The sequence below is a fragment of the Lygodium microphyllum genome, chromosome 10 (assembly GCF_053477565.2).
Source record: "Lygodium microphyllum isolate KBCC chromosome 10, Lygodium_microphyllum_v1.1.10, whole genome shotgun sequence".
Lineage (NCBI taxonomy): Eukaryota > Viridiplantae > Streptophyta > Polypodiopsida > Schizaeales > Lygodiaceae > Lygodium > Lygodium microphyllum.
This window is the reverse complement of record NC_141144.1, coordinates 94,516,483-94,588,571: the sequence shown is the minus strand read 5'-3', so window position 1 is coordinate 94,588,571 and position 72,089 is coordinate 94,516,483. Positions and strand designations below refer to the sequence as shown.

Genomic DNA, 72,089 nt, shown 5'->3' with positions numbered 1-72,089 from the left:
GATGTTGTCTTAGGAGATGGAGAGGAGTAAGGAAAACATGGAAGAAAACGCATAGTAGTGGGAGAAACACAACCTTGAAAGAGTGTAGGGACTGATAGAGCATTTGGTAGTATCAGAATGTGAGAGGGTGCTCATAGAGTCTAGAGCTGAGACCGTCGAAGCATGATCCAACACGTAGAGGCAAACCTTTTTGAGCACTGTGCTTCATGTCGCACAAGTTGAAGGCAAGGACTCAATGGAGACAATGAGGAGGAAGCTGGAACTAACAACGAGAGCTTTAAGATATGGCCTACAAGAGCGCACACTTCCAACCGGCATGGACATAACCAAAGGAGCAGCAACGTATCTACTTGTGACAAGCCGGCCTCTCCACCGATGAGCTTAGTGAACTTGGATTCGAGGAACAAGAGCAGCCCCACCCACCCCCAGTCCAACTCTCTATGGAACAAGACACCGAGGAAGGGCTTGACCTTGAGCAAGCATTTGAAGAAGAACCACAAATCAGGGAGTCCAATCCGCCCTTACCTAATCTAACCCCAGAAGAGCCAAAGGGTACCAAGGTTCTCGGGCGCGTTATTGTTGTAAGAAGAAAAAGACATGAACTTGTGGAGCAAGCCCAGGAGAGGACACAGGCACAGCCATAGCACCTTCCTAACAAGCCCATGCTGCCACATGAGGATCACCACCCCGTTAACTGGCCACAAGAGCTAACTATCTAGCAATAACAAGAGCTCCAATCCCAACCCTTCGAGTTCTCCTTCCTTTACCCACCAGCCTTAAACCAATTCTTACCCCTAGAATAAGTGGAAGTAATCATTTGTTTGGGCAATACTCTAGCAAACCGATGGGTGGAGGAGCGGACCATCATCGTCACACAATGGAGGTAGGAGCCCACAGACTATTGGCAAGACAAGGTCTATCACATTCCCAAAATTGTCCAAGGCTACGAGGTGCATCCAAAGTGGTGGAGGAGGATTTGGGACACCAATTTTTATGCATGGATGGCCTTCTATGGCACGCTACAGGAAGAACGGAATGATCCCGCCTACATGCCCTACCCTCGCAGACACAGAGTGGATTACGATAGGGGGGTGCATGGCAAGTATGACTTTTCGAAGATCTAGAATGTCAATGTAGTAACTCCCGAGGAATGCATGACCTTTAGAGTAGGGGACTTGTGCCCTTCTATTAACTGCTTCCTCGAGGATTTCTCTTTTTTCCCGGACCCAGCCTTCATAACCATTTGCAATTACCTGAGGATCATTAGGTTTCTACTTTTAAAAAAAGCTAGTAGTAGCTGAGGAAGCCCACCTCCCCCCACTCTTTTTTGACATTAACCTAGGAATAGATAGTTGTGCTATAGCTAGGCTCATGATGAGGGCAACCCTACTTCCCTCGTTTTGCATGAGGATCCTTGAAGACATGAATGATAGCCACTTTACAAGGTGCAACCACCCTATTTTGTCAATCACACCTCTCAATGCAAGGGCTAACATCAAGGAATACCTGCAGAGCTGCGCCTTCTTGACTAAATCCCTAAGACCATCGTCCGAGGAAGATCAGGGTAGAGTTTGAGAGCACCCCTAGTATCCCAAAAAAAAAAGAGAGAAATAGAAGGGCACAACAAGGGCAAGACATACCTAGGGAGGTACCACTCACTTATGGTTAGACTTGTCACCCTAAGCTCCATGCACTGCACCCTCTGTCTACACCAATTGGTTCCTCAAGTGTGGGACACTACCAAGGGCTTGCCCAAGGTAGACCCATCTCCCAGTTCCACAAGCATCGGCACCACGCACTCCATGATCAGGCAAACACACCCCAGGTAGTGCACCTTCTTTTCTTTCCAAGTCCACGTAAAGGCCCTGCCACCAGCTTCAAGGACCCCATCATCCATGCAATACACTTCCAGACAAAGCATAAGACCATGGTAGAATTTTTCCACCTATTGGCTAATATTTATAGGTGATGTATCTTTTTGAATTGTCAAGAAGAACCAAGAATAATCATCCTCTAGGATTAGATAACTCAAGGAAATGAACTCATTCATTCTCATAAAAAGATAGGAAGGTGGCAAGTATCTCTATCTTACATCCTTCTTGATATCTTCCTAGCTTACAAGGGTTTGGATGGTAGTATCTCTATCTCACATCCTTCTTGATATCTTCCTAGCTTACAAGGGTTTTAATGGTAGCATTATCTTGGCACCATTGCTTCCACCATAAGCATGCCTTACCAACCAAAGCTTTGCAATCATGGCCTTATTAGCTCCACTTGTTCCTACCCATCAAAATAATGTTCAAGAGTTTGGATCTAGACTTCAACATTGGTCTCAACATCGTATCCCTTTCCCATGCATTCAAGAAGCTTGATCTACTTCAATATAAATTTCTTTCCTTAGAGCTCAATGTTCATGTCTACAGAAGATGCCTAGCAACCAAGATCACATCATTTAGAACATTCCTTTAGGATGTCTTTAGCTCTTCATTCTTGAATCCATAAATCAAATCATTCAACAAACACATGCAAAGTTGTTTACTTGGCCATTAATAACATTTTTCTCTAATACCATGTGTAATGTGTGCCTATAAAACAAGCCCTTGATAGTATGATTTGGGTAGCCCATCAAGAGATAGTCTTAGGCAATACTGTCCAAAATTCCCTTGTGATTTCACACACATTGGCGCCTCAACTTGTTTGAGTCTTACTCAAAGGGAAAGCTTCACTCCATACCTATCAGGATCGACCTGAATTTAAGGCTCTTAAACATAATTATCTAGTTTGTCTAATGTTGATAGTTGTGCAAATCATCTCAAACCGAACCAAAGCCGTATCACACTTTGTTCAAAGAGGGTGAGAAAGAGGGGGAGCTGGTGCATCAACCCTTTGTTCATAAGGCAAAGCTTCACCCTAATCCCCTAAACTAACACGAGGTCGAGCTCTATAATATTTTCTAGAACCCAAGCCTTTCATAAAACATCCTAAGTCCAATGTTTTTTAAGAAAAACTCGGTTCATTGAGACCACCCAGCCATAGGATGGATTCATCAAGGATTTTCCCTCCCACTTCCCATTTAAGATAGGATTTTTTAATTATCTAATTACCTAACATGATTGCTTCAGCATATAAAAATAGCTTCTTTAATTAATCTACTAACACAAAGTTCATTTACGTAATTTAGGCACACACAAAAGTATAAGATCAAATAATCTCTAAAAGATTGTAGCAATAATGTATTTATCTACACCTTCTCCGAGGTGCAACACTAGTCAGCATTGTTCCCCTTACATTGGGACCCATATCCAAAGGACTTGGATACCGATGTCCGAATCCCATGGTCACAATCCATAATCAACCCTTTATCTAGAATAGTATCTTTCAACATCTACAAATGTTAAATCATGAAGGTTTCTCATCTCCATTGTAGACCCAACATGGGGTATTTAGAACCTCCCTAACCCACATGCTACTGTAGGAGAAAACCAGCATTCCACGGTGGCCTTCACACCACTCAACCTTCATCCAGCATGAAGGTTTCTCATCTCCATTGTAGACCCAACATGGGGTATTCAGAGCCTCCCTAACCAACATGCTATTGTAGGAGCAAACCAACATTCCATGGTGGCCTTCACACCACTCAACCTTCATCCAATTATCGAGAAATGCCCTTCTATGTTCCTTGCCTTTGGTGGCATGTTTTTCCATAGTGTGATCATGGAGGTGATCCACACATGCATGAAACTGTCATTCAATATGCTTAGAATGAGTAAAATCCCACCCTTAGGGAATTCTTCAAGTTCAAGCAAAAACAAGGCAAACAAACTATCTTTAAATTTAAAAAAGTAATCTTTTCCCATAACAAATTAACATCTCTTCAAGACAAAATAGAATTTAAAAACACCCTAAGGTACCCCACAAGCATCAATAAACTTGCCAACATAATCCTCAAACGAGTGCTTATGCTAATTGTCCTCTATTAAGTCCTTTGACTATGTTTTGTTCACTCTAACAAATCCTTTGACTTTAAATTTCCACCATCCTTTTGTGAACTTATCTATTTGAGGTTCATATTACCCCCTCCTCTCTATTTGAGTGCTAGTCCCATGGTAGGTCAATGAGGTAGCATATGGTAGCCATATGATGCAAATGATGAAGAGATAATGGTGTGGATATGAACCTCATAAAGAAAATGAGATGGATATTGATGGCGAATGCTTGCATCATTGTGTTGTACATGAAAGAAAACATTGTGCTCTATCATTGGGGCGAGTATCCTAATTGTGCTAACTGTGGGAGCTAGTGTAGTGTGATTGGGAGATGGATTTGATGCTAGCTAGGATGAAACCTCCTAAATATGTTCCACACTTGAGGATTTGATCTATGAAAGGGTGGATGTGTAGTGAAATTTAGGGTGGAAAGTTTATTGAGCAATTCTAGGGTGTCCTACCCTTGATGTGCCACAAATTATGATCTAGGAAAATTGGGGTAGGGGGTTAGAGATGGGGCCAACTAACTAAGACCACCATGAATATCTAACTTAAGGACCTCTAGGTGTAATGTTTGTGTGCACAACTAGATAACTTTAGAGCCTTTTCTCTTGTATTACTTTTTTTTTCTATTCCATGTTTTTAAATTTCAATTGTCAAGAGTAGTGGGCATTGATTTTAAGCAAGGCAAGACTCACTCATTACATATTACTTGACAATATCTAGATAGGGAACTACAAAAGTAACAAGTGATAGTGATGGGAAAACTCATTCTCAACCATATCATCCAACAATTCTAGATTGTATGCTCATGGGCATTGGCATCATCAAACACAATGGGATTTTCCTTTAATGAAGAATGAATAGGCATAAGTAGTTATAGGTGACCAAGGAGGTAGGATCTAGGCAATTGTTGAATGTCCTAATGAAGGCTACACAAGGTACTATGAAGCCTTGTGTTGAAAGAAAATATATGGTTTCTGAGCCCTTATGATAGGGATCTTTGGAATTTTACCTCCCATGTTTACCAAGTTCAAACAAATCTTCATGCCACCTTGGATATGGAAAACATTTTAGGTCTACTCTTTCCTTTTTAACCATCTTGCAAAAGGAAAATCAAGCATGTTCATTTGTATCAAGAATGTTGCCTATCCATGGCAGTTGGTCCACATATGCATACATGAGATTCAAAGTTTTTCTAGCTCATCAAGCTTTGATGTCATTGTAAGCTAGGACAGAATCCTATTTATTAATTTAATCAAAAATATCTCAACTACAAATGCACTTATGGTAATGAGTTAGGTAGTACTTTCTAAGGTTTTTGAGGACTACAAAGTCAAAGGAGGCTATAGGACATCTACCCTAACTTATGCTAATTTGTTGGCACTTCAAGCTCTAGTTTTTTATTTCTAGCATCATGTAATAGAGTAAAAATGCCTCAATGCCTTAGCCAATATTTAGCCTAACTAGGATTAAGTATAAAAGGCTAAGTTATAACTTGCCAAGATCTTTTTGCCATTTCTAACATTTCATGTTTGAGGTCTCAACCTCCCACCATCTAAGAGAGTGCATACTCTTGGCCACCATAGCATTGGAGTGCATGCCATACTGCAACCTCTCATCAATGATTCTCAACCATTAATGGTAACATGATTTCAGCATAGCCACCTTGGCTATGGTTTCTCAATAATTTAGTCTATTTTCCTGTATTTCCAATTTTATAGTTTGCTATGGGAATTAGCTTCTTTACATTGGTATCAAAGCAAATATTTGATCCAATGGGAAGGTCACTTTCATGGTGGATCTCATTACAAGACTAGGAACAGGGTAACTGGAGGACAAGAATCAATCTCATAGGACTTGACACGGTTAAAACTGTGACTAGTCAAGGTTCTCTGCAGTAAGTTGAGACTAAACTTGAGGATCTTGAAGAAGGTTTGAAGGAATAATGGTGGGTTCAAGGCCATTTTAGTAGCTCATGGTCAATTTTGGGGTCATTTTGAAGGTTCTTGGACTTAACTTGAGTGTGGACAGGGTTTGGAAGAGTTAAACTGTGGTTACTTTTTAAAACATGCTTCTCTTTCCTCTTCCCAAGTTTCCTTGGTGAGAAATTTCATGGAGATCTCTTCTCCTACCTCTTTCCCATCGTCATTACTCTTCATGTGAGCTACTGTGAGGGATGATTGTAGATTTCATGAGCAACCTATTGAATATCTAGATGCTTCATCTTTGGCTCAACTTTACCACATGGCACAAGAGGAGATTCCATGACAGTTTGTGCCATTTTTCAACATCCTCTTCTCCTCTTGAATCGGTCCACGCCTTCATCTTCAAGCTATGCCCTCATTTACTTGATCGAATATAGCCCTGACATGGAATATTAATCATCTCTTACTTGATATTTCACTCTTCTTGAACCTATGAGCTCTCATCATAACCCTAGCTATGGTAGAACTTAAACAGCATGAAAATTTCAAAGATTTTTTGAAGATTTGAACCAACCTTGATGCCTTTTCACTTCAACGAGTGAAAGGCAAGCACTTACAATAGAGATTGGGCTTACATTGGAGCTTTAAAGCAAGATTGGAAGTATTTTCTCCATTTCAAATTGGGGAAAAATAGGGTAGCCATCAATTTTCAACAAATTTTGCTTTATTGAAGCTTCAAACCATAGGGCTTTTGTTGTCTACAACTCAAGGAAGGTTAGATTGAAGCTATTCCATCAAGGATTGGCTTACATTGAAGCATTCCATCAAGATTGATGGCACTTTCATCCTCTTGAAAACATGAAAATGTATGAAAATTCTTGAAATTCTTGATTCTATCAAGAATTTGGATTCTTCAAAGCTCAAAGAACCTTCTCCAACAATCATTGTGGACTTCTACTCAAGCATGGGATTCCCTTGATTCATTGGAGCAATCTTTATGATTTGGAGCTGAAGTTACATAGAAGTAATCATCATGGGACAAATTCTTTCTTGAAGTTGGCGTTATGATCTTCAATCTTGATCCATTTGATAATGGATTGTGTTGAGAATTGATCGGTTATAGTTCATCTACTACTCTTCATCAGCATTAAGACGTAATCCTATTGCTTTCAGTTGAATCTCTCTTTTCATCCTATTGTTGAACCAGTCCTACTGTTGATAAAGAGAGATTGAGTGTAATAGATCCTCTAAAATTACCACTAAAGAGCATCTAGAATTCAACTTAGGACTTATTGTGATTGCTTTATGATTTCCCTTTCCTACCCATTCATAAATTGATGCTTACTTGATTGCATCATGCTATTCATTGCCTACCTAACTTGGAATTTGATTGGATGATTGAATATTAATGCTATAGGACTAAAATAATGATGAAAATGGTAAGTGGAATTTTTATAAAAGCAATGAGTCACTGCAAAAGGGTAATGCCCTATCCTTAGCCCTTTCAATTCAATCATTTCCTAATCCCCAATCCCATTTCATTAAAGAATCCAAAGACTTTTCCAATCAATGCATAGCATCCCTGTTTGATTAGCCATTAGAATGTACTTGCCATGTTGATTTTCTACAAGAAAGAAATGGATGCCATGCGAGTTGAGAAGATAATAGTGAGGTAACCCCTCCCTTCCTGATTATGACCCTAAAGGGGTGCACAATCTGACTTGAGGAGAAACTTTGCACACCCCTCAAGTCTTAGATTCCATGCAATTTTCCAGTTTAGGTGCAAGTACATGCCCATTGACAGAGCTTGACAACAATATAGCAGTGATCTACCCAATTTAGAGAGCTACAGGTGGTTGAACAATTTCACAGGTTTATACATGTTGAGATATCGAGCTCCACTCGTGATACGCCAGGGTGACCGTTGTGTATTTATGTCACCGACTTGTCAGTTGTTGCAGACGCGGTTGGTACACCGCCCATGAATAATAGCTACATGATAGCTATCCTTATCTACTCTAGTTCGTGGCTTAGTTAGTATGCCACCTTAGTTAGTTGAGTTTGGTTTGAGACCCATATATAGGGTTCTTCTATTTCTTTGTACTTGAGTTCTTTTTGGCTTACACAACTAAGAAGAGGAAAACTGATTTCAGCCTCCACCTCTGTGTGTATTCCCCTATTGTGCAAGCAAGAAAGCTACAAGTGAGACTCCTTCCTTCTCTCCCACAATCTTGACATGGTATCAGAGCCTTGTTCGTGGTAAGGAGCTCAAGAAAGCAAGCCAAGCTCGCGGTGTTCTGGTAAGAGGAGCAGTGTTGCTTTCATTTTCTATTTTGGGAGCAGATCTCTGCAGGTAGCACAGCCGGAAAGTGCAGGAGTGCATTATCTCAGGTTGAGACGCCCTTCGCGGTGAAGCAAGAGGGCAGTATATGCTGCGGGAGAGGGCTTTAGCCCTTGGCGACCTTGTTTTTTTTTATTTGAGGCCATTTTGGGGCCTGTTTTGGAGGCGGAAGTTTTCTGCACGCACTCAGGAAAAGGCCCAGTTTTATGCTGTGCAGCCACTGTTCTACAAGTCGGTGAAAAGTTACTGTAGAAATTGCATCATATGCTTGTGCGCAGAGACATTGGGAGTTACAGAATCATCCATGTTGCCTGTTGATGCAAAATCGTCACTAGGAAGTGACTGTGTGGTCGAATACCACTTTCGTCAGTTTTGCAGATTTGCCTTTGTGAGGCTGAAGCTGTGTTGTTTGCAGTGACAGAATTTTTTGCAGTGTTCTGTAATGGCGTCTGATTCTCTCTCACAGATTGTCACTGAAAAGCTTGACAAGAACAACTTCCAAGCATGGAAGTTTAGAATGACGAATTTCCTTATGGGAAAAGGATATTGGGAATTTGTTACAGGAAATGAAGAAGAACCAGTTCTTCCTGATGTTCCCAATCAACAGCAAATGCAGGCATTTAAAGCATGGCATGAGAGAGCCAAGAAAGTTATGTACTGGCTGTCTATCAGCATTTCAGACTCTATGATTGTGCATATTCAAGATGCAAGTACGCCAAAGGAGGCATGGGATACTTTGTCAAAAATGTATAGCACAAATATGCAAGCTAGGAAAATGCAGCTCAAGCAAGAGTTACACAATGTGCAAAGAGAAAGTATGAGCATCAATGACTACCACATGAAGGTGAAAAAGATTGCAGATGCACTTGCTTCCATTGGGTCGCCAGTGGAAGATGATGATTTAGTCTCAGTGACCTTGAATGGTCTAGGAAAGGATTATGCACAGTTCCGAACATCCATTTCCGTCCGTGAAAGATTTCCTCATTTTGAGGAGTTGATTGCTCTTCTAATTTTTGAGGAGCAGAGAAATGGTGGTGCATCTTCTTCAGGAGGAACTTCAAAAGAAGCTGTCTTCTACTCAAATGCTGGAAGAGGTAGAGGCAGAGGTAGAGGAGGTAGATATGGAGGCCCTGGTAGAAATCAGAATATGCAGCAAACTCAAGAAAACCAGTCCTATGGAGGAGGACGTGGTAACTCTAGAGGCAGGGGGAGCCAAAGAGGTCGTGGTGGATGGCAAAGAGGCCAAAATGCAAACAGTAATGTTGAATGCTACTACTGTGGTAAAATGGGTCATACGGCTAAAGACTGCTACAAAAAGCAGAATGATATCATGAATGGAAAACTGCAACAAGGGAATTATACATCTTCTAGTAGACAGGGTGATGACAGAAATGAGCATTTGTTTATGGTGCAGCACATGAACAATTCTATGACAAGTGCAGAAGAAAGCAATGATGTATGGTATGTTGACTCAGGTGCATCAAACCACATGACAGGTCATGCAGAATGGATGGGGGATGCAAGGAAAATGGAAAAACCAGGATTTGTGGAGACTGGTGATGATACTGCACATCCTATTGTGCAGATTGAAAAATTTCCTTTGTCTATGCAAGATGGGAAAAAGAAATACCTGTCCGATGTATTTCATGTCCCGAATATCACCAAGAATCTAGTTTCTGTTGGTCAAATGGTTGAGCAGGGCTTGCAGGTCAGATTTAATCCTCATGGATGCTTTGTTGAGGATATGAAAAATAAAGGTCGATTGATAGCAAAAGGAAAGAAGAAGGGCAGAATGTTTACATTGGATGCAGACATGTTTGAATTGAGTGCAGCAATGTTTGCACATGGGACCGGTGTAGTTGCAGATATTGATATCTAGCATAAACGCATTGGTCATGTTAATGTACAGTGACTTAAATCAATGCAGGCCCAAAATATTGTTGTAGGATTGCCCAAATTCAAGGTTGCAGAAATGCATAAGGTATGTAAAGCCTGTCAGTTTGGAAAACAGGCAAGGAAACCATTTCCTAGACATGTTAAAGAGAGTGAAAAGCCATTGGAATTAATCCACTCTGATGTGTGGACTACTAAAGCTGCATCTCTTGGAGGCTGTCATTATTTTGTTACTTTTATTGATGATTATAGCTGAAAAGTTTGGGTGTATTTTATGAAAAAGAAAAGTGAAGTTTTTGGGCATTTCAAAACTCTTAAAGCTATGGTTGAAAAAGAAACAGGCCTGCAGATAAAATGCCTAAGGTCAGATGGAGGGGGAGAGTACCTCTCAAATGAGTTTGCAAGGTTCCTGCAGGAGCATGGCATAAAGCAGCAATATTCATGCAGTCATACCCCACAACAAAATGGAATTGCAGAAAGGAAAAACAGGCATATTGGAGAGGTATCTCGTGCCATGCTCAATGAAAAAGACTTGCCAGATTTTTATTGGGCTGAAGCACTTGCTACAGCAGTCTACATAATGAACAGGACTCCCACTGCAGCAATACATGGAATGACTCCAGAGGAGAGGTATACTGGTAGGAAACCAGATATTTCTCATTTGAAAATTTTTGGTTGCATTGCCTATGTACATGTGCCAGATGAGTTGAGATCCAAGTTGGATCCAAAAGCTGAGAAGTGCATCTTTATTGGTTACTCTCTGCAGCAAAAAGGGTATAGATGCTATAACCCTTCTACTCGTAAGTTTACAGTGAGCAGAGATGTTGTTTTTGATGAGATGAGAAGCTGGTATAAACCAGTAAATGTGATTGATGATGTAGATGCACAAAATGGTAATGCTGCACAGAATTCACAGCAGCAGTCACAAAATATTAGTGGACCTGGAGCGTCCTCTAGCAATGGTTCACATTCTTCGCCATGGACAGGCAGATTGAGATCAAGAGAATCTTCTCAAAGCAATGCAGATAGTGGTATGCAGGTATCACGAAAAGGAAAAGAGAAGGTTGATCAGCCCATGTTTGATGTGAATGCAGGTCACTCTTATGTGGATGGTGAATCCAGTGGCTCAGAACAGAGCATTGATGATGAGTTGGGTATTCCTTCTATTATTACACCTGGAGTAAGGAAGACCAGGGATGTTTTGAGAGTACCTGGGAGTGAACCTACTTTGCGCAGGTCTACGAGAGCTAGGTATCCTGTGGATAGGCTAAAATATGATGGATTTACAGTCATTCACTATGCATATATGGTTAAAGTGATACAGGAACCAGAACCCACTTCTTTTGAGGAAGCCATGGAAAAATAAAAATGGGAGAAAGCCATGGATGAAGAAATGGATGCCTTGGAAGCAAATGCTACATGGGAATCGGTACCTTTGCCTAAAGGTAAAAATGCAATTAGCTGTAAGTGGGTTTATAAGGTGAAGCACAATGCAGATGGTTCTGTGAACAGATACAAGGCAAGATTAGTTGTCAAGGGGTATGCACAAACATATGGCATTGACTATGAAGAAACATTCAGTCCGGTTGCAAGGATGGCAACCGTAAGAGCAGTCATTGCTATGGCTGCATCAAAGGGATGGTCTTTACATCAGATGGATGTAAAGTATGCCTTCTTGCATGGTGATTTGCAAGAAGAGGTCTATATGGAGCAGCCACCAGGTTATGTGCATGCTGTTCATCCTGAGTTTGTTTGCAGGTTGAAGAAAGTCTTGTATGGCTTGAAGCAAGCACCTAAAGCATGGTCTGACAAGATAGGACAGTATCTTGTCACTATTGGCTTTCAGATTTCCAATGCAAATTTCTCACTTTATGTGAGAAAAACAGAGAAAGGTATTATGCTACTTATCATTTATGTTGATGATTTGATTATGACAGGTGACAGTGATGAAGGTATCCTTCATGTGAAAATGCTATTGAAGCAGAAGTTTGAGATGGGAGTCGTGGTCGACTCTGGACATCAAGGTTTTTCGAACACACCTTCAACAATTCAAGAAACAATTTACCACAGCCTAGACAGAAAACAACATAACACATTACATGGTAAGCTTCAAAATCTGGCCTACATCATTTTGCGTCTCAGGATATAATTCTAAAACATATGATATTGTCTACCATTCTTCATTCAAAAGTACGGTGATCCAAGCATATGGAGCACTCAGGGAATGGAGAAGTCGCATTATATGGCACGCAATGCATACTTCAGACATACTCAACATGGTGGTGGCAGTCATAAAGGAAATAGCCTTCATGAACTATTCCAAGTGGTTCTACAGATGAATAATGCAATAGCTTCACAAAGAAGAGACTCTACATTCATCAAAGATTGTGCAGGCTTTGAGGGAAGTTCAATAAAAAAGGGAGAAGAAGATTCAAGCATTCAGAAAATCAAATGCTCTTCAATCACAACAAAGATGGAGACAGGAACACCACTTTATTAACCATCGATGGGTGAAGGATGGGCAAGTTCTCAACCAGTCAAGAGACACTTTCAAGCAAGAAAACATGGCTTATAATAGTCATAACAATTATAATAGCAAAGTGCCAACTTTACCTATAGTTTATGCCCCAAAACAAGGTGGAAATTATGCACAGAAGTAGAGGCAAAATTTCAAAAATGTGGCTAAGACAAGAGGCAATTTTTCAAGGGCTGAAAGTGCTTCTACACTATCCCAAAACAGTTCCAATAGTAACTTCCTTCCTCGCAATAAGCTTAGGGAAATGCATGCCAAAGGATTATGTTTCAAATGTGGGGAGGAGTGGTCCCAAGACCATAAGATGAAGTGCAAAGTTAAGAATTCTAAAATCAATATGGTAATCACTCAAGATGTGGAAGTTGAAGAAGAAGAGCAACAAGAGGAAAATTTACTACACATTGATGCTTATCCAATGGTGGAAGAAATTCATGAAGAAGAGGATCCCAGTAATGAAAGATTCTATGATCCTATGGATGGGTTTTCATTTGATCTGAATGGCACCAATGATTTTTATTCTTCTTTGTGTGCTAGGTCACATTATGTATGGATGGGGTACAAAGGGAAAAGTACACTAAGACTCAAAGGTATCATTAATTGGCAAGGTTGCACATATTCTAATAGATACGGACAATACTCATAGCTTCGTCATCAACGCCAAATCTTTGAGTAGGCTGAAGTTGCTACCCATTGATATGGAATCATCCTTGCAGATACAAGTTGCCAATGGTGCATATGAGTCTAGTAAAGAAGTGTGTCCATGTACTCCAATTGAACTATCATCCTTTTGCACAATACAAGTGGATTTGATCACTTTCGATATGGGGCGTATTGACATTGTTATCAGTTGTAATTGGCTAAAAACCCTTAGCAAATTTACTTTGGATTTGGAACAAATGAAAATGAAATTTAATTGGCAAGGGTAGCACATTGAATTGAAAGGCATAGACCACAAACATATAGAACTCATCTCTGTGAAAGGAAATCAATGCCAAGTCATACATCTTCACTATTTTGCTTGCGAAAGTAGATGAAGGGTAGCCACCAAATCAGTCGTCTTCTTCTCCAAAGAAAAGAAATCCAAGATTGGAAGAGCTATTGAAGGAATACAATGATCTTTTTCGGCCACCATCATCCTTGTCTCTCCAAAGAGAGAGATTGAAAGTCCTATCGACTTGTTGCACAATAGAAAGCCCATCAATAAGCATGTGTATCACTTGTCCAAGTTTGAGAGGGAAGAGGTGGAGTGACAAGTCGAAGAGTTGCTACAAATGGATTTAATTCAGCCAAGTCAATCACCATTTCCCTCACTCCTGCTCTTAGTCAAGAAGGATGGATCATTTTGCATGCACATTGATTATAGGTATTTGAACAAGTCAATGGTCAAGAATAGGTATCCTATTCCCTGAATTAATGATCTTTTAGAGGAACTTAAAGATGCAAAGGTCTTCGTTCGGGTTATCATCAAATTTGAATGAAGGAAGGAGAGGAGTTCAAAAAATAGCTTTTAGGACTAAAAGGGGATTGTACCACTTCTTGGTTATGCCATTTGGGCTTCCCAATGCACCCACTACTTTTCAAGCTCTCATGAATAAAATATTGCAACCCTTCTTGTTCAAAACAGTCCTTGTTTTCTTTGATGATATCCTTATCTATAGAAAATCCAAGGATGAGCATTTGAAGCATGTACGAGAGGTCTTTGACACATTAAGAAGACACACACTCTTTATCAAGATGATAAAAAGTTCATTCATGGAAGATGAAGTGGAATACTTAGGTCGTATTGTGGGAGGGAAAGGCATTAGAGTGAATCCCAACAAGGTGAAATGTGTCAAAGAATGGCCCACTCCTACGAATACAAGATCTTTAAGAGGTTTCCTTGGATTATCGTCTTTCTCCATATCCGACAAAAGTTTCAATGTTGAAATCTCTTTTAATTTCAGCACCCATCCTTGTATGCCTATATTTCTCTAAGGAGTTTATCATATGTGTGGATACTAGTGGAAAAGGAGTTAGGGCTATTTTGTATCAAGATCATGGATTCATTGCTTATGAAAGCTGAAAGCTTGATGACAAGGAGCATCAATTACATGTTTATGAGCAAAATATATTGGCAATATTGCACATGTGCTGAAATATTTCCTTCCACAACCAAATTTGTCTCCTAAAAGCAACAAAGATTGTTAACTACTCTTCAAGGATATGACTTTGAGATATCCTATATGGTTGGAGAATATAATGTGATAGCGAAAGCCTTATCAAGAATGTGGGCATGTTCCATTTCTACCATTTCAACTGTGCATAAGGATTGGATCCATGAAATTCAAGAAGAGTATTTGCTTGATGAGAAAGGATCCAAAATGATGAAGGAATTGCAATTATAAGGCAAAGGAGATAAATATCCAAATTATAAGTGGCACAATGGTCTTTTACGGTATCAAGGACGGATCTTCTTGACTCCTCAATCATCTTTCAAAGATCGCATTTTGCGAGAGATGCACTTTTCACCTTTACCAGACATCATAGTTTGTTCAAAACATTGGATAATATTCATAAGAGCTTTTATTGGAGGGGTATTTGGAGAGATGTTAAAGACTATGTCATGAGATGTCTTCCGTGTCAACAAAATAAGGATTCCACACTTCTACCTGGTGGTTTTCTTCAACCACTACCTATTCCTCATGGGAAGTGGAGTGATATAAGTATGGATTTCATAACGAGATTGCCTACAACAAAACACAAGTGGAATAGTATTTATGTGGTGGTAGAACAATTGACTAAATCAACCCATTTCATCCCAACCAAGGCTCAATTTACAACAAAGAAAGTGGCTAATTAGTTTATGGAATGGTCTTTAAGCTTCATGGAATGCCAACAAAGATTGTATCCGATCATGACTCTAAATTTATGGATAGCTTTTGGAGGAGTTTGTTCTCTTCTATGGGGACTATTTTGACTCCTAGTATACGACTTATCATCCACAAACGGATGGGCAAATCGAAAGGGTCAAAAAATGGCTAGAGGTTTACTTACATCATTCTTGCCATGATACACAAAATGCATGGGACCATTTTCTTCATCTTACAGAGTTTTGTTATAATAATACTCATCACATGAGTATTGAAATGTCTCCTTTTGAAGCATTATATGGCTACAAGGTTCAAGTGCCTACCACATTGTTTCATGATAATGTGAATCCTCATGCTCATGAAGAGTTGGAGAAGATGGAGGCTCTTATGAAGCAATGCAATGATAATATTAGAAAATCTCAAGAGATAATGAAAGCCTATGCAAATGAAAAAAGAAGACATGTGGAGTTTGACAAAGGTGAATAGGTTTTCTTGAAGGTCCCAAAATCTCGTTATGCATCTCTTAAGGAATGACATAATAAACTTACTCATAGGTATTATGATCCATACCAAATAATTAAGTGAGTTGGGGATCTTTCCTATCAACTTGGTTTAACTTCAACTACACGTATCCACACTGTCTTTCATATGTCTCAGCTCAAGATGTATGTTGGCCCTGAAAACTAAGTTCTTGAAGAACTACCTCCCCTTGATGAAGACACCTTAATCATTTATGAACCTGAAAAAATTGTTGATAAGCAAGAGAAGATTCTAAAAAACCAAGTTCTCGTGGAGTATCTTATAAAGTGGAAGGATTTGCCTATGGAAGAGTCTTCTCGGAAACATGCTTCGTATTTGGAACAATTTCCATGGCTTCTTCAAGAGGATAATTCACTCACTAAGTAGTGACTAGCTTGTTGTAATAAATCTATGTGCTGAAATTAATTGCTTTATCCCCATCAAAATTCAATTTTGATGACACAATTGGATATTACATATCGTCCTCTACATTTCTATAGCTTGCACATGGAATTGGACACTTCTACTTCAAGATATGGTCAAATTTGTACTATTGCTTATTTTTTGGGCAACCTATTGTAGTTTGTTTCCCTTACATGGTCCTTCTTCATAAACTTATTTGGTCTTCTTCAGCATGGAGTTTTATTTCAATATGATTTCATCTATTTCAAGCTATCCTTGTATTCATCCTTGTATCCTGTCCCAAATTTAGCTTTGAGGACAATGCTCTTCTAGGCCGGGATGGTTGTAATAGAGTAAAAATGCCTTAATGCCTTAGCCAATATTTAGCCTACTAGGGTTAAATATAAAAGGCTAAGTTATAACTTGCCAAGGATTTTTTTACCATTTCTAACATTTCATGTTTGAGGTCTCAACCTCCCACCATCTAAGAGGGTGCATACTTTTGGCCACCATAGCATTGGGATGCATACTATATTGCAGCCTCTCATCAAACTAATTCTCAACCATTAATGGTAACATGCATTCATCCTAGCCACATTAACTATGGTTTCAACCATTAATGGTAACATGCATTCATCCTAGCCACATTAACTATGGTTTCTTGGCAGTTTATATGTTTTATTGTATTTCCAATTTTATAGTTTGTTGTGGGAATTAGATTCTTTACATAGCATCTCAAGTGGGATATCTAGCACATGCTAGATTGACCACCTAAAAGTCTTTGTTATTTTGCAAATCACCTCTAGGTTTGATTATGACTACTTTTCAATGGATTCTCTACCAATGTGCTTCTCACTCTACACTTGGAAGGACTAGTCGTTTGGTCCCACGCCCCATTGTTCATCAGGAACTTATAGTGGAGAGGCCATTTGTGATGGCATTAGTGTTATTGTTGTTTCATTTACTAGCTCTTATGATCTGACACTAGAACTACATGATACTCTTGATGTAGTTGTTTTGGTAATGCCTATTCCTTGATTTTCCAATATGTGTAACTAGCATCCTTGTAAGTTCTTGTTATATCCTCATTGGCACATTCTACTTCTAGCTTGGATAACATGGTACCAAAGTTGTATTGGAGAGCTACTTTGATTATGGCCTAATATGATATTTGATTCTATGAAAATATGATGTTATCTATTGAAATTATTTTTTGAATTTTATTATTGCTATATATTAATTCCATAACAGTGACTTCTTACACATGTATGTATGTAGCACTAGTCACATTATGCAAGGCTTCAATAGGTAGGGAATTCATGTGTTTTGCATTTTTTGTGAGTAGATTATCAAAGCCGAAGTAATGCATATGCAATGATTTGTTTGGTTTACTGTTGATGGAGTACCTTTGGTACTCATATTATTATTTTTCATTTCACTAGTAAGTACAAAAATAATCACATCTGCATTACTCTAGGTATTAATAAATGTTCATTAGAAGCACAAAACATACTAATTCCCTACCTATTTACCTAGCATAATGCAACCAATACTACATGCATACACATGTAACAAATTATTATATGGAAAGTATAAAAGGCCAAACATCATGCAAATGATAACTTTAAATGGAATGACGTTCCTATTTCTCTTGCCTTAGCTTCAGGCTAGCTCCAAATCCAACACGTCTAGGATGCCAGTATCAGTGTAGCTAATGTGGATCCCCTTAGCCCAAGCATCTCAAATTCCCCCATATGCATCATGGATTCCCCCATATGTATCTTGAATTCCCCCATATGCATCTTAGATTCCACCATCCCTAATTCTCATGTCGGCACCCTACACTCCCTCATATGTATCCCATATTCACCCATATGTAAAAGGCTAACTAATGTTATGATATGAAATGTAATGGTCTTTTATACTAGCAACAATATAATTCATACTTTCTAATAAAAGTTACTATGTGCATTGTTAAAAATACTTTAATTGCAACACCTCATGGAAGGAGCGCTCTAAAAAAATGCTTTAATCATTTGGAAATAACTTATACTAATGCAAAAGTGCTCGGTACTTGATCCCCTCACCCTTTGCAAAATCCCTCGATACTTGATCCCCTCACCCTAAACCCGTTAATGAAAAAGTATCTAGTGCTCGATCCCCACACTCTTAACTGGTTAATGCATGAGCTCTTCCATTAAACTGGACACCACACACATTTGGCAGTTTTCTTACTCTCGCATTCATCTCCTGGTCCTCTGTTCTAACTCTCATCGAGCCAACATTTAGTCTCTCCGAATCCTCCTCTTCACTAGCTTGATGGAAGCTTGTATAGTCTTTAAGTACATGTCCTGTTGAATGAACATGAGATGGCTTCTTGTATCCACCTTTTGCTCCCTCAACAAGTCCCTTTCTAGAGTAGCTTGATGAAGCTTTATAGTATTTGCCATTTTCTGTTCTAACTACACATGGAAATATATAGCTTGTTTTCCTAGTGCTAGTTGGCCTTTTTGAGTCCTCTTTGAGGCTTTGCTATCTCCTCCCATTGACTCTTAAATATGTGATCTTCCTTCTTTAATGTTTCTTTGTTCAACATTCATTAACAATGCATGATTCCTATTCAAATGGGCTTCATCCCTCATGCACCATTTCTATAAAAATGGGCTTTGTCCCTCTTCTTTTTGCTCTAGTTCTTACACTTGCTCCATGTTCTTTTGGTAGAGTTTTGTGTGGAAGATGGAATAAACTTATGGCCTCATTGTATGTTAAGATGAGCTATAAAAGTTTCTCAAAAATCAATGGTTGATGGTCTTATTTGTATTCTTGTTCTTGCCATGTCACCAACAATACTATAAAGACTTATTGCTTCCCTAGTAATACATAGCTCTCACATTTTTTGAAGACATGAGTGAGAATGGTTCAAGGTATCTTCAAGTTCCTTGAGGTATTTTGTTAGGTAGATCCTACTTCTAAGCCACCTTTTTTACCATTTCCATAAGGATTGTTTGATCAACTTAGGTTTTAAACTTGGTGGTGATGACATATCAAGAAAATCACATATTATGAAATTTTAGATTGAAAATATCAATTGTGCTTTTGTGATTTAGGTTGTGCATCTAGTTTATTAAAGAAAACAAGGCTTTTTCTTCGATTGAGTGGATGGATGTGGCCATAGTGAGATATTGAAACTATTTGGTTTACCCTCATGTATTAGTAGTAGGTACATGCTTAGTAGAATGTGGGGTAGGATCAATTGGGGACGATTGGTCAATAAATTCATGGCTAGATTGAAAATACTACATTGCTGATCATACCCATTTGTATGCAAAAAATGTCTAAAAATGGGATTTTAAAGACCCCTTCAATTAAATCCTAATTAAATTACATATTTTAAATGACTCCCCCCCCCCCCCCCCAAAGGCAAGAAACATGCATAAAGGGTCCATGTGAAATTTTCTTAGGTCCTTTTTTAAGGGTGTGGGGGTGGGTGCGCTGGTGGGGAGGAGGGGGGATTTATATTGCTACACATCTACCTTTTCCATTGATGATGTTCTCTCTGGTACCTCCTCCTCACAATGCTAGCAATCACCCCACCCCCCCCCCCCCCCCCCCCCCAAAGCTCTGCCTCCTCCTCATCCACTATGTTTTTTTTTGTGTGTGTTTTTAATGTGCCTTTTTGGCGGATGAGGAAAGCCCAATTTTTTCATAAGAGCTGGGAATCGAACACATGCACCCATGCTCATAGTTGTGAGCTACTCTAACCAACTGAGCTATGCTCCTCCTCCTTTGTAAAAGCCAACTCCCATCCATCTCTACATTTCTCACTTTGCTAATTTACCAATAGGAAAACAATGGAGACCTCTAAATTTCATCTTCTATTTATGACCTTTGATTGCATAGAGAAATACTAAGTCACCCTTCTCAAAGTATTTTTGTTTGGCATGCTTGTTAAGCGAAGCTTTCCTTCATAAGTCACCCTTCTCAAAGTATTTTTGTTTGGCATGCTTGTTAAGCGAAGCTTTCCTTCATGCCTTATTGTATATCAATGCATGTATCACTATGAGTCAAGTTTTCGACATGTTCTAACAACATACATTTTCCCCTTGGTGAGCTTCTTCTCTTCTCATAGGATCTAGATATAATATTTAATGTTACGCGGCATGAGTGTTTGGCCAATCATGATAAGATGCATTTGGATTGGTGTTGGAGAGTGTCCTTATACTTAAAGGTAGCTTGCCAAAGAGGTCTATATAGATTTTTCATGAGATATTCCTATTAGGTAGATCTTGATTTTTGAATATTGGTTGCTTGCACTAGTGCTATTGCATGTCTAGGGCTTATAGTAGACTAGGACCATTTGAATAAATTTATTTGATGCAAAAGTCAATATTGTTAGAGAAGGCCATATCATCATACTTTTTATATGAGGCCCACTTGTAATTCTTGAGTTACATACATGCAAACATATTCCCTTGCAAACCTTGTGGTACACCACCACCTAGACCCTGGCCAACCTAAGAATTGCTTGCATAGCCTAAAAAATAGAGCCTCTTGCTAATTAGCTAGGATGCACAAATTGTGGTTCAACCACTTGTTGTACATACTATTCTTGCTAAAAATATTATCCTAGCCATTAACTTTGGTATGAAAAACGAAACAAGAATATTGGATTGGAACATTCTATATCATTGAAATCATGGTCTACTAAAACCAATTGCAATCTAAAGTACAATGGCCTATCCCCTAGTCACTCTATGAAAACAAACAAGAAGAGAGAGAGATGAAGAATCCAAGAGCACATGCACAAAAGCAATGGATATTTGAGAACACAAAGAGATAGTGTTGAATTCTTCTTCTTCTTCACTCAAAAAAACTAAATCTATAGCATGATAAAAGACTAATATGAAAGTACCGCAATGTATGTACATGTGGTCACTAAGTGTGAACCCACTAAGGAAAGAAGAGGTGGTACAATGAATGTGTCATAACCAAGGATGGACTACGTGGATGTAGTCCAGCTGTAGAATCACTGGTATTTCTTCATGTCAATCACCTAACATGCTAGTGAATAGTATCCTACCACATCACCAAGGTGTGTAGTGAATTCCATGTCACGTAGAGCTCAATATCTCAACACTCCCCCTCAATCTCAATATGAGCTTGTGAACTCCAAGCATGGTCTTGAAGCATTGAAGCTTCTCAACTCTCAAGCCTTGGTGAAAATATCAACAACTTGGTCCTCTATACTGACATAAACTAAGTCAAATCACCTATCAAAACCCACTCTTGAATGCAATGGTAATAGACCTCTATGTGTTTGGTCAACACATGATACAATTGGTTCCTAGCCAATTGAATGTGACTAAGGTTATCACAGTAGATGATAACCTTCTTGGCCACTTGCATCCCCAAATCACCAAGTAGCTTGCGTAACCAAGCTACCTCACATGTTATAATTGCAGCACTTTGTACTTTACCTCTATACTAGACAAAGCAACTATCGGTCTTGTTTTTTGCTACTATAAGTAATAGTAGTGCTGCCAAAGGAAAACATAAAACCACTAGTAGATATTTTGCCTAAAATACTACTAGCCCAATCTGCATCTGTGTAACCATACATGTCCAATGATAGTCTAATGTGGAATTGACATAACACAATGTGTGTTGCACTACATCCAAATGTGGCTTCCATGGAAGCTATATAAACTAACTCTCCAAACCAATAATGTAGTTTAGGTTTGGCCTAGTGATCATCAAATAGATAAGGCTACCCACAATCTTTAAATACATAATGACATCCTCAATCAAGTCACCCTCAAGATTTACAGCCATGGTATCTAATTAATGTTTTGCAAATCAGTGAACAGTATGTGTGGCCACAACTCCAGATCAAACCACACTATGTGCAACCATGGTGTCTAATTAATGTTTTGTAGATTAGTGAATAGTGTGTGCAACCACAACACATGCCAAATCAAACCTTGGAGGAGGAGGAGAACCGCACTCCAAAGAGTTCTGGGAACCAAAACGTGGACTCAATGAGAGATGATGATGACGTTGAAGATCTAGCCAAAGCTAAGATAACAAAAGTATTGAGACAAGAAAGAGAATTTGAAGCTCGGATGCAAAAGGTCAAAAGAGTTAATGAGGATGAATTAGCTACAATTTTTCTAGGTTTGAAGGATAACCGGTGAAAATCACCGGTTATCCAGATACCCTTGAAGTCGGATGTTGTTCCAATCCGAATGCAAAGATACTAGATGAATCCACACATGGCTAAATAAGTCAAATAAGAATTTGACCGACTACTGTGAGTTGGTTTCATAGCCCTTGTGGATCAAGCCAACTACATCTCACCAATTGTTATTGTCTCCAAAAAAAAACAAAAAACTTAGGATTTGTGTTGATTACATGAAGCTCAATGCCACCACTATTCTAGATCCATTCCCTGTCCCCTACCTAGACAATATCCTAGATGAGCTGGTTGGGCACAAGATGTAATCTTTTCTTGATGGATTCAATGGTTACAACTAGGTCACGACCAACCTCGGAATATCAGTCCAAACACACTTTCATTATAGCATGGGGAGTTTATGTGTGTACCGTAGTGTGATTTGCTCTAAAGAATGCATCGGCTTCTTTTCAAAGGGACATGTAGGAGATGTTTGGGCCTTATCTAACCAATTACATGAGAGTTTTTTAAGATGAATTTAGTATGGTTGGGAAAACAACACTCCATTTGATGCACCTTTTGCTATGTCTGACAAGATGTTGAGAGGTACATTTAAGTTTGAATCCTTTAAATTATGTATTTGTTGTTTGAGGAGGTGTTTTATTGGGCCACATTATTTCCAAAGATGGCATTATTATCGACCCCACGAAGGTTGCAGCCTATCATGCAAGCCACAGTGTCGAATTCACCATCCGTAGCTCTCCGATTCTTGGAACAAATCTGATGGCATGGATATCACCTACAACTTTTCACACATGTTGTCGTCCCCTTGAATCAATTGACATGTGGCAAAATCTACCGACAGACCAAGCGTTTTGATGCCTCAACTGATGCTTCTAATATGGCTATTGGCAGTGTTCTCATGCAAGAAGATTTCAATGGGTGGTTCCGCCCAGTCTTCTATGCCAATTGGATGCGAAGAAGAATTACTATGTTTACTGAAAGAGAATGCCTAGGCATGATCTATTCCATCAAGAAATTTCAACGTTATCTGCTAGGGCATGCTTTTATTTTCCATGTGGATCACTTAGCCTTGGTTAAGCAACAAAATGTGACGGTAAGGTTAGCAAGGTGAATTCTATTGTTTCAAAAATTTGACTACACATGGATATATCAACCAGGCACTCAACATGTGATTGTTGACATTCCATCCCAACTAGATTTCGACAAAGCACCATCTAGTGTTATTGATGAATTTTTTAATGACCACTTATGTGTAGCAGCAACAAATAAATAGGAGCCCAAACCACCTAATCCATCGTGAGCATGGTATGAGGACATGCTAACCTTCTTGGAGACCAAAGTGTCCCCACCCCATCTCTAGAAGGATCAACGGAAACAACTAGCTCTTCCAAGCCGGCATTTTGAGGCCATTATGGGCCAGTTATATCATCACACCCTAGTCGGAGTGCTACAAAGAGTAGTTCTACCAATGGAGCAATTTGTAGTTCTGGAGGGAGCTCACTAAGGGGTTCCCAACGGCCATTTTGATGCAGATGTAACCCTTCGAAAAATCCAACAAGCCTGATTATGGTGGCCAACTATGCATGGTGATGTGCAAAAGTGGGTCTAGCAATGTAACTCTTGCCAACTGCTAGGTCAACACGGTGTCAACGACCGCTTGCCACTCCTATCAATCCTACCCTTGGAGCCCTTTCAAAAATAGGGTCTCAACTTTGTTGGCCTAATCTCCCCAGCATCTGCATACTCTAAAAGTAAGTACATCTTGAACAGCATCAACTGATTATTGTACCAAATGGATAGAAGCATGGACTCTCGTGAATAACACCGCCAAATCAGTTGCCAAATGCTTATTCAAAGACATCTTCACCCAGTATGGTACTCCCATTGAATTGGTCAGTGATCAATGTACACATTTTGTTAACAAGGTCATCCAGGAGCTGACTTCGTTTTGCCTTCATCATGCATAAGAAGTCATCACCCTACTATCCACAAGCCAATGGCTTAGCAAAATCCACCAATAATGTAGTTTGTAAAATTCCAATTAAATTGGCAAATCAAAATCGGAAAGACTGAGATACCAAGCTTCTAGCCGCATTATGGGCCTTCTACACTTCCTCACAACCACTACCAAAATGACACCTTACAAATTGGCACTCGACCTAGAAGTCATCACACTTCTGGAGTATGTAGTACCTAGTCTCCGAATCACTGTACAAGGACAACTCATCCAAGAGGAATCTCTTCCCTTTTGAACGGAAGCCCTCACCCAACTCGAAGAAGACTAGATCCACAATGCTTACATCTTCCAGCCGGAAAAAAGCATCAAGTCAACAGGCTTTCCAAGAAGCAACTCTTTTGGAAGGGCAAACTCATCCTGGTCTTCTAAACTCAGATGGACAAGCTCCTATGCAAGCTAAAATTTTGATGGAGTAGGCCCTTATAGGTGTTCCATGATTCCGATACTAACTCTTTCTACCTGACTAACTCTTCCCAAGAAGACCAAATCCACAATGCTAGCATCTTCCAACCCAAAAAAAGCATCAAGTCGACAGGCTTTCCAAGAAGCAACTCTTTTGGAAGGGAAAACTAACTTGGATAGACCAGCTCCTATGCAAGCTAAAATTTTGATGGAGTAGACCCTTCTGGGTGTTCCATGATTCCGGTACTAACTCTTTCTACCTGACTAACTTACAGGGAAGGCTGCTACCAAAATCTATCAATGAATTCCGGATGTGCCCTTATCATGCTGACAACCTCCAATGTTCATTCCCCATGAAGTTGAAATCCCCTACTACCTTCACTATGACTTCATTACTAATTTTTGGATCTTTCACCTCCCTAGTTTCCCGCCTCTAGATTGACTTGGATCCATTAGTCGCCAGTCAAAGTGATGTAGCATTCATTTATGAAGCCTACTCATTTAAGGATACCCCCGACAATGACATGGTATCTCAAAAAATTGATCTTTATCATGCCCTTTTATGGCCTATTATGTTGGCATGGCAAAGATGCATTGGCCACAACACATTCGCATTAACTCAACTGCCTTTTAAGGGTGTTTCTTCCTCTCATCGCCCTTATTTGTCATTTTACACATGATCTTTGCCTTACTTTGCCAATCTTCTTTCACACCTTCCATGGCTATCTTTCAACTTGCAACTGAGAAAGTTTGCCCTCCTAGCCTAGAGAGCCTCATCGAAGTATAGCCTTGGATCAACTCCTTGCAGCTCAATGACTTCATTGGCCTACCATGGAGCACTACCCCAATGCACCCTAACACAATCCATCTTGAAGCAGCTCGTCTCAAGCTCCACCATCTACATCCTGTCAAAAATGTGGATCTAGAGCATGGCAAGAGCTATGGAGGATGGGAGATGAATATACAACTCATGATGACATAGACTTAGATAGACTAACTTTTACACAAGTGAATTAGGTTCCAAGATAGATTAGCTTGGACTTATAAACACATTCTTTTGTAAGATGGACAAAACACCGACAATGACTTAAACTAATAGTTCCATTACCTTGTAATGATTGTCAACCAAGTACATGCCTTTATAGCTTTTTGGATAGTACCACTCTCCTCACTTTGCATATGGGATTCTGAACATCTCTTCCTAGAGCATACATCATTTGTCTATCTTCTAGCCTCTTCAAGGCATACATCTAGCCTCTATGGGCAAGCATCATTTGCTATTCTCAACACATCCAGGGCCAGAAGTACACCCTATCTACCAAGCGGGTTCAAGAGAAGTTGTATTTGCCTAGCCATGGCAATCTTGACTCTCCACTACTCTCCACCTCAACTGTCAAAGAAGTCTTTGGCTTGATTCTTCACAAGAAATACCACCTATCCAATCTCCTCAACCCCCACAAATCCAAGTACGATAGCTTGAAGTTCCTTATGAAGGCCCTATACCTGCAAGCTAAGGTGTTCAAAGTATCCAAAACGATCGCTTCTCTCTTCTTCGGCTCTTCCTATCACATGGGCCCATATCTTCCACAACCGCCTCTTTGTTGAGACGAAACACCTCTCCCACAAAACAACTAGCACGAAACCCATGAAGATAATGTGCAATCAACATTTTACTCTACTCTTTCCCCCAACTAATCTCCTTACCACAACCCAACAACTTTCACCACCCACGATGGATGTCGCCTAGTCTCAACCTAAGACTAGAACGTCACACGAGCCCAACCCTAATCCTCATCATGACCTGATGGACTACCCTAAAGACAAAGTTCTCAAAAAAGAGAAAGCAACGAATCAAGACATTGCCGAGTCAACAACAGAGCATGACTGACCGCCCCAAGAAAGCCACCCCCCAACTTGCCCAAGAAATTCACCTCTGCCAAAGTCACCCTCCTCGAATCTCAAGACCAAAAGCGCTAGCGAGAGGAACCTTCACAAGACAACAAGCACCTCCTTTGCTACCATCCTCTCATTCACAAACCTTTCCCGATAACTTGTTCTCATCCCTCCAATATTTAACTAGGAAATGGCCCACTAGTCCCTGAATTTCATCAAGTTCTTGAACCGACAACACCACCACCAACAAGAGCTCACCTCAGTGGACCGCCTAAAGCAAGCCAACACCACCCTCTCCAAACAACTTCGACAAAAGGATGTCACACTCTACAAGCATCGACAAAGGCTGCAAGCATACCAACTTTAGATAGTGTGCATTTTCTTTGCTAGACAAACATGGTTTTTTCCCTTCAACCATAAACCTAAAGTAGTATAATACTTACAATTGACTTTATAGTTTCTTTACATGCATCCAAATTTTGATCAAACATGATTGTTGTTTCCTCTAGGTCTTATAGCCTCAAAGTTTATATTTTGGTTCAAGGCCCACTTATCTTGTTAGAGCAAAAAGTAGAAAATGCTCATGCAAATTATGTAGGCCAGTGACTTTTACTTCTTTGGACCCAACAACACAAATTGAAAGACACTATACATTTAAGAGGAGAAGTGGACTTTAAAGCATATATATATACAAATTAAAATAAGAAATTTCAATGTGTGGAGTCTAGTTTTTAAATCTCTCTCTCTCTCTCTCTCTCTCTCTCTCTCTCTCTCTCTCTCTCTCTCTCTCTCTCTCTCTCTCTCTCTCTCTCTCACCCAGACGACTATTACACAGTTCTTTCAAACAGACAGAGTGAGAGCTACTGTACCAGCCTCCAGCCAGACCTCCGAGCTCACACTACAGCAGGCTGAGGATCTAGCGTACCCGACGCCGCACGAGGATCCGTGGGTTTCGGACCCCACAGCCACACCGACAGGAGATCCGAAGGATTCTCGATCTACATCGACAGCAGACTGAGATCCGACGACACTCGACACATTGGATCTCAGATCTCCAATTTGCTCTTTCTCCACCGCCGATGTACCACATCCTGCATCCAAGAGGGATCACCTGCTATTAGCGACTTCGACGACTGCTACTACATCCCAGGATAGTATATCTCCCTGCATCTGTTACATATACACATCGCACCACTTTATCACAGCCGATATTTGTTCCCCTTTTGTAGCCATTATCTGAAGTACCAGAGCTACATACGCACATACACATACACGACACTTATCACACCCACAGCACCGCATTTTCAGTTTCCAGTTTTTAGCTTTTCATTCAACACTTTTATTTTGGATAGCTGGACCTCGTCAGTTGTATCACAATTTGTCTCATAGGCCAGTTTTGGTCTTTAGAAGACGTTAATACAACTTTCTTTCTTTCTTTCTTTCTTTCTCTCTCTCTCTCTCAATTTACATAGTTTTGCAAGAGAGGATAAATAAAGAATAGAGGCAATGGCCTGTGGATGAGAAGTGGTTTTTGGCTCTAAGGCACAAGTTCTTGAGCACTTGCAAATGTGTGTGGCACTTGCAAAAGCTTGCGGTGGCCTTGGTGGTTGCTAAACAAATGGAGATCCCACAACTTGAGCTAGAATGCATGTATAATAGATTTTTCATGGATGGCCCCTATTGCATTAGGGGAGATTCATTCATTGGAGAGCCATGATGCTTGCTGTCCTCTCTCTCTCTCTCTCTCTCCAAACTATCCTTTTCTAATATCTCTCATTTCTAAGGCTTAATGTTGGATGAGTTGTGGTCAAGTATACCTATGCTTTTGGCAGCATCACCATTAACCACGTGATGCAAGGGAACATTTTGTATGTGATCCAATCCGAGAGAGAGAGAGATCTACTTGATCAAGTCCAACTAGCTGGCATAGCTAACATTGCCAGCTAGGGTGGTGGCTTGAATCTGCCATGATGCATGTCACCAATGGCAACAAACTCCAGTAGGTGTGCAGTTGACCCTTCATGAGTGAAGCAGACAAATCAGGCAACAGCTCTTTAAGTATGACAACCTGGACGTCATTGGCAGACTATGGCAACAACTGGCTCAAACCAACAGGTTTGAGAAACATGCAAATGACCAATTAACTGGATAATGTTGGCTTTTATAGTTCTTTGATGACAACGATCTGAGATGGAATTCAAAGGAACGCATATGCATTCACTGAAGATGAAAAAGATGGTGCACACATTCTGGCAACAAATAGCTGAGACCAACAAACTTGTTGAGTAGGTAATGGTGTGTATAACGACCTGGACTATCATAGAGCAGCCATTGGCAGACTACGGCAACAAATGGCTCAGACCAACAGGTTTGTGAAGTAGGTAATGGTGTGCTGTTAAAGCAACTGACCAACCAACTCGATTATCTTGGCTTTTATGGCTCTTTGATGACAGCAAGCTAAGATGGAATACATAGCAAGACTGAAACTGCTGTGATACCATATGTTGGAATTGGAAGAGGCAAACACAAAATCAAGTGTCAGACCCAATGACAGAAATGGCTTCTTGAAGATGAAGAATATAGAGTACGGGGGCCAATAATGTGATGGCCCCCAACAAGAGTGAGGGCTTGGTGCCATGGTCTTGAGGACGTGTCAAGCACCTATTACTTGGAGGATGATTAAAGCCTCGTTTACATATTTTACATAGGCCAACTAGATTGACCTTTATTTAATGCACCTGAAGAAAGTTTGTGTGGTGTCATATGTACAGACAAATAAAGAAGAGTTGACACATAAATGTGTTCACAATGAGGGGAAATTTTCTTAACATAAACATCATGTTCATTGCAGTCTACCATCACAGATTAAAAGTCGGCTGAAGTAAAATGTCAAAAGCAGCAAGAAAGCCAGAAGAAGAGACAGCAGACACTGATGGTCAGTCCATGGCACAGATCCATCATACCTGCATCTTTGGACACATCAGAACAGAGGAGAACAAGTTTTAGAGAGTAAAGGCAGCTGATGCTTGTGCAAAACAAGCCAAAAACACTTCCGCCAGCCTGTGTCATACACTTTTGAGTTGTTTGTCACATGCATGAGTAAACATTTTGAGAAAGCTGTATGGGCATTGTAACGATTCCCAAAGTAAATGCCCTAACAGGCAATGCTAGAACTTTATCCTAAAACTGCAAACCAACATCCCTCCAAGATAGATGGCATCATGCTTTAACCAAGTGCCGGCAAGGCAAATCCCATTTGACCAAAAGCACTCAAAACAATTGTGATGCTCGTGCAACAGAAAATATGTGCCCTTTCCTTCCATTTTATTTCTCACAGCCATTATAAAACATGACACTGCACAGAAATTCCAGCACATAGCAAAAACAACAGACAAGGAAGAGAAGTCAAGCCTATTATATTTACAATTTGACAACTAAAGCTACCAATGAAGCCGCATGGTAGCTTGTCAATATTACATGTGGTTGTCTGATTGTATGGACCCGTCCTGGAAAGCCATGGCAAGGACTGGTCACTTATGCACCAACACATTTACATGTGCTTGTCTGATTGTATGGAACCATCCTGGAAAGCCATGGCAAGGACTGATCACTTATGGACCAACACATCTACAGATACCATGTCAAACAGGTATTGACTGTGGACTGCGAGTCAAGATGGTTGGGAGAATGAAAAGTATGCCGATGATGAAGAGAACTGACACAGTCTTTGCATCGTACAAGTCACCCAGCGATTCCAGCTGTCCAAGTGTAAGTCCAGCCTGCAAGATCCCTTGTATTAGCACCATGAAACTAGTTGATTAACAGATAGACTGAACAAACAACTTCACAGCTAGAAACTCACTCTTACAGACAGAATGGAAGCTGGGATTAATCCAATAAAAGTTGCCAGGAAGAAAATGTGGTACGGTACACCAACAATTGGTGATGCAAAATTGATCAAAGTATTAGGCAATGTGGGTGTGACACGAAGAAACAGCATGTAGTTAAGCAGCTTCCCTTTACGTTTGGCCACCTGCATATTAATGAAACCCTCATCAGTAAATCTCCCTTCCTCACTCCTTTCCTTGCTACCTATCCGACTAGGATGCAGCAAACAGATAGAGAATAGAGTTAACTTGGCAAGAAGAGAACATCAAATCAGCAAAATGGTTTATATAAGATAACAACGTGTTGCACCTATCGTGTTAAATTTTCCGAAGGGTACGAAGGGTACTCATATTGAACTTCATATCTTATGTAAGTTTTGTGTTTCCAAGCAGAGATTAGAAAACCATTCCCAGAGCAGTTTGATCCTAGCAATGCACTCTCTGCTTAATAGTAACCCACATTGGACCTAAATACTATATATGTTTGTGTTTCCATAGATTGGAAGGCTGTCCTCAGAGGAATCGTGATACCAACAATGCACACAATCCCATAAGTGTCCATGTGTGTGTACATGCTCATGCATGCCCACAAGCACATGCACACGTGTCAGTGTGTCTATAGTGTATCAATACCTAGAACTGAGCTCATTGTCCTCTGTATGAGTGCACCACAAACACGCACGCTGTGTGTTGTGAGTGTGCAGAAGTTAATTGGTTTTTTCAATTTGTGTCTGCATGTGAATTCAGTCAAAACTTGTAAGCAAATACTTAGGAGGCTGGAAAATTTTCACCTCATAATGCTTCTTCAAAATACATGCAAAACGCAAACAAGCACACGACTTTGTTGACTGTGTGCAGGAGTTACTTATTTTTCAAATTTGTGTCCGCATGTGAATTCAGTTGAGACTTGCAAGAAAATACTTGCTAGAGATATTTCACCTCGTAATGCTTCTTTATAATACTTGTAAATGACCCTATTTAAGATGCTACAGATGCACATCTGATCTGGCACCATAGTTTTGGAATGATGTTTTCAAGTAAACAAACATCTGTGGCTATGAGTTCCAAACTAAAAAACAAACCTTTCGTGCAAAAATCAACCAGATAGATTTTCCAAACTCAACAATAAGCCTCAGTCATTCCTCAATTCCCCAAATATTGAATTAAGAGTAATCCCAACCAGATTCAAAAGTATTTCATATAAGTCATTAATAGTACTAATCAACCTCACCTCTGTGCGAAAAATTCTTATTCGATGTGGCCAGAGCTTAAGTGCTATTGGTGCTCCACACAATTTTGACAGAAAATAGCACGAAGAAGCACCAGCAGTAGCAGAGAAAAGAACCAAGATCAACCCTTTGTAGACACCAAACAACGCACCCGCCAACAAGGAGAAGAATATAGTCCCAGGAATCATGAAGGTCTGCATAAATACATATGTTGAAATGTAACCTACAAGGACTTGCACAGTGTAGTCCTTTGTATAGATGGATAGGTGTTCCCTGAAAGAAAATAACATGGCAGGCACCATAACGTTTACTCAAAACAGAAAATTGATCACATGAAACAGCTCGTCTAGATATAACAAGATTCCTATACATGGCTAGCAAGAAACAGCTAACAAGATTCCAATGCATAACTAGCAAGTTTGTCTATTAACTTACATATAAACATCAAAAGTATAGCAGTCAAGGCACAAGATTTGTCTATATGAAGGCTGTCTCAAGTACTAAAAGATGCATAAGCTCACATCTTGTGAACAGCGTCCCTCCCACACCTCCCCTCCCTCGCTCTCATACATTCATAATTGCATGCTAGAAGAAGAAAGTCCTTCAAGTTGAAAGATGCTCAAATGCAAAGTTTTGAATGACGATGAAAGTAAGAACACTACCAATCTCTGAAATAGTCTATATGTCAGCCAAAGACCTAGGTCTGTAAATTGGATATTAACCAAAGCAAATAATATTTTGCAGAAACTCAAGTCTTTTTGGTGTTAGGACAATTCTAAACAAGTATTGCACTATTTCTAAAGAACAAGCACACCAAAGGCGATTCATGAGTGACATCCTTTCTCAAGACATCAACAAACCAATGATGATCAACCAAGGTTGCAGGCAAAGCAGGGGTGTTCACTTTGTGTGAAATGCCGTTATGACTACTAGTGAGGAGACAGGCACGGGATAGAAAGCCTACTACCACTGAGAAGGCTCTAGCACAGGATGTTTGTCACCGTGCTATGCAGGATGAGCTCAATGGATGCTCGATTCCATCGAGTATGATCAGATTTGGGAGTTGGTTCTGAATCCAGGCAAGTAAAAAGTGATTGGTATGAAGTGGGTCTATCAGACCAAATACCCAACTGATGGCACCTTGGACAAGTACAAGGTGAGGCTTGTTGCCATGGGACTTGCTCAAAGAGCAAGGTTGGATTCCTCTAATACTTCTGATTCAGCAGCACGTACAACTACTATTCAGACTATGTTGGCTCTTGCAACCCACCATCATTGGCCCGTTTGTTAGATGGAGGTGAAGCCTCTCTTCCTAAGAGGCTTCTTATAGGAGATTTATGTTGATCAACCTCGAAGCTTCTACGTGTCTAAAAAGAAGAACCATGCCTAATACTTATGAAAGGCTCTTTATGGCCTAAGGCAAGCTCCCAGGGCTTGGTACCAGCATATTGACGGGTTCTTTCTTTTAAGAGGTTTCCATCGATCAAACCCCAACCCAAACCTCAAGTCATCCTTTAAGTGGATGATCTGATCATTACAAATAGCCACACACGAGAGGTGGACCATAGACAAGATACATTATGCCACAAGTTTGATATGATGAGCTTGGGCATCCTCCATTTCTTCCTAAAATTGGAGATTTGTAAGTTTGCACATGGTATTTTTCTTTCTCAACAGAAGTCATCTCTCCAAGTTTGATATAGATACATGTAAGCCCATTTCATGCCCCATGACGATGAGTGCAAGTCATCTATTGCATGTGATCCACTACCAGATGCTAACCATTACAAGTGCCTTGTCAACACCCTCATCTAGCTCATTCATGCAAGGCCAGATACCTCTTTTGCTTTCATGAAGACTCCATTGCACGCTTACTAGAGAACCGCACAACACGTCCTGCACCATCTACACAAGACTCAATCCTACATATGTAGCGGAAGCCACTCTTATAAAATAGAGCCACTCCAATTGGGCAAGAGATGTCAATACTTGACGCTCCAATACAAGTTTTGTATGACCCCCCCCCCCCCTCTCTCTCTCTCTCTCTCTCTCTCTCTCTCTCTCATGAGGCGCTGTCTCTTGAAGCAACAAGAAGCAATCTATCATGGCTTTATCTTCAATGGAGACCGAGTATTACGCCCTTTGCTCTATCGCACAGGAGGCAGTATGGCTCCAAAGTATGGTGGTGAAGATTGGCTTTCCACAAATACAACCTATAGTACTACACATGGATAACCAAAGTGCTTTGACTCTAGCGAAGTACCCAATGTTTCATGCCTGTACAAAATACATCAAGGTTCAATACCATTATGTTCAAGAGCAAATCATGGAGTCCGAGCTAGCGATGGTCTACTATCCTACGAAAGACAATGTAATGGGTCTTTTCACAAAGCCTTTGTCTCAAGCTTCTATGCTCCACCACATGAGATTGCTTAGTTTTTAGTCACTCCCCAAGATCTGAGAGGGGGTGTTAGCATTCATAGGTCGTTCGACCAAACAGCAGCATTCTTAACTAGTCAACTAGCATTATATGCAAGGACTCGTCGGCCTGTTTTCATTATGCCTCTGCTATTTAAAGCAACTGCCTCACTACTACCTGACACATTTTCTTTTAGTTTACCGCTCTCCCTCCATTCAACACACATTCTCTCTCTCTTTTTTTTTTTCGTAAAAGGTAATCGTATTAATTACGAAAAAAATACAAGATTACTTGATTACAAGATACATGACGACAATCCAAGCCATCATGTGAAGAGGTGCTAAGTACTACAAGTTACAATTTCATGGCAAGGATGCGGAGGAAATTGCCATATGCCAAGGACGGAAGTCCTCCGTAACACATTCTCTCTCTCTCTCTCTCTCTCTCTCTCTCTCTCTCTCTCTCTCTCTCTCTCTCTCTCTCTCTCTCTCTCTCTCTCTCTCTCTAGCCGTGATCGCTCACATCGAGCACTTGACGGTGGCTCGCGAGATATGGCTGGAGCTTGATCAGATGTACAATCGGATGACCCTTATGAAGCGGGTTTCTTTGGAGGTACAGATACGGACCTTGTCCGTAAACAAGTCTTCTTCGCTGTGGGAGCACATTAACAAGCTAAGGCAGCTTCAGATGCAGGTTCAGAATGCGGGGAAGCCGATTTTCTCCGAAGACATGGCGATCACACTTTTGTCCTAGTTCCCGCCACGATTCGGTACATTTTACTCTGCCCTTATTGCTTCGGGGCGAGAGTCTACTCTTCGGTGGGAAGAGTTGGTTCCTATGGTCTTGGACCAAGAGGAACAGTTAAAGGGACAAAATGCTTCCAAGTCGGAGGCGCTGACAGGTCAAGCCTCTCAGAAGAAGGGGAAGGACCAAAAGAAGAAGAAGGGGGATAACAAGTCCAAGAAGAACAAGGAGAAGGACAAGGACAAAGACTGGCCATTGGAAAAAGGATTGCCCTGACAAAGACAAGAAGGACACCAAGGATTCTGGAGCGGTGACTGCACCCTCATCAGCTGCATTTCTTCATCTAGCTGTCATTGAGGACGCTTCACCGAATGCTTCTGATGCTGCGATGACGGCTCCTCAGGCTCGAGAGTGGATCGTTGATAGTGGTGCCTCGGCTTAGGGTACCATCTCCTTTCAGTTCATAAGATTTGCTCTCTTGGCCTTTTGGTGGAGTTTGACAGTACTACGGTGCGAGTCCTTGATCGTGGATCGAGAAAGGTTCTCTCATCCAAATATGAGAACGGCATTTATAAATTGAAATCTTCCACCGCCCTCTCTACTCTTCTTCTTACCTCTCAGTCACAGTCAGAGTTATGGCATGCTCGGTTTGGTCACCTGAACTATGATTATCTTCGGAGGGCGTCACGTGGACAGCTTGTTCGAGGGTTGCCGGATATAGTGGTGACCCAGCAGCCATGTGTCTCCTGCATTCGGGGGAAGCAGCATAAGGATGCCATTCCCCACATAGCTTCGCGGCGGTCTACTTCACCGATGGAGCTTGTATCTACGGATCTATGTGGCCCTATGAGGAATGAGTCCTTGCGTGGGAGCTCGTACTTCATGCTGATCGTGGATGACTACAGCAGGATGACATGGACCTACTTTTTGGCATTAAAGTCAGAAGCTTTCTCACACTTCAAGGATTGGCTTCTCTTTGAGGAGAACCGATCGGGCCGGAAGTTGAAGACCTTGCGATCCGACAAGGGCGGTGAATTTGTTTCTAATGAGTTTGCTCGGTTTTGTGCAGATAAAGGAATTCACCAAGAGTTTGCCAATACCAACACTCCTCAAGAAAATGGCATTCTTGAACGGAAGAACCGCAGTATGATCGAGATGGCGCGCACCATGATGGAGCACCGACAGACCCCTCAGGTTCTGTGGGCCGAGGCTGTGGCTACTACCATCCACATCCTTAATCGATCCCCTACTTCGGCCGTGGAAGGGATCACCCCGTTTGAGGCTTATTTTGGGACGAAGCCAGATGTTTCTTACTTCCGGATCTTTGGGTGTGATGCCTATGTTCACATTCCCAAGGCTCACCGTGATAAATTTGAAGCAGCTTCTCGAAGACAGGTATTTGTTGGCTACAGCTCCCAGTCCCAAGGCTATCGATTGTATGATCCCGTCAAGCGTGGAGATCCAGGGGAAAGTTGGCCTCCTTCTACAGTTCCACTGGAGCCCGTGCCTTTTGATTATGATTCTGTTTCTAACACAGAGTCTACTGTTCCGCCGGTCACCTCAGAGGAGTTACCACCAATGGATATTCCAGAGCCTTCTGCTGATGGAGAGAGACGAGGGGAGGTTCGGCCTCCTCCTCGCTAGACCCGTGACACACTCCGTGATTTAGGGATCGAGGGGGTTCCTGAGGAGTGGGAACCGCACGATGGTCCGCGACGGTCACGGCGGCACCAGGCACATTCTACGGAGCTTGTTTGCTCTAACTATTGTTTGATGACCCGTGTTATGCAGGATCGAGAGCCCACCTCCGTGAAGGAGGCTTTACAATCCGCACCATGGAAGAAAGCTATGGAAGCCGAGTTGGAGGCTATTGAGAGGAATGGCACTTGGTCACTCGTGCCCTGCCCCCCGAATAAGAAGGTGATTGGCATCAAGTGGGTCTTCAAGACCACATACCTTAGCGGCGGTTCTTTGGATAAGCACAAGGCTCGCCTTGTTGCTAAAGGTTTTGCACAGCGCCCAGGAATTGACTGTCATGATACTTTTGCCCCCACAGCTCGTATGGCGACCATTAGAGTTGTTCTTGCTTTGGCTGGCCATAGGAGATGGCCTGTTTACCAGTTGGATGTGAAGTCGGCCTTCTTCAATGGTGATTTGAAGGAGGAGATCTATGTTGAGCAGCCTCCTGGCTTTGGATCTTCAGATGGGAAAGCCTACAGGTTGAAGAAGGCCTTGTATGGCCTCAAACAGGCTCCGCGTGCATGGAACGAGAAGATTGATTCGTTCCTCCAGTCTCAGTTGGGATATCGGCGTTCCAAGGCCGATCCGCAGCTTTATGTTCACACTTCCGAGGATGGTTGTGTGCTTTTTGTATTATATGTTGATGATTTGATTGTCACAGGTGATGATGCACAGCAGATCCAAGAGACGAAGTCAGCTTTACATCGCACGTTTGAGATGACGAACTTGGGTCTACTCCATTTTTTTTTGGGCCATGAGATTTATCGATCTCAGAGGGGGATCTTTATCTCTCAACAGAGATATGTACAAGAGCTCTTAGTGTCTTTTGAGATGGAGGATTGTCGGGCCCTTTCTACTCCTATGGATCCGAACTGGAAGGCCACTTCCCATTCAGCTTCTCCTTTGGCGAATGCTTCCCGCTATCGTCAGTTGATTGGGTCCTTGATTTGGCTTCTCAACACTAGGGTTGATCTATGTTTTGCAGTTGGGCTCTTGGCAGGGTTCATGAGTGAACCTAAGACGGTGCATTGGCAAGCTGCTCAGAGGATACTTCGGTAATTGAGGGGGACGTCTAATTTAGGGATTCATTACCCCGCAGGGACAGATGGTTCAGATCTTGTACTTGCAGGTTGGAGCGACTCGGATTGGGCCGGTGATGTGGACCACAGGCGGTCTACTACAGGTTACTGTTTTACCTTGGGAGCAGGTGTTATCTCATGGAGTAGCAAGAAGCAGCCCACGGTAGCCCTTTCGTCTACTGAGGCGGAGTATCGGGCCGCGTCTTCCACCACATGTGAGGTTGTGTGGCTTCGGAGATTATTGGAGGAGCTTGGGTGCCCCCAGACTCGTCCTACTTTGCTGCAATGTGACAATGAGAGTCGCATTGCCTTGGCACGGAACCCTGTTTTTCATGCCCGGACGAAGCACATAGAGATTCAGTACCACTTCATCCGCGAGAAGCTTCTGGATGAGACCATCACTGTGGAGTACTGCAAGATGGAGGACAATCTTGCGGATTTGTTTACGAAGGCACTTCCCCAGGCTCTACTTCGGAGACATTCCAAATCCCTCCGGCTTCTGCCCTGCCCCGGCTCTGAGAGGGGGTGTTAGAGATCACAACCAGGCAGGCAAGCAGTCGGCTTCGGACTGTGCAGTCGGACTGCCACGTGGCAGTCCAACTGCTTGCAGCCCAGTCGGCTGCATTTAATGCAGCCGACCTGTCCTGTTTGCGCCCTGTTTTTCTAGCTATAAATAGCCGAAGATTTCCATAGTCTCCCACACTTCTCTGCTCGCAGATTACAGATCGGTGACGTGCAGATTCCGTCTCTGTTCGCAGATTTCAGACAGGAGACAGTGCAGACTGCAGCGGACTTCGAGGTGAACAGCAGCTTGCATCGTCGAGGTGGAGACACGCAGTCCAGCGCACTGCGCCCGTGTATATATCTGCATCTCTTTGTATTCAGCACACTTTATACAGCAGATCTTCATCTTCCACTGTCTCTTTCTCTCTCTTCTATCTCTGCGTTCTCTCTCTCTCTCAGTCCTACACTTCCGCACCGCTGCACTCTGACACTCTCTAGGTTGGAGTGTCATCGAAAGGTGGTCTAACAAGCCCTTGTAACCTCGAGGAATGCAAAAAAACCTCCTAGTGCTGCAGAAATACATCAAGCCCTGGCGAGTCACCTGACTTGCATCAAAAACCAAAGATAAGCCTAGTTGTGCACATGTGATTAAATTTAGGGTGAGCCTCTTCTTCCCATCCCACACAATCAGCTTTGAAATGTCACACTGCCAACAATTCCATCTAAAAAGAGTTCACAGCCAAATGATCCTCCACAAGGTGCCACTCCGCCTTTTGGAGAACCAACTTCCGCGAGCAAACAAGCTGGGCAAGCAAGAAGGAAGAGGATAAGAAAAAGGGGGCATCAGCATTAAGAGCTTGCCACTAAGAACTATAAATGGTCGTGTTACCATGAACCATGCCCCGCTCTTCCAAAAAGAACCAGGTAATAAAGACTCAGGGGTGTCAATCAGTGCACATGGCACGAAAGAGAGACCGCCGAAGCACAACCATGTGAGTGTGCGCATCCAAAATAGCCCCACCATCCATACTTTTAGCAGTGCAAGCATGACTCCAAAAGAACCACGAGGTACTTGCATGTGAAGTGTCCTTTTTCCATTGCATAAAGCGAATGTGCGCCGTAAGAACCCTCCAAGTGGAGGTAGTCCAAGCCAAAAGGGGCAAAAAATATGTGAGCGTAGGAAGCATAATGGAATGTGCCACTTTAAGGCGAACATGGAAAGGCCAAGCCCAATACAAAAACTTCATCTCCAATTTCAGAGAAATCCATCGCAACAACTGCTAGGGCTCAACATCAATACCCAAGGGTTAGCCCAAATGCCACACGACATTCCCATGGGGGATCACCATCCCTTACCATTGCAAAGACTACAAATCCAATTCACTACAACTGATGAGGGAGGATTTGGCTACATTAATACGAAGATCAAAGGTTTGTTGGCCAAAAAGCTTCCATAAATCCAATGTCATGGGGAGATTTGCTTGTTCTGCTTTGAGAATCATAAATGTGACATCTGCTAGTGATTGGCCCACAAAATATTCGCCAAAGGGAAGAGAGAGACCATCCAACTATCCCGTTGTCACTCAGTGAGAAAGCATAGAAAGGACCAGATGGGTCGTCAAGGCAAAGAACAAGGGACCCAAGGAGCAACCATGTCTAACTGATCACGCCAAAGTGAACAGCTCAATGACACCATCATTTAGCATGACTGGCAAAGAGGCATACATGCTGATTGTGTGTATCAGACCGGACATGCACGGACCGAAACCCATAACATGCATGAGCTTTGCTAAAAAAGACCAATCCAAATAATCAAAATCCTTTTCCAGGACCAATTGAAACAGCACGACTTCGTGCTTGAAGTGCTTTGCATAGTCAATGGCCGATTGAACATTCAATACATTGTGTAAGATATTCTAACCCTTCATAAATCCATATTGGTTAGGGTGCACAAGGGTAGGAAGGTGCTTGTGGAGACGATTAGCCACGACTTTAGTGAAAATTTTATAGATAGATCCCATCAAAGAAATTGGCCGCCAATGTTTCAACATCAAGGGAGATGGCACTTTCGAAATCAACTTAGAAGCCGGCATAATTCCCATCTCCTAGATCTTTTTGCACATGGTTGCCAAAGGTTTGACAAGAGTGGTAACATATGCTTCAAAAAACTCATTAGTCAAGCCATCCCATCCTTGACTTTTGTCCTTAGGTAGATGTAACAAAACATCCATGACCTCTCCCTTTGAGATATCTCTGTCCAAATCACAATGCATATCTAGTGACACTTGATCCTTAACCAAGGCATAGAAAACTGAACGGACTTGGGTGGTGTTTTAAGTGTGAGGAGATGAAGTACCAAGAAGGTCAAGAAAATATTCTCAACACATACACACAATGGGCTGTGGGTCTCTAGCCATCAAGTTATCTGTATGCTTGAGGCGCACCATATTTTCTTGATCCGGAGAGACGTGCAAGCCTTCAAAAAATTTAATGTGACTAAGATGAAGCATCTTACAAGATCTCAGTCAAGCTTTGCAACTTGGCTTGCTGATAAGATCTCAACTAGAATTGTTGGATGAAATTTGTCAACCTTGTGGCCAGTGGTAGTAAGAACAAATCATCTAGGGAATCAATCAGCAAAGAGAGGACCAATGCCAGCATTGCTTCAACCACGTGCCAAAGCTGTCTACAAAGAGAAGCATGATGAATACCATATTGCATGGCAACCCTCTACACATTACAAGCTATTGCTAAAAGGAGTCATTGACCCCTGTGGAAAAATCACTCAAAAACCTGTCGATCAGCTATTCCATATAACCCTTAAAGACCAGATGCTTGAAATGAGATGAATTGGAACACAATGGGAGTCTTCCAAAAATTGCGCAAAAGGAGCAACATGGTAGGCAAGCATGTCAAACTACAAAGGGAAATGAACTGACAAAATGTATTGTTGCAACAACTAGATATTCAAAATCTCAAGCAAGAAAGCATCATCATGCATGATATTCATACGGTCCAAGCGAGACCATGTGGGTGAGTACTATGCTAATTGAAAAGTAGAACCCAAATCCAATAGGTGGAACCAAGACCAAATATCCTGCTTCAAAACAACCATCTCAAAATCATGGCACACGTGGCTCTCAAGTGCATCACTAAGTGCTCAAAGGTAGACTACGAATGATGAATGCACATGTTGAAATCTCACATCAATATTGCCAATCTGCAAAGAGACAAACAAGCTGCCAACTGATCCCATAGATCCTATCAAGACGAAGAGTGATAGGGTGCATAGAGGCCTATCAACCATAGTGCCTCCACTTGAATGGAATTTCAACCACCAAAAAACAGCCATGGATGTCGTTCTTGAGAAGCTATGGCAATCCACAATTTGGCCAACTTCACTATGATTTTTATGCTCAGCAGCACATAATACATCCCATCGATTGTCACAACAAATGCGCCACATATCATGCTACTTACTGCATGAAAAAATGCCACGCACATTCCAAGTGGTAGGCTTCATATGTCACGACCAAAGGATTTCAGTATCCAAGCTAATTTTGTAGGGATCGATTGGACACGGAGATCGAGGCAGACTGTCATATGTGCAATGAGAGAGAGAGAGAGCGCCAGCAAGCAATGTAGAGTGTGAGCACGTTTTTTTGGTCAATGACGAGTGTACCACTTTAGGATATATATATATATATATATATATATATATATATATATATAAAAGTACAATGTGCTAAGGGTGTGTTCACACCCATGAACATATAAAAGGCACGATGGCCCTTTATTCCCAACAACCTCCCACCTAAAGGCAATGTGCCTTAAGAGAAGAAAAGAATCAGCTAAGTCTAGATATGTACAAAGCTGAAATAAATATATCTATCCAACTCCCATCATCTGTTGGTAATGAGCAAACCGCTCTGCTAGAAGACCCTTTGTGAGAAGGTCTGCAAGATTATCATCTGTATCCACTTTGACAAGCTCAATGCTCTTCCTGTTAAGTACATCTCTAATGAAGTGGTACTTTACCTATATGTGCTTTGTCTTTGCATGAAAGACAGGATTCCATGCTAGCATGATAGCACTCTGACTATCATAATGGAGAACAGGTAACTCTGTGATGCCAAGCTCTCCCACCAAACATGAAAGCCATAAAGCCTCCTTGCATGCCTCAATGGCAGCCACATACTATGCCTCTGTAGTAGACAATGCAACACACTTTTGTAGCCTGGAGATCCAAGAGGCTGCTCCTCCTGTGAAAGTAAACACATACCCAAAAGTGGACTTGCTACAGTCCGCATGACCAGCATAGTCTGCATCCGTAAAGCCAAAAACAAATGCCTTCTGCTTTTCAAAGCAGATGCACAACTCCTTTATGCCTTTGAGGTATCTCATAATACCTTTCACTGCATCCCAATGCTTTTTGCCAAGGGTTGCCATGTATCTGCTAACCACTCCCACTGCAAAGGCAATGTCAGGACGTATAGCAACCATAGCATACATCAAACTGCCAACAACTGAAGCATATGGTATCTTGGTCATTTCAACCTTCTTATCATCAGATGTAAGGCTCTCCTCTGCACTAAGTTTCACATATGGAGGCAATGGAACCCCAATTGTTTTCCCCCCCTCCATATTGAAACACTGCAAAACTTTGGAAATATACTCCTGCTGAGATAGATAGAGTAAACCTTTCGATCTTTCTCTGAGTATTCGCATGCCAAGAATGTGATTTGCATCACCAAGATCCTTAATGTCAAAGCTGCCATGAAGACTTTGCTTCAGTGAGTCCAAGGCATGAGTATCCCTGCCAACAATCAACATGTCATCAACATACAAAACCAAGATAATCAGGCTGCCTTCTTGGTGTACAAGCAATGATCCACTTGACTTCTATGAAAGCCTTGGGACTGTATGAATGTATCAAACTTATGATACCATTCTCTTGGTGCTTGTTTCAGCCCATACAAACTCCTTTTGAGTTTACATACCACTTTTTCCTTCCCTTGTTCAACAAACCCTCCAAGCTACTGCATATATATGTCTTCATGCAGATCACCATGTAAAAACGCAGTCTTTACATCCATTTGTATGAGCTCCATATCCTCAACTGCAACCAAGCCCAAAATGGTTCTCAATGTAATCATCTTGACTACAAGAGAGAAAATCTCATCAAAATCAATTCCATGCTCATGCTTGTACCCTTTTGCAACCAATCTTGCTTTGTACTTTGGTGAGGAACCAAAAGTGACCTTCATCTTGTAAATCCATTTGCATGGAAGGGTTTTCTGCCCTTTAGGCAACTGCACTAAGTCCCAAGTGCCATTTTTTTCAAGAAATTCCATCTCTGACAGCATGGTTTTATACCATTTCTTGTTGTCCTGTTTGTCCATTGCTTCCTTGAAGCAAGATGGTTCACCACAATCTGTCAACATGACAGAATCAGCCAAATTAATTGCACCAGGAACAAACCTATCAGGTTGTCTAGTAGCCCCAGACGATCTCCTAACCCAATGGTCATTGTTTGCTGGCTGTTCCTACAAAATTCCATTTTCAGCATGCTGTCTTGGCATTTCAGCCTGCAAATCAGTATTAACAGCTTCTTGTCCTAGCTGTTCCTGCACATGTAATGGCTCATTTTCATGGGCAATACCTGGCTGATCATTTCCAACATCATTTCCTGCATTTACAAGTTTATTTACAACAAGTATTTGCTGCTGTACAGAGGGAACATTTTACTGTTCGAGCTATTTGTGCATGCGATCTTCCCGAAAGATAACGTCATTGCTGCGTACTACTTTCCTTTTCTCAGGTTCCCACAATTTATATACCCCATTTCACCCTCATCACCATATGCTAGGAAAATGCATTTACAAGACTTTGGCTTAAGTTTGATGTGTTTTTCTTTACGAATGTGCATAAAAGCCTCGCAGCCAAACACTTTCAGATGAGCATATGAAGGTGGCTTGCCCGACCACGCTTCTTGGGGAACTCCCCCTCCCCCCCCCCCCCAAAAGACCTGTTTGGTGACCAATTAATTAAGTGAACAGCTGTCATAACAACCTCTCCCCAAAAACCATGGGGTAATGAAACATGAGACAGCATCGTACGGGCCTTATCCTATATGGTCCGATTCATACGCTCTGCAACTCCATTTCGGGGCGGATTATGAGGGGCAGTGAGCTCCCTCTTTATCCCTTTGCTGTCACAAAATGCTTGAAAGGCCTTGGACACATATTCCCCACCATTGTCAAAGTGAAGACACTTAAGTGTCTTATCTGTCTGATTTTCAGCCAATGCCAAGAATTTTTTAAACTTATCAAGCACTTCATCCTTGCTACGAATAGGGTAAACCCATACTTTTCGTGTAGCATCATCGACAAAGGTGACAATATTTCTTTCTCCCTAAAGATAATCCTGGCATTTGACATACATCCGAATGTACTAACTCTAGAGGAAAAGATTTCAAAGAAAGACTTTTTATGCGACATCCATGCATATTTGCCATAAATGCAATGATCACAATGCTCAAAATCAGCATAACAAAGACAAGGCAAGTGACCCAAACGAGAAAGCACTTTCGTTCTTATTTGACTCATGTGTCCCAACCGGCCATGCCACAAAGAAACGCTTGGCTCCTCGGTCATGGCAACAACATGGTCACGCACACTAGATACATGAAGTGGATACAAGGTATCACTCTTGCAACCTCTCGCAATAACCCTAGATCCCTTACAGATCTTCCATTTTCCATCACCAAAGGTGGTATGAAAACCATTATCATCTAGCTGCCCTGTGCTAATCAAGCTCTTCTTGAGCTGAGGTACATGCCGTACATGCTGAAGTGTAAAGACAAAGCCATGCTGAAACTGTAACTGCACAATACCAATACCTGCAATCTCACATGCATAATTGTCCCCAAGATAGACAACACCATGTCAACCCCCTGTATAGGCAGAGAACCACTCACGATGAGGGGTGACATGAAAGGAACCACCTGAATCGAGAATCCAGGTACGCATGTCATAATCTGTATCTGCAAGTAAAGCATGTGCACCAAAGTGTGAAGAGACAAAGAGTACATCACTTCCACTATCACTGTTATGAGTGACTACATTCACCTCTTCAATTTTTACAGTGCTCTTCTTAGGCTGACTGTCCTTCTTCTCTTCCTTGCTATCATCTGTCTTCTTACCTTTTCCTTTATCTTTCTTCCATTTGTAGCAATCACGTTTAAAGTGAGCCTTCTTACCACAATGATGGCATTCAACATCTTTGCTACGTGATTTACTGCGTCCCTTGCCATCATATTTTCCCTTTTACTATGATCTACCCCTAGTATGCAAAGCACTGGAATACTTACTGGATGCATTGTTTTGCCGATTCATCTCTTCCATAAGTAGAGCACTCTCTACATCAGCATACAAAAGGATTACATTAGAATTGCTCATAGCAGTCCTAAATGTATCCCAACTCTCTGGTAGAGTGCAAAGCAAGAAAGTAGCCTTAAATTCCTCATCAATCATGACTTCAAGGCAACCAGCTGGCTGAAAACGGAGTTAAACTTACTCAAGTGAGTAGACATTCATGTACCCTCTTTCATACACAAATCCATAAGCTTTTTCAGCCAGTACACTTGCGTACAGCACTCTTCTATGCAATGTAAGCACTCTTCTATACATACAGTTCTTTCAATCTAGTCCATATAGCATATGCAGAATCCAAACCTTCAATGTTGAAGAGCAAGGCATCAAAAATCCAAAGTTCTATGGTTGAGCATGCAAGCTCATTTAACTCATCCCAATCGTCCTGATCCATGTCCGCAGGCTTTGCCCCTTTGGTTTTGATCGGCTTTGCTTGCTTCTTTTGTAACAGGATATTGTAGCACTGTTTTTGCCACACTGAAAAATTATGTGCGCCTTCAAGCTTCGTTATATGTATCAAATTACTGCTCTCATTGCTTCCAACCATGATTTTCAGTCCAAATGTGACCGAAAAACCAGCAAATGCAGGCCCAAACTGTCACCCACGTGACCAAGGTACAAACAAGTACCAATCAGCAATAAATGACCACGCAGAAGTACAGATTTCAGATCTGTAATTAAATTTTCATAAACACCAAACCATGTGCTACAGCATTATCCAACTGATTACAGCTGTTCCAAGGGCATGTGCATCACATTACATGAGAAATCCCAAAATTTCAGCTGCAATTTCTGTTGTACATGTACTCACGAGCATGAAATTTGACAGGAACGGTCAAAAGCCCCAAAATTTTGTGCTCAAAGCGTCAAACACACATCTGCATTTCCTCTGTCATGCATAGGACTGTCCAATTTTCCCAAAATAAAGCAATTTCAACAAACCCCCAAATTTTACCAAGTGTTGATATGCAAATTGCGCGGAATTCAACCTGCATGTACATAAAATGACCAAATGCTGCACAAATTTTGCCCAAATTGCAAAAGCCTCAAATTGCACAGGGTCCAATGTGCCTCAATGTCGAGGAATTGCGTTAATTTCAGCCCAATTTGTGCATGTACATGAAAAGCCCCAAATCTCACGGACAAAATGTCACAAATTCCTGCAATTTCCGAAACAGATTTACTTGGCCTGCATCAAATTTCCCAAATCTGGGAAAAGCCCCAAATTTCTGGGCCTAAATCTACACAGATTTGCACACTGTGCGTGTGCGCGCAAACAAGTCGTAATGTTGACACCGTCTGTTTGCCTGTCGCCCATCACCAATCACGCAGCCATCGCGCCCATCACCTGTCACGCAGCTGTCGCCCGTCACCAGTCACACAGCTGTCACACCCGTCACCTGATGAAAACATCAACCTACAATCGGCCAATCACGAACAGCTGCCGCCTTGCTGCTTCATCGACGCTGGTCTGCAGCATGGTCTCAAACCTGGTCGCCTGTGCAGACTTTGGGTTTCCAGACTGTCGACTGGCAATGCAGCACAAACGTGCTTGAAATCAATGGCAACCTGAAGATTTTGCACAACACTAGAGATGTCCAACATGGGCTCTGAGGAGCACAAACACCTTAGCTGAAGCTCTGATACCACTTTGTAGGGATCGATTAGGCACAAAGATCGAGGACTGTCGTACGCGCAGTGAGAGAAAGAGAGAGAGAGAGAGAGAGAGTGTGTGTGTGTGAGAGCAAGCAGTATAGAGTGTAAGCACGTTTTTTGGTACAATGACGAGTGTACCACTTTAGGTTTTAGATAGATATATGTATGAAAGTATAATGTGCTAAGAGTGTGTTCACACCCGTGAACATATAAAAGGCACGATGGCTCTTTATTCCCAACAAATTTTGCCTCGATTGCAATTTCGCAACCAAACAGTAAAACTCTGGCCAAAAGATCATCCCAAGCACTGTCGATTTGAGTAATATCTCATAGAAGCCTTGTGGGCCAACAAAAATTTCCTCCACACAATCACCTCACAAAATGGAGTTTAGCCATTGATGGATCCAAGAAAGCACAGGGATCCTACCGATGAAAAAGAGAACGACCGCTCTTTCATAGAAACCTTTAAAAAACCACAAAACACTCTTGATATCCCCGGTAGCATCCAATACATCCTCTTTATCCTGGGCTGAAAAGGATTCATGGCTATGTTGAACATGTTCACCCAACAATATATTGACAAATTCTAAGAGATATTCCCAATCCAAGACTTGGGGCTCTCTTTCTTTCTCTCTCGCAGGCTCACGCAAACAGTTTCCTCCCTCCCCCTCCACACACACACACACACTCTCTCTCTCTCTCTCGTCACGTCCGATGGCATCCGGTTAGTATAGTCCGATGCTAGTACTGTACTAATTGGACTAATAAATCTAGGATCTATGTCTAATGATAGAAAAAATACAAATAACTTTAAGTCTACGCTTAATGTTTGAACTTAAAAGTTAAAACATAAACTTAGAGATTCAAGTCACAAGGGAAAAAAAGAGTTAAAACAAGACTCAAGGCTCAAGACTCAAAAGTGTAGCATAAATAATGAAGCCAATGACTTTATTATGAGCCAAATGTGTAATCTCACACAAAAAGTATACAAAAATGGATTGAGATAAAAGCCATCATCCGTGGCTCAATCCAAATCAAGATACATTATTACTCCACATGCTTATATCACTCTCGACATCGAATATGGAACCCTCTTCGTCGCTGCTTAAGGAGCCATTACCCTCCTCAACAAAATCACCCTCACTAATGACATTGCCCTCATCATCATACTCGAGCTCTCTAAGCTCTATGTGAGAGACAGTGATAGGTATGTCCTCCTGAGCTGAACTAGGAGTACTTCTCGAGCCACTCCCACACCTCATATAGCATTTAAGGGCCCCGAGCATCACCAGCAACCAATGTGGATGCCAAAGTGGAAGCTCCATCACTATCGACGCGAGAGCAAATAACAACACGATCACAGCGTGCACGAGTGCGATCGACTCACTAATCTATCTCCTCGAGCTCTAAGTAAAGCTCCCTAAAGATTTACTCCTCCTCCAAGTCTCTCTCGCGAGTCGCACTTTTAAGTGTACTAGTGGAGAGTTTCAGTAAATCCACCTTTATATATATAATTAAAGAATGAAAAGCTTAGATTAAACAAATGAAACTTCTCTAAATACATTCATAATCTATGAATAAAGTTATGAACTAAAAAGTAAAAAAAATAAATATACGGTACCTGTCTTGCTATAGACATCTCATGCATATTGTGTAGCATGCGTAAATTGGAGTAACAATGAATTAGTGGCTCCAATTATCGTGTGCTAAGCTTATTACAAATTTTGGTATGCACAAGGAAATAGACGGACTAATTTCTCTCACATCCAACGAGTAAAATCCTAAACCATGTGAAAAAAAAGTAAGTTTAAACTTTAAACTTACAAGTTGTAACTACAATTAAATAAAAAAAGACAAAAGATTTTCAAACTTGTACAAAAATACGTAAGGCTACTCTTTGGAGGTTGGGCAATTAATAGCCAAATAACTTCCGCCAAAAAAGAGGCTTCACCAACGATTCCCGCTTCCAACAAATGGTAGATGCAAAAGCGATGCTCCTTTGATTGCTATAATTGGAAGGCCCCATGGTACTCTTCCGCAAAAGCCTTTGAAAGAAAGACATCACGATCGGCAAGAATATTTGTATCCATGAAGAGAGAGAGTTTTTTTAAGGCGGGATACAAGAGTGCCGCAAACCCATGTATGGATCGCTTCATCCACTCCTATCTTTTCTTTGTCAAAAAGAGAATATCATCTCTTTTAGGAGTGGTGTCCAAAATATCACTACAATAGGTGTAAGATTATAGAGATTTAGAGAAAGCTTTAAAGGTGAAATTTGAAGGAGAAAAAAAAAGTGAGATAATATGAATTATAGATTCTAAAACTTAAAAACATGCATCATTTTTAAAAATAAAAATAAAAACAATACCATGAAAAAAAGGCCTCCACATCCAAGATGGTCAATGATTGTATCTCCTCCATCACATCCACCATAAGATGATAGAGAAGGCCAATAGAAGCCCTCTCCATATCTGTCATGCGAAGCACCTTGTATAGGGGAGTGACAACAATAACAATGCCTCTCGTATCCATCCAAAATTCCTCCTTTAAGCAAAGTCTTTAAATGGCCTTTACTTCCACTTGGCTTGATAAGGACTTTCCTTCAAACCACTCCTTAAACTCATTTGATACGACCGTTTTTGGTAGCTTATTGCGAACGTCATAGAGACACTCGAGGAGAAGCCACATGATCACAAACCAAGTCTTCGAGGGCTCCTTCAACTCCAAGTCTGAGTATGAGTGATAAATCGCAAGAACTTGGACCTTGGAGTTGATAAAGCCACTATATCTTTCATAAGAAGATCTAGACAATGCGTTGCGCATGGTGTCCATACTATAGATAGAAACTCCGTCTCAAGTTTTCGCCCCGTAGATGTACAATTCGAGACGTTGTCCATGATAACTTGCATTACATTTTGCGGCCCAACCTATAAGATTATACACGATGAAATTAGTATCAATTTGGGAGATTAAAACAATAGATAAATTACAAAATAATGGATTTAAAAACATTATCTCAATGATGGCTTGCCGTATGTGCTGATATATGAACGAGCCCGTGGTTCTTCTTTTCCTTGTGTCCATATCCACCGCTCGTGGTGGAAAGTACATGCCAAGTGGACAAGAGACAAGGACGTAGATGATCCCCCTTTTTTTACGATCACTTTATCCACCGCTCGTGGTGGAAAGTACATGCCAAGTGGACAAGAGACAAGAACGTAGATGATCCCCCTTTTTTTACGATCACTTTATCCATCGAATAGGATAGAGCATCCATACTTCGCCCAATCGACACGCATAAACTCAAGGGACTTATCAATTCTCTCTCTCTCTCATCGAGTTTCTTGGTATGCATGTCATTGTATATGACACCGTATCATCCCTTGCATGGACCAACGGCGACAATGGCTTTCACCATTCACTTCCATCGATCCACTTTGAGAATATAAAAAGAGAGATTGCACTCAATTATGATGCGTGCAATCTCTATTTCCGCTTGCCTTTATCTCTCCTTGAGAAAAGAGAGAGAACCGAAAACTTGCCTCATTGCTTCGGCAAGAGTGGCTTGTCTCTTGGGCATATTAACCATCCACTTTCATCGATCAACTTTGAGAATATAGAAAGAGACATTGCACTTAATTATGATGCATGCAATCTCTATTTCTGCTTGCCTTTACCTCGCCTTGAGAAAGGCAAGAAAACCAGAAACTTGTCTTGTTGCTTGGACAAGAGTAGCTTGTCTCTTGGGCATAGGTACACCACTAGAATGGCTTTTTTCTAGATGGAATAGAAGAGGCCCCTCCAACGGAGAAAACTGAGACAATTGGAAAGGGATCATCTTCCACATCTGAGACCTCATGATCAAGAGAGATCATCTCCTTACTTACCCTTGAAAGGCCTTTGTGTCGCTTCAATGGCAAGTATTTCCAACAACAATCTCCATTGACATCGTCGAGAATACTGGGGCATGATACGGCCTCCCCTCCTAATTTGCAAAGGTGGATGAGAAAGCGAGTGACGGATGAGATTTGAGAAAGCGAGCGACAGATGAGATTTGGAGCTTTGGGCAATACTTGCATTGCCACTTGCAAGCACTAGATTTCTTCTTCACTTGTTTGAAGTAGCCACAATGCAAGCAACAAGCCTCGTGGAGAGGAAGTGCCATTGATGATGTATAGAGAGAGCCTAGAGGGTCACAAGTTGAGGGTGAGATGATTGAAAAAATGAGTGGAAAGAGGTTGCAGAGAGATCATCTTCCACATCTGAGACCTCATGATCAGGAGAGATCATCTCCTTACTTGCCCTTGAAAGGCCTTTGTGTCGCTTCAATGGCAAGTATTTCCAACGACAATCTTCATTGACATCATCGAAAAATACTAGGGCATGATGCGGCCTCCCCTCCTAATTTGCAAAGGTGGATGAGAAGGCAAGTGATAGATGAGATTTGGACCTTTGGACAATACTTGCATTGCCACTTGCAAGCGTTGGATTTCTTCTTCACTCATTTAAAGTAGGCACAATGCAAGTAACAAGCCTCATGGAGAGAGGGTGCCATTGATGATGTATAGAGAGAGCCTAGAGGGTCACAAGTTGAGGGTGAGATGATTGAAGAAAGGAGTAAAAAGAATAGAGAGCTTGAAGGAGTAGAGAGAGGCTAGAGCTTGATGGAGGAGGAGGTTGGAAGGGTTGAGAGGTCAAGGGAAAAGAGAGCTTGAGAGAGTAGGAAGGATGGAGGGCTTGAAAGGAGTAGGAGGGGTAGAAAACCTGAAAGGATAAATGAGATGGTGGGGGGGGCGAGGATTTTTATAGAAAGGGAGAGCGCTTTAGGGTTTAGGGTTGGGGGGGGGGGGGGGGAGAGAGAGAGAGAGAGAGAGAGAGATTTCAAATTTTAAAAGAGGATGGTTGCATTGTGCCATTGTGTATATGAGAGAGAGAGAGAGATGAAATTTGAATCATGAGGGAGGAAGAGGAAAGGACAGAGAGTTTTTAAACTTGTTAGTTTAATCTTTAATCTTTTCTATTGAGTCTGTGTGAGAGAAAGAAAAGAAAGATAAGAAAGAAAGAAAAGAATAGAGAGAGAAAATAAGAATAGAGAAGATTCACGAGAGAGAGAAAGAAAAGAAAGTAAAGAAAGTAAAGAAAAAAAGAAAGCAGTAAGAAAGAAAAGAAGAAAAGAAAGTGCTAGAAGAAACAAGGAAAAACTGTCAAAAAAAGTAACCGTTTGTTGGCCGCAAACGTACAGGTAAAGGTTGGACATGGCACAATCGACGCAATCGGACAAGACCGGACATCGCGGACGAGACCAAGCATGGCAAACGGGACTAGATGGATCGGACAAGTTGACCCGACCGTCAGATGGACAACCCTACTCTCTCTCCTATCAACCTAATGTAATGCCATAGTTACAAGTAATGGGCAAGACGGACGTGTGAAACGTTGTCCTTGAGACGGTTTCGCGAGAGGAGACATGTCACTTCTGCACATGACATCACTTTCTTTGGCATCACAATGTGCAGAGGCAAAACATCAAATGTGACGTATAATCTTGTTTGTAACAAATTAAATGAGAGATAATGTGATAGAGATCACATGAGATCTAGCTTATTTCACGTGATGACATGTCCATTTAAAAAACTTGGCAAGCATTTGCTTTTCTAATGCGATATCAACTCCTTCATTTGCACTGCAAAACTATTTGTAGCCATAGCCTGTTAGCAAAATTGTCAGCTCATGTGTGAGTCTATGCATGCTTGATACATTGGGCGCATTTGTATGTACGCTTCGTGGAATGGGCACGTATAGTCCTTTAAGCTGACATTGTTTATCAAGTCCTGGTTATGTCATGCTTAGGTTATTGAGGTATTATGGTTTGATTGTATGATACGATTATGGGTGCGGTCTGTAGTTTTCTTTTTTACCTGATATGAGGTCTTGGGTGCCTGCTTGTTGCATAGCATGAAGCTTTCGATCGCATATGTGTAGGGGTCATGCCAAATTTTTTTCTAGGATGTGGATTATTTGGGGTGGTCAATTGATTAGTTACGCCTATGTGTGCTTATTTTGATTGATTTCTTTTTTATAGCTATTTTGTTATCTTGCAGGCATTCACTGTGATTGTCCATGTTTGTGGTGTGTGTGTGTATATTCCATCTGAATGACGCCTCAAGCTCATGTGGCTTTTGGAATTTTATGCCAGTTGGCCAACACGCAAATGGTCATTGTCATTCTTCGCCAATGCCCACATAACCAATGACTTAATATTGTGCGCAATTGTCTCATGTTTGGTGTATGGATTCCATTTTCCAAGCACATCTTTGTGTTCTCTTCCTTTGCAATGTTCCCTCTTTCTGTCTCTTCTATCTTATGTTCAGCAATTTATTTCAGCATTTGTCTATACTTCCATAGTTGCACCACTTTTGATATGATATCAGATTGCAAGATCTAGGCTCCTAGTGCCGTGTTCTTCTATAGATTTCACGTCTTCACCTTCTCATTGCTGATCAGGCAACAGTCTATTGCTGCTCCCCGACCTATTTGCTGCCTGTCCAAGCTGCGTTTGTTGCATTTAATACAAGACTATATTGCAAAAAAGCCCTAATCGTAGGTTTGATCTCCCTTCTCTCTCTCTCTCTCTCTCTCTCTCTCTCTCTCTCTCTCTCTCTCTCTCTCTCTCTCTCTCTCTCATATCAACCTGATGTAATCCATAGTTACAAGTAATGGTCAAGACGAACGAGTGGAACTTTGTCCTTGAGACAGTTTCGTAAGGAGACATGTCACTTCTACACATGACGTCGCTTTCTTCAGTATCACAATGTGCCGGGGCAAAACATGAAATGTGACGTATAATCTTGTTTGTGACAAATAATGTGATAGAGATCATGTGAGATCTGGCTTAGTTCATGTGATGGCACATCAATTTAAAAAACTTGGCAAGCATTTGCTTTTCTAATGAGATATAAACTCCTTTGTTTGCATTGCAAAACTATTTGTAGCCACAGCCTGTTAGCAAGATTGCCAGCTCATGTGTGAGTCTATGCATGCTTGATGCGTTGGGCACATTTGTATGTTTTTAAGGCATTTTATAGTGGTCATTTCATGTGGCTTTTGGCATTTTATGCCAGTTGGCAAGTACACATGGTCATCGTCACTCTTCTTATGGACTTCCCGTTGGAGAGAGGAGCCAATGCCAATGCCCACGCAACTAATGACTCATTGTTGTTTGCAATTGTCTCTTGTTTGGTGTATGGATTCCATTTCCCAAACACATCTCTGTGTTCTCTTCCTTTGCAGAGTTCCCTCTTTCTTTCTCTTCTGCCTTATGTTCAGCAATTTATTTCAGTATTTGTCTATACTTCCATTACTGCATCACTTTTGACATGGTATCAAATTGCAAGATCTAGGTCCCTAGTGTCGTGTTCTTCTATTGATTTCAAGCCTTCACCTTCTCATTGCTGATCAAGCAACTGTCTATCGTTGCTCCCTGACCTATTTGCTGCCTGCCCAAGCTGCGGTTGTTGCACTTAATGCAGCATCAGCCTGAGTTTACCCCATTAGTACCTGCATTTTCAGGTTGCGCTGCAATTTCTCCCCCTAGCGGCTCCTACACCAATGACTCTTGTTGATTTTTGCTCAACATATCTGCATTTTCAGGTTTGCTCTTGGTCTTGTACATGGTGACATCATGAGACTGTTTTCTACATGCCTTTTTTGTTATTTCTTGCTGTTTTTTGACAGAGTCTTCTTCATTTTGCAGCTGTAACCCTTCGCTTCTAATCAGATTTTTGATTGCACTACATGTGAACACTCATTTTGTGAAGTCTTTGCTGTTGGTTTGGCTGTGTTCTCTCTCCGTATACCATCTACCTTCTTATCTTGTCTTCTCATCCTCTCCATGTGGCTCCTCCATGCACTTTTACAGATGATACGTTACATAGACATGACTATCATACATGGAGTGTTGTGATGAAAGCCTAGTTTGTGCAAAAGCAGATTTGGTACATTGTTTGTGGAGATATTCCCCGTCCTTGGAGTCCTTTTCCTCTTCCCAAAGATTTTGATGAGGACAACCGTGAGGAAGCTATGCTTACATGGGATTCAGATGATGCACATATCTATTCTGCTCTTCTTCAAATGTATTTCTAAAGAAGTTCTACTAGCGGTTACCTCCTGTAGGACATATCCCAAAGTATGGTCAAAGCTTCAGATATATGAGGCACCTTCCACCATGAACGCAATGATCCTTTAAGGACAACTGCAACAGATGGAAGTTTACATCTAAGGACACTATTCACTCCTTTTTGCTCCATATTACACAAGTACATGACCAACTTTGACACGTGCAATCTACCTTTCCAAAGGGTGATTGAGTATGGGTAGTCCAAAGCAGGTAAAGTTTAAACACTTAACCATAACATTTAAAATTTGTTGTTTTAACTTTTAAACTTTGAACTTTGAAGTTTAACTTTATACTTTACAATTTAAACTTTAGCATTTACAATGATCAATCTTACATGCATCACTGCATTGTGTAGGTGAATGTTGATACATTCAAGTTGACGAGCAACACTCTTCCGAGTATACATAAGGAGGTGGACGAGGAGGAGGAGATGATTTTTGCAGAGCTCTATAGAGAGCTTATAGCAGCAAATACTCGTGACACTCGCATTCAACGTGTTCATGGGCGAGGAGTTCGAGTAGGTGATAGCAGGGGCATGGTCATTCAATGCTCTCCATCATCGAGGGGTGGTTCGAGTGGCTTGCAGACATATGTAAGGCGGGGCTCTAGTAGTTCACATCATGTGCCTCATGATGACATCCCCCCCTTGCCTACACAACAGCTACCTAGGAAGCCATCATTTGATGATGATGGTAACCTCATAAATGAGGATGAGTATGAGTGTGTCTCATCATCGAATGCCGAGGACTCATCTTTAAACTCTCTTGATGAGCACTCAGATGGTTCTGATGATGATGATGATAGTGATGCCTCATCATAGATTCATATGACATAGATCTCTCTTTTTTTTTTGTATCAAATATACTAGATTGTAGTTGTATCACATGTTTTGCGTAGCCCATCCAACCACGATGGTCACCCTCATGTATTCATCTTATTCTGTAATGAAATGGCTATTTCCACTTTAAACATATATTCTATGATCTATCATTTAATGATTTATGATTTTTGTTATTTAATAAATCATCTTAATTTTTTTTCGTACCAATATCGTATCGTACCTTATAAAATCATAAAGTACCAATTAGTACCGTATTTTATCGTACCGTACCATATCATACCTTTCGTACCTAACAACTATGACCCACAGGTTGCTCCCCCTCCTTTGAAGAAGGTCACCTGCTCCCTAGAGGATTCTAGGAAGATCCAACTACCCTTCATCCGCTGGGACAACATAGCCATCTCCTTCCCTCATCTTCCTACAAGTGCTGCCACCCATCTCCCACCAAAGCTTCGAGACAATGCAGACAAATTCAATCTCTTTGAAGTCACCAACTCCTTGGCTCTCCTCAGCCTACATCCTAGAGACACAAAAGCATGAGGTCATTGTATCTCATTCCTTAGTGTTTTATTCACGCTCCGAGTTTCTGAGTTCATTCACAATTAGTGTTTGTTATGCACACTCGCTTGTCTCCTCTACAAACCTCTTATTTCTTTGCATCTTTCACAAAACCACTTGCTCAAATATTTTCCGTACTACATCCATCTTAGCTAACCCATTACTGGTGATTTAAACCTTTAGTATGCTAAATTTGGGTCTTTGTGTTACTGACAATTATCTCGTGTGAAATTCCTTGGATTGCCTTTCTCTCTTTAGTCCTCCCATGATAAGCTAAACATTATCAAAACACTTGACACTCTCAAAGGCAATCCAAAAGATCTCATAATGTTAGATCTTAACTTGGATTTGTATTTCATTACTTGTTAATATTTAAACCAACAGTTATGATTTAGCAAATACTTACCCATATACCTTGAACATTTGCAATATTAGACTCTGTATCAATTGATCTCACTACTCCAACTTAAATTGTGGAGAAGAAAGCCATCAAAACGCAACAAGCTGCATCATATAAGCTATTAAATCTTTGACCATAACCACACAAGAGAGGTTAGTACAGAATACTACAAAGAAAATTGTCCAAAGAATCATGCCCATCATTTCAATCAATATTTTGATGGGAAATTATATGGAGAATTGTCTCTCATTCCTTCTCCTTCCGTTTGTTAAATTAGATTATTGAACTCCGCAAGGACCCTTCCATTTGAGCACTAGAGACATTGTAGTGGACACTCACAAAACCTAGGCGTGGTCAAGTATGGCACTTGTGCACACACTTCACATAACAAATAGCCATCTAAATAACAAAACTTTTTGGCATGCCCAACAAGAAATGAGAAGATAAAATTAAATAGAGATTCAAAGTTTTCAAAGGACCTTCCATATACTCTTTCAAAAGAAAAAGTAGTAACAATGTGAGTGAAACAAAATCCTTTTGTATCAAATTAAGAAATAAGTAAACTCCACCCATTTCTCTCTTTTTCGAGACCATAGCTAGAAGTTCATGGCAACACACACACCACACAATCTACCTTGCCTTGAGAGCCTTGCTAGATACCTATGTGTGTGCATTATTGAACTCCTTGTCACCCAATCACTTGTATAAAATCAACAACTAAGCAATCCCCAATCAAAACTGCAGCTACACATCCATAGCACGTAAGCACACTACCACGCCTTAGCCCTTGCCTTGAGAACCACATTGAATCGAGGTTAGGAAACAAATGGCAAAAGGGACCTAAAATCAAAAAGTGAGAGGGCTGCAAGAGAAGTCCCCTTGAACAAGGCACGCCACACACACTACAAACACCACAAGTATCCCCCCTGGTAAAGAGGGGAATCAAATAAACTTTAATCTTGCCGCTTCTACAATACATCCAGTTAACAAAGCATTAAACACTTGATTGACACCATTCTAGGAACTGCCCGAGTTTATGACTCTCATACAACATGCAGAATCAATCAACGCAATCTTAAAACTTGCTGAGTGTTATAAATTACTAGATGCTTTGAAATATGAATGATATATAACTAACTCACTTCATGATTCGAAGGTCGGCCAAATTGTTTGGGATTGTTAAAATACCAGAGTCTATATCGGGCATTGTCAAATAGATCAGCGACAGAGCCAATGTGAATGCAGCAAATACACTGAGAGCAGCGAGCAGTTCAAACTGTGAAAATGGCACCTTATTCCCAGACAAGGTTTTGATTGCATCCCTCTGCTTTTGAGCATCCACCACCACCGGAGCCCTAAACGAGGGCAGGGCTATATATGACAACATGTATGACAAGAAGGACACTTCAGCATTCATTTGGCTGACTTGAACATTCATCGTTGCTCAACTAAAAAGGCGACGAGTCTCTGTTTGGTTCTGCTCTTTGACAATACTGCTGTGCTTCTCTGCTTGCAGGTCCTTAAGGCATGAACAGAGAAAGGCTCTTACTAAAGAAATTATACGGAGCAACCTGCTTGCCGCATATACTCATTTCACCATCGCACGAAGTGCAGGTACACCCTGTTCAAAGGGAGATCCGTGTCTGCATTTCAGTACGGAAGGGTTTTGCCCTTTGAATGATGCAAGAGATCGAAGATAGCTTCGCAGATATTTTCTGCGATCCTGGAGTTCTGAATCGGTACTCTCCTTCAGGACAAGCAAGGGTGCTGCCTTGTGTCCTGGCTGCAAATGAATGGATGCATAACAATGCTAGCAGATGAAGGAAATGAAAGAGCAGGATAGCACTCCTTCCTGCTTGCGAGAGGGGAAAACCAATGTTTCCTTGCGAACTGCAGCTTGCAGATAAAGAGTCCAAAAGCCCCTGTTTCAGCCTCAGTCCGAGAGAACATGCGGCCCAAGGAAATGGACTTTTGCCCGTGCAGCCCCCCGGACTGAGGATGAATGTCTGGTAACGTAATTTGCCAAGTGCGTTGGAATATTTCCTCTCGCAAGGGTTCTGCGATGTGTGGGAGATTCCAAACGCAGAGCATATGCTTGCGTCTGCTTCTTCTGCGTCAAGGCATAATCATGCGCATAATGTATGGACTGGGGCGGGAATATGTGGTATTTCTGTGGAAGGTGAAAACCCGCGCAGCAGCCAAATATAAGATTAGGACACGCAAAATCAGGGCAGCTTTTCCCTTTCTCGGCCTTTTCTTGAGAGAGAGAGAGAGAGAGAGAGAGAGAGGGGGGGGGGGGCCCGGGAGGGCGGGGAGAGGCAGGGGAGGGATGGTGGGGGGGCGAGGCAGGCTTCACGTTGAGGACTACGAATGCCATCCAACCTTCCACGTGACGTTTCTCATAACATCCCCTAGTCATCCTTAGGTCTAAGACGCGTTTCCATTAACACCACCACACTACCTTGGACTTTAGAGCTATGTCACACCTATGTCCATTGAGTTTGGGCGTACAGTAACTACTACTGTAAAGATATCACTACCACACTCTTCGAAACTTAGCATGGACCCCACCACCACCAACTAGAATAGATGCTCTGTGTGCAATCATTCAGAGGAGAGACTGAGTAAGGTGAGAGAAGGAGACTTGAGGAGAGAGAATGCAAAACCTATAAATTAATGGTCACCATGTCATTTTAACTCTAGTGAGTTCATGGAGTACCTCCGCTTTTAGAGTCACTTCATTGACTCCAAAAGTTATGCCACAAAAGTTAAGTGTGGTTAAGTAAACCATCCACACATTATCAAACTTAACCACACGAACTTGTGGAAGTGGAATTTGCCTAAGGTGTGTTGTAACCTTTAGCGCGCTTCCACCCACGACATCATGTCCAATGAACTTATAACACATCAAGACATTCCTACAAGTCTTGAAGTATAGCTATCCACCATTTTAGGTAGAGAATTTGTTATGCGAAAAAGTTGTCATCACCGTGTGTTTATTGTCTTCAAGTCGCAATAGTTTCATTCTTCTCACAGAAGTCTTGCAAAAAGCCACTCATAAACATGAGATGATCTTATATTAATTGAATATCTAGGCCTTCCATCATTCCAAGGGTGCCCATCAAACTTGAGTTGTCAACATTTTGGTCCCTTTGCAAAATTGTAACATTAGCCCCTTAACATTATTCCAAAGATGCCCTCCCCCCCCCCCCACCCCCCCCCCCCCACAACATTGGATTTTGTGGACAATCTCTCTTCCACAAGTTAGCAAAGCCCTTGCTACCACTATCGTATCTCTAAAGTCTCTACTTATTTTCTATTTTGAGCCCAAAGTATGTGCCTTAGTGGAGAGAAGACTAGTCAAATAAAAGATGATGAGTCAAAACTTCATTTGACACTAAAAACAAGAGTGCACAAGGGACACCCAACCAACAAGGTTCTCCCTTGAGAGTTACCTGTAGAACCCATCAAAAACAATAAAAGCTATGGATCGAGCTCTTGGCTCAATGGCAAACAAAGAACACTAAGAGAACAAATCTCTCTACTTCAAGGGTGTTTGATACAAACCATACCAAAAGGTTCTTTAAAACAAAAGTAAGCTTGAAAAATGCCCTAAGTTGGATCTAGTTGCAAAAATTTATTATAAAATCTCTAGGTTGATCGTAGTAAAAGAGTCACCTATTTCAACTTTTTTCTATATAAACATCAAGTCATTGAATTTGAATGCAAATGCACTTATGAGAGTGAGATTTAGTAAGCATGGGTGTCCTTCCTTCAAATGGTTGATTGAACAAATATCTATTATGCTTTGTTAGCTTTGATTTTTATCAACGAGCTTGTAGAGACCAAATGTGAACACAATAGTGTGTGAAGTCTTTTTCATTGTCAACTTTTGCTAGTACTACCTTGTAAGGGCATGTTGTTGTAATGGTAGGCACGCATCAATTGATAAGGCATTTGAGTACATCCAAGCAATCAAAAAATTATTCCCACATGTTGATAGCCCTCTCTTCCTCTTTTTTCTTTTCTCTCCTTTGTTTTTGTCTTCTTTTCCACTAGCTTTTATGCACATGGATGTAAAAATACCATTTTTACACATTTGTTACATACAAAAGGTTCCCATATAAAGGGGTTACTTACACATTGAATAGAAAAGGATTATGTTTTATTAAGGAAAATTTCACAGATAAAGATATTTATAAATAGGTATTGAACGCACATGATATAGAGGGTATACATATAGCGAATTCCTTAGGAGCATTTAGTGGACTATGGTAACAAATTTTAATATCGTATCTTTACAATGTCAAAATACATATGCTCTACCCTCCACCAACCTAAATCATAGGCATATGATTACTTTTTGGCATATTCATGCTTAGACTTCAATGCATGGAGTCTTACATTGCACAAAGTGCATAAGCATTGTGTGAACAAAAATTCAAATTTTACTCTCCTAAAATACAAAAGAGGACTATTTGTAGAAATTACTTAAGATTATTAACCTAGATCAATAACTAAGGTTTTTATCTATCTATTTATCTATGCTATACTATTTTAGCTATTGCTTTGATGATCTTAGAACCACCATAGCTTCTCCCAAACCTTTCAGCTTTTTCGAAACCTCCCACACCACTTTCAACTATTTGAATATTGAATTTTATAATCATTGCCTACTTCACCTCATCTCTCTCTCTCTCTCTCTCTCTCTCTCTACACACACACACACACTCACACCCCCCTCATAGGCAAGCAATAGCACAAAAAGGTAGGAGTGGACCTCTAGGAGAAAGGGCAAGATAGCTAGCAACCTAGTGATGAGGTGGGAGGGCTAGGGATGTAGTGCCAACAATGGCAAAGCTAACAAAAGCCACGTGCAGTGGGAGGGCAAGCAAAATTAGCATTAGGGAGAAAGGGAGGGCAATCATGGGTGGTGTTTGTGGGACAATTGCACAAAAGGGAAGTAACACAATGAAGATATGGTAAAAGCCAACAAGCGGTCCAATGGCATAGCATGAGCTTGAAGAGAACATCAAGGCACAAAGTTCAAAGTCCCACAAAGAGAGAGAGAGAGAGAGAGAGAGAGAGAGAGAGAGTAGTGAGGGGAGAACGGCAAGCAAATACTAGTGGATGCTAATTGATGAGCATAGGGTGAAGTGGAGCAAGCGCATATCAAAGTGGAGGTGCGCACATAGTGGCAAGTGGAGAACCACGAGAGCAAAACATGACATGCGACATCAAGCTGTCTAGCTTGCTCTGCAAGGGTCATCTCCCTTGTTGTCATAACTTTGAAATGGCCCTCAACGACTTCACGAAACAAGTAGGAACAATAGTCTTTGAGTGAGTTGACATGTCATATTCAAGCGATATGACACTTCCCTCCTTTCACAGACCCTTTCATATCTAGATCAAGCACATTGGCATGTTCAAGAGCCAAGCTTTCACAATGTTCACTTTTCTCACCAAGTTGCTCTAGTTGAATCCACATGGAGTATCTTGGAGGGTCGAGCCTCCTAGCTTCCAAATAGTAGCACTAGAAGGTAGCAGTGGATCTCAAGGAGGGACGGAGAGATAGCTAGCAACCTGGTGTTGAGGTGGGAGGGCTAGGGATGTAGTGTCAATAGCGATAAAGCCAACATAAGCCACATGCAATGTGAGGGCAAGCAAAAGTGGCATCAAGGAGAAAGGGAGTGCAATCATGGCAAAAAGATATCAATGAATATCCATATTTTCTCATTTACTTATTTGCATTGATTAATCTTATTGAGATTTATTTTTCTATCACATTCCATCCCATACGAACACCATACGCACAACAAAACCCCAAAACCACATGATTTTTCGTAAAACCACAATGTTGTGGGTTTTACGTGTTAATAAAGAAATTATTAGGTGATTAATTTTTCTTGATTTATTTACAATTCTAGTCAATTAGAGCATTGACAACCATTTTCAACCATTTACCAACATAATTTATCATAGAATGATTAAATTTATGACTTACTCATAGAATCGTGCCTTATATCGTACATATCTTCGTGATTGGACGGCCAATCACAAACACTTCCCAATAGTTGATGATCCTTCTAACCTTAATCTACACACCTTCACGCTCCAACATCATCCCATGATCAAAATCTCGCATCTCAGTCCACCCCCTTCTCTACTACTGCGTTGAAATCTATCAGCCTAGCCTCCCTCACATACTCTTCAGCTCTTGGATCATATAGATGTAAGCCATAAAGTCACCATCTCCATAACCAAGGAGTATGCATCTGCGTGACATAGGCTCACGTGGCATACTAACAGATGCCTGGCAGCGAAACATCCTCAAGTGATCATAGGAGGGTCTTATGCCACTCCATGCATCATGCGGAGTAATAACATCCAAAGAGAAACACGACATCTGATTACCCAAGTAGACTGCCGTCATAAGGGCCTCAGCCCAAAAGCCATAAGACAACCTAGCTGTGGTAAGCATAGAAGCAACCTTTGCCTGTAAAGTAAGGCACATGGCACGAGGAATCCCATAATACCATGGGCATAAGAAATCAATGCCATATTGTTGACAAGAGATCTGTAAGCTAGGCGAGATAGCATAACTCTCATAATCCATCTGCAATCATCTAGGCCTGCTACTAGCAGAATCCATAAACCTGTCAAGCATAGTAACAACATCCTCAATTTGTACCAAAGGGTAAGCCCAAACATGGTGGGTAGCATGATCCATGAAGGTCACAAAATACGATGCTCCACCAAGTGACTGGGAAGGCATAGGTCCATATACTGCAACATGGACTAGATCTAGAGGAGCATGCCTCACACGATCACCATAAGCCAAAGAGACTCTACACGGACCATGAGTACAATGAGGGCAAGTAGGATGGGGAAGAGCAGGCAATAAGCCCATAGCACATAAAGCATCCATCTTAATGTGTTGTACATGGCCTAGGCGATAATGCCATAACAATGCATATGGTATTTGCATAACTACAACCATAGAATCTCCCACATGAGAGACATGCACTACATAATCACTACCATATCTAGCACCTCTGGCCACCAATACCAAACAACCACGACGGATTTTCCATGAAGTATCCCCAAAAGAGACATAATATATTGCACCATGCAACTGATTGACAGAGATCGAGCTTTTACTAAGCATAGGTATATGCAAGACATCACGGAACATAAGAGAAGACCCATTTGGCAAAGCCAAGTGTATATCCCCTGTACCAATAACATGACAATCCTGCTCAAGGCCCAAAGAAATACATCGGTCAACCTCCTTGTAAGAAGAGAACTAAGCTCTATGCGGAGTAACATGACAAGATGCCATACTATCTAAAAGCCAATCAAAGTGTAATGTCCCCGTACCTTCCGCATAGGAACCCTTTTCCCCCCCCTTTTTTTAAAATTAAGTTTTGACAAAAAAAAATTCTCTCCCTCTCCCCCCTGCCGTGTGCATGGCGGGGGGAGAGAGAGAGAGAGAGAGAGAGAGAGAGAGAGAGAGAGAGAGAGAGAGAGAGAGAGAGAGAGAGAGAGTGAGTGAGTGAGTGAGTGTGTGTGTGTGTGTGTGTGTGTTATGTAGAGGATGGGGGGGCATGCAGCCCCCCAGGTGGCGAGTGGCACCGCTGTGCCACCTCCCCCTCTCCACCTATAAACCTCTCCCTCCCCTCCTCCGTGGCAGGCCCTGGACCTCCTCCGACTGGGTGGCAGTGCCCCTCCCCCCCTATCGCTGCAAAACGAATCCCCCCCCCCCCCCCGGTGCTGGTGTGCAATCGCACCCCCCCTCTGCATTTACGGCAGACTGTAAGAAGCTCCCCCTCCCCTTTTATCATCGAACTACAACGAACCCCCTGCTGGCGATAACAGTGGTTCCCCCCCCGGTGATCCACGTGAAGGAGGAGAAAGAAGAGAATTAAGGGGAAGAGAAGAGAAATAAGGGGAAAATAAGAAGAATAAGAGGAAGAAGAAGAAGGAGAAGGAAGAGAAGGAGAAGAATAAGGGTGAGAGAGAAGAGGAGGAGAAGGAGAAGGAAGAGAAGGAGAATAAGGGTGAGAGAGAAGAGAGAGAAGAAGAAGAGAAGAGAAGGAAGAGAGGAGAAGAAGAAGGGTGAGAGAGAAGAGAGAGGAGAGGAGGAGAAGAGAAGGAAGAGAAGGGAAGAAGAGTGAGAGAAGGAGAAGGAGAGGAGGAGAAGAAGAAGGGTGAGAGAGAAGAAAGAGAGGAGGAGGAGAAGAGAATGAAGAGAAGGGAAGAAAGGAGAAGGAGAGGAGGAGAAGAAGAAGGGTGAGAGAGAAGAGAGAGAAGAGGAGGAGAAGAAAAGGAAGAGAAGGGAAGAAGAGCGAGGGTTTTTGGCTAGCTACTTACCATGGCCCCCGAGTGCAAAGAAGGAGTGAAGACCGCGGGAGCTACCCTAGTTGTTCAAGGGACAAGTTCAGATGGAATTCATGGTGCAGTTGGAGCCGTTAGAATTGCGGCCATTAATGGAGCACCGGGTATAGCCAACGCGGGAATTAGCACAACTCTAGACCCCGTCTCGTGGATCTAGGTTCTCCTTGGCCTAGAGAAGAACCATTGATTTCATTCCGCCACATGAAATGATAAGGTTTTCATAATATGTCATATAAAATGATAGACTTTCGCTTAGTTTAGTGCATGATTTGTTAACTATAATTCATGGTTTACTTCCGTGATAAATACATGAAATGTTAGTTTCCATTCATAGGATGCAACTGCACAGAAGCATAGAGAACTTGTCATCTATCTTGCATTCCACGCGGAAGATAGGTCTTGATCTTGCTCACCACGAATAGGTTGTCTTAACCTATGATAGCCAATGATGGAAACTCTCATAAGAGAGAATAGGCTCATCAAGAGGACTGTCTGCATGACTAGAAGAGCTGGAAGTCGTTATAGCCTACTACAAAGGGGACTCATCCAAACCAGAAGTGGAGAACACGAAGGCATCAGCCACGGATGCAAAAGCTCCCACATGGACAAGCCTAGCAGACAAAAGCATGACATATCCAACCACTGTAGCTCACAATCGTAAAAGCATAAGCATGTCTCGGAGCCATAAATGCATAAGCATCCCCAAAATATAGGAGTATACATAATTGTACAGTGTCTCATACCATGTACTGACATGTATGTCCAGCCAAGAACAACAGGTGGCAAATAAACATGCAAAAATTAAGCTCCAATAAAAGCCAAAATATTTGTGTAAAATCATCCAGGTAAGAGGCTCTGTAAAATACATAGCAGCAGACCATGTGCAAACATGGGTGGCCATAAAGATCAACTGCTCCTTGACATACACGGGCAATAGTAGCCCAAATAGCATAGATGACATACAACACAGAAGCATGACGGTCATAACTGTAAATCCTAAGCACTATCCAAGTCCACTGATCAATAAGTATCCCGCATATCAAATGCAAATGAGCAATCACAGCTCAATAGGCAATTGCCAAAACAAGGGAGCAGTTCACTGCTCAATACCTGTAAGTGCATCCAAGTAATAGCCAAGATCCATAATTAGAGCATCAAATCCCATATCGCATCCAAGGTCGTAACGGAAAAAGCCAAGTCGTAACGGAAAAATCCAAGTTAATGTCTAACTGCTCAAGGGAATACTCAAATGAATGTCGAGACGAGCTCAAACAACTACCATCCACAGCCAAAGCGTAAAGCATTCACCAAGACATCATAACCCCCACTAGGTAGCCTAGGCATAAACCATGTCATGACAGTGAAATGCATGCTGCAAGGAAGTGACAGTGAACCATAAAATCGAGCTCTAATCTCAGCTCAAAACAATTTCGGAGCATAGAAGAACCATGTGGCATCATCCAAATGCGTGAATACATCAATCCAAGTAGCTGGGAGCACCCCGTACGCAATAGGCATAACCCAGCAAATCATTAAATAGCTTCAGCCTTGAAGTTTCCAATAGCATATAACCTCTGTAAACTAAGCAAATCAGTGCTCAATCTAAGCTCAAATCCATAGGCAAACCATAGGCATACATTCCCGTATATATAGGCACAAACCGGACATAATCAGGCATCAAATGCCAAGACCTATAAGCATAAAATTGAAGTAACAGGTAGTTGCCCTATTTTTGGCAGATCTAGGACTGTTCAAAATAGTCAATGGCTGAGGTAAACCAGCTCCAAATGCGTCTCACATAAGAGGCATAATATCCACAAGTGATCCGGTATCAATAGACATCAGTAGAAGCATCACATAAGGCATAGGCATACAAATACATGCTATCTCAGATCTGAAATCTGTTGCAGAATATTCTGTCATCAAAATTTGGTAAATCCAACATCACCATCGTGTCCGGAGCATGCCAAAACCCCAACTTAGACTCTTACCTTGCCTGAATCGGGTTCCAAATGCTCGAGATATGACAAAAATAGTGATTTTTGAGCCATTTTTGCAAACATGCGCAAATAAAACGTGAGCATGCTATTGTACTTAAGGAGCCAAATCAGGGTGGGTAGGGGATAAGCAAGAGCCCAATGAAGGCCTACAATAGGCCTACACAAGCCTAGGACAAGTCCAAGCAAGAGGTGAAGAGAGCAAGCTTCAATGATGGAAGCTATGGCTGCCTCTTCATGAAACCCTACTGTTCATGTCAAAGAATGGCTGAGAACTGAGTGAGAAGCAAGCTCTCATACCTCGTGTAGATGCCAAGGAAGGCCAGGAAGTGCTCGTAAAAGATGTGCTTTGATACCAGTTGAAAGGGATACAGGAGACACGAGAGAGAAGAGCCCACACAATATAGGTGCTGTCAACAATTGTTATGACAGCCTTATTGCACTTTCATATATATATAAATAAAGAATATGGGCGGTCACTGTAGGGTAGGCCCAAGGGCCTTTTACCCCAACAAAAATAGAATACACAACAAAGCACAAAGACAACTCTCACCCTATCCCCTGACAAAATCAAGGCATGAAAATCCTCAAGGGATAGGCCCAACATAATCTGACAGAAATCGAGAGGAGTAAGTCACTACCCAATTTCTCCAATTATAGTCTAGCTACAAAGAATCATAAAAGAAGTTATTCTAGGTGGTGGCATGAACTACCTGCCTAGCTTAGAACCACTGGACCAAGAACTCCTACTAGGTGAGGGCTCCTATAGTCTAGTCATCATAAATTTTCAGTTTGTAATATTTTTTCTTCATGTTTACATACTCAAGCCTTAGGTCCTGACTTGCCATCCAAAAACCTACCAAGCTCTTACGAGCGGCACACAATCTTTTTCTTGAACTCACTTTTATTTTTGCTCCAACATTCCTTAATTATTCTTTATCCTAAGCTAGATGCCAACCCTAGGAAGATAAGGCATCCGCCCCATTCTGACTCGTCCCCAGGAACTTACCAAGCCTCTGCAAGGCGATGAACAACTGCTCTTAAAATTTTTATTTCTTGTCTTTTCTATTGTACGGGTTAGAACCACTTTCTACACACCTTTGTATTTTTATGTTGCAACTATATTCATGCTTGTTACTTCCTTTTATTTCAACATGCTTCTCTAATCGCCTCACACTAGTAGGGACTCCTAAAATTGTTGCCTAGAGCAAGCTAGCAGAATAGGGTCACCAAGACTGCCTTCTAAAAACAAGTCTTTTAATACCTAACAATGTCCTTACAAGAGGTAGACAACTACTCGAACCTCCCTTAGATATACCTAACCTAACCCTGGGACTTCATGCCTTGATTTCTAGTCCCCAACAAAAGACAATTCTCCCCAAGTATATAAACACATATAATATTTAAAAAAAGTACTAATAAAGAAAGAACATCACCTGGACTTGGCCACAAGAAACTTCTGCGCAGTAAGAGGCTCCCTCTAGGTTCTGCTGAATTTATATAGCATAGCACTAAAACAAAACCATTAACCGCACCCTCACTAAACAAATACATGGCTCTCTTGGCCTAACGAAATGTGACAAATCACTGCGAAATAGTTGGCTGTCTTGGCCTAATGAGATAATCCATGTAACTACCATTCAATAGCATACTGCTGAAACAAACCCCTAGTCTTGATATAACTCCATTGAAGCATAAGACCAACCAAGGATAAGGGGTCCTCAAGCCCTATAGTAAATGTAGCAGGTTATTGGCAATCCCCCTACATAAATAGCAAAGGGTGTCCAACAAATATGACGATAAATAATCCTATGCATCCATGACAGGATAGGAAGGTGCTCAATTGCAACCTCACTCATAAACCAAACTAGTTATCTCGACAGCCAAAATAGGACGTGTCAACAAGAAGACCCCAAAGTAGTTCTGGGCTAATATTAGAAGGTAACTGGAAAAGCTCCCCTGACCACAATTGAAATAGACATCTTTAACAAAAGCATAGTTGGCCAGAGAATCTGCAAAGCAATTCCACTATTGAGGAACTAGTTGACAAGTCACCATCTCAAAAAAATGTAACATATCCAAGGTTGCACAATGGTACATTTGTAGGATGGGATCCCGCACACTATAGATTCCATTCAACCGATTGATCACTAACTGCAAGTCATCTTTCACAAATAGCCAGTGGATACCACAACATCGGGCTACATTCAACCCCATAATCAAGGCCTTGTATTCTGCCATATTATTAGTAAAAGAGTGTCCTAAATATGTGATAGGAGAGCTACAAGTGGAACATGGTATACGACATCAAATTGTCTAGCTTGCTTTGCAATGGTCATCTTCCTTGCTATCACAACTTTGAAATGGCCCTCAATGGCCTCATGGAACAAGTAGGAACAATAGTCTTTGAGTGCGTCAACATGTCATGTTTGAGTGACATGACACTTCACTCCTTTCATAGACCCTTTCATGTCTAGATAAAACACATTGGCATAGTAAGAGCTAAGCTTTCATGACGTGCTCTTTTCTCACCAACTTACTCCATCACAAGCTAAATCCACTAGAAGTATTATGGAGGGTCAAACCTCCTAGCTTCCAAACTTGAATTGTCACATAGCCATCTAACAACTATGATTTCACCAAGTAGGTTGCATCTCTTTGATCTAGAAGCCAAAATGAGTTGCATAATGTAAATGGTCTTGATTTCAGGCACTTGAATCTCTTTGAACAAGGCCTTCATCTCCTAAGTATGGGGGATTGGTCATCCCATAGCTCAGCAACTTGCATTTCATCCACAAAGATCCGATCACCTTAAATTGACCACACTTGGAGTGTTCCAAAACATTCATTCATCTTGGCACATGAGACTCCCTTCTCTTGTATCAGCCATTTGAGCATAGGAAGTTAACACCTCATCATGTTCATATAAGTGGACCAACAGATATTCACAAAAGTGCACCCGTTTCCTTCAATCCATTGACTTGGTTCCAAATGAGAATTATGGTGAGAGGAGCATTCTCCACCTTTTTCTCCACAACACAAGTTTGGTTCTCATTTTGAATTTGCCATGCCTTGGAGCAAACTCGTTTTTTCCTTTGCTTGGAGCTTTCCTTCACTCAAGTCTTCACATCATCACAAGAAAGGGAGCTTGCCTTGTCTCTATTTAGGGTAGCCGCCATTTTATCACATGGGGAGGGACTCTCCTTAGCACCCTCATAGGTAGCAATCTTCAAATCACTTGACCTAATTTCTTTACACTTGCTCCAGGCACACAAGCCTTCATTCAACTCATCACACAGTTTTGTTTCTTTATCCTTGGCGTAGGTGTATGAGTCTTCCAACTCTAATGGCATCACCCTTGTAGATCAATCATCTCACCTCACAAAGGGTCTGCCACATGACTAAGAGTTATCTTATCATGGGACTCATAACCATGCATGGGCTCCACTTGAACGTTGGGGCACTTCATCACCATCATCGTAATCTCATCCAACACTGGAGTTGGCATCATGGCTTCAACATTCTCATCATCCTCATCACTTGATTGGGACTCAGTCTCACTTGCCTCATCATCATTGCCATCTTTGATTGATACATCACCAACATAATATCTTGATGGCCCTTCAAACACAAGGTTGGCTCCAAATCGTTCCTATTCACATAGTCTTCTACCCATGGTGCATCCTCTTCATATGGGTAATGTGGGTTTTAAACATACTCACTTGGATTGCATTGTATGTCCTTTCCCATCTCTTCTCTCATACTTTCCCTTAGACACCATTCTATATCCAAAAGGTAGAGTTCCATATAAACTTTAGACTTGCTTTTAGCACCTTTCTCACTTTTGACAATAGAGGACTCTTCTGGAACACTTGGGTGGTGGCAGCTCTGTTTGATCCCATCCAATTGTCTTCACATCCTCACACATTTATTTGTTTGCCAAGCGGGTGTTCAGGTCAATTTTAAAATCTTTCATCACTTGACTCAATCTATGCTTTATGGAGGAGCTAGACTCCGTGTCTTCCACCTCCTTTGCACCCTTCTAGACTTAGGTTATGCTTGGACCATTG

The 72,089-nt window shown here is 41.5% G+C and overlaps 1 protein-coding gene across 1 annotated transcript; it reads right to left on the bottom strand.

Moving 5' to 3' along the window:
- Window positions 1-30,355: 30,355 nt before the first annotated feature.
- LOC148030298 (putative membrane protein At4g09580) lies at window positions 30,356-59,865 on the bottom strand. Its single transcript, XM_087686583.1, has 4 exons — window positions 58,768-59,865; window positions 32,078-32,348; window positions 30,822-30,992; window positions 30,356-30,738 (listed from the first exon to the last, which is right to left on the bottom strand). Exons 1-4 carry the CDS (start codon window positions 59,061-59,063, stop codon window positions 30,601-30,603), a joined length of 876 nt encoding a protein of 291 aa, XP_087542709.1. The 5' UTR covers window positions 59,064-59,865; the 3' UTR covers window positions 30,356-30,600.
- Window positions 59,866-72,089: the final 12,224 nt, after the last annotated feature.

Excerpts from the sequence above, each read along its gene's own strand:
- LOC148030298 (XM_087686583.1), bottom strand. The coding sequence starts at position 59,063 with ATGAATGTTCAAGTCAGCCAAATGAATGCTGAAGTGTCCTTCTTGTCA. Across the intron at positions 30,993-32,077 it reads TAAGAATTTTTCGCACAGAG|GTGGCCAAACGTAAAGGGAA; the intron begins GTGAGGTTGATT and ends ATTAATATGCAG. Across the intron at positions 30,739-30,821 it reads CTTCCATTCTGTCTGTAAGA|GCTGGACTTACACTTGGACA; the intron begins GTGAGTTTCTAG and ends GGGATCTTGCAG.